Raw genomic sequence first — 71,320 nt, 5'->3', positions numbered from 1 at the left:
CACATGAGTTAGTCAAGAAAGAATTGGCCATAATAATACAAGACGAGATAAGACGCAAAAAGAGCAATAACCATCAATAAGTAGACTAAGTTGGTTACCTTCCCTTTCCTGTTACGTCGATTGGTCTCTGTCAATGCAGAATGCGGAAGAGAAAAGATAAAATGGCAGAGAAACGGGGCCAATAGGATAAAGGTGATATAGCAGAATAATCAAACAACGAAGTGAATAATAAAGGTGATATAGCAGAATAATCAAACAACGAAGTGAACAAAGGGCAATTTGCCAAATAAATCATGAATATAATTAAATTCTGGTTTGTTTCACACTTTTTAAAAATGAAATGATAAAAAAATATTAAGTTTCCTAATTTCGCAATTATCATATATTTCGTTTTGGTAGCCTACAATTACATGGATTAATGACATGAGGTCAAACGTGTATTGACTTAGTGAGATGGCACAAACGTGTCAATCAACGTTGTTTATATATTACTTAGTGAATCATTTACCCAATTACGGGAAGCTAACCGTAATTCCATCCAAGAAAACTGTGAAATTAATAGTCCACATTTTAGAGTGTGATTTTATTCATCATCAAATTTATGGGTTTACGAGCATGCGAGCTTGGGAATTGTCGTGTTCATAGGTAATACTTTGTGGGCCAACCTATGAAGACGAGGAGGTCAACATTACCCAATGACAAAAATTGAGAAGAAGGAATAAATGATGAGCAATAATTCTAAAATATGTATTGTAAGTGATAAAATTGCAAAACTTCAATGGAGGAAGGAGAGATGCTTAGATGAAGGAAATAAAATACACATTTTTTGCCCTAATTTATTCTTCTAAATGGATTAACGAACCAAAAAGACATCGTTTATAGGTAAACCACGTGATGTCGTTATGTATCACATAATTTACCACATAAATAAATTTGGTCGCCACATCATAGTGAGTTATAAAACAGCATAAGGAATAATTACAAAATTTAAAACATAATTGAGCATTTTATCATTTCATTTTAAAATAACTACTATAATTTGACGATTATCGTGATTTATTAGGGAACATACCCTACTTTCAATAGTAGTAGTATGAGATATTTTTACACTAACCTAATAGTTTGAGGTATTACTTGTAATGTAGTGAAGGTTGATTTCTATGTGCGAAAATTAAGCTCACACGAGATATTTTTGTAAGGGGGTCATCAGTACACATCTACCCAGTTGTATAAACATATTATAGGGTCAATAATTATAATTATAGGTTTTATAATGGAGATATCCTTTAATGGAGTACTACATATGAGATATTTTACATGATAAGTTCACATTTTGATTTATTTCAGATTAATTTATAATTAGTTACAAATATTATTTGTATCATAAAAGTTTATTATTATGGTATGGCTCAGGAAAAAACTATGATCTGTTTGAATGATGTACATATTGCATTTCGCAATTTAAAATTATAAAAAAATTATATAGTAGTACTACTTAGTTCAACAGACTATGCATTTGATTTTGAATCGATAAACTAGAATATTCAAAATAAAAATAAAAAAATGAATCGATTTAATCAAAAAATAAAACTTGAAATCCCTAAAATCGTAGAAAAAACAAAAAACCAAAATTTAAAAAAATTCTAATATTACTACTTTATTATTGTACTTAGTATTCATCAGTTCTTAGTAATTAGCAATTTCGATCAATTTTTAGTCACTAAATTAAGAAATCTAATGGTTAAAAACTTAAAATAATGTCTGGATTATATTTTAAATTTAAATAATTAGTAAATAAATTTAATGGGTATTAATGTCAATTTTCTCTCATTAAAATTATTTCAAAACTTTAAATTTATGTAACTCTTTCGATTTAAATTATTTTTTTGCAAAAAGTATATCCAATTAAAGGTAATTTTATTAAGATTCTAACAAGATCTCAATTGCATATATTTAGATGACGTTCGGATGATGAAATTTGATAGTAATTTTTATTTCGGTTTTCGTACATGTTGATAAGCAGATCTTTTTAACAAATGCAAAAATATCTCAATATAGTGTATGTAAAATATCAATAAAAATGTGTTGATATTTTAGTATACTATGTAGAAATACACATGTCATTGTGTTGATATTTGTAATACATATGTTGATATAAAAAAAACCCCACGAAAATTACCATATGATAACATAATGACGGTATTACCCTTTTGTTGATATTTTGTCCACAATTTATTGAAATTTTTCATTCATTTCAAAATCTAAGGATGTAGATTTAGTCTTAGTATAAGATTATGATCCTATAAGCATTATATGAGAATTTTTATCAGCCAATACAAATATCTCATTCAATGATAACAAGAATAGAATTTCATAACACTAAGTCCTTACCAAATTATAACAAAATAAACTCATGAATAAAAATGGTTTCAAAATACAAAATACTTGAAATCTGAGTCTTCAACGTCATTCAAGTGTTAATAAATAATGAATATTGAATAATTTGTGGAAGCTTGAGATAAAAATAAAATATAAAAAATAAAAAAAAGAAGGGGTTGCTATATCAATAAAAAAGTTATATAAGTAATATCGGGAAGTGTTATATTGCTAACTCAATACCTAATTGCTAACTACAACTAAATAATAGCCATTAGATATTCAAATTAAGGGCCTAGATCATCAACCAATCCCTAAATGTCAATACGATCAACAAAAAACGTCAATAAAGCCATAGGATTAATTCCATAAAATATCAATAGGGGTATTAATGTCAATTAACTACATGTTTAATTATAACTAACTTTTAAAAGAAATCCCAAAATATTAAATTCATATAACATATATCAAATTAAAGATAATTTTATAAGGATTCCAACGATATCATACATGCATAAGTTCCGACGTCAAAATTTGAAAAAAAATTCGAAATTTTTCCAATTTTTTCGTAAAGCAGAAATGTCAACATACTATATAAAATATGTCAATATAATACATGTAGAATGTCAATATAAGCAATGGGTTAACATTCTTAAAGTATTGTGTTGACATTCTCAAAGCATTGTGTTGATATTTCAAAACACTATATTGACATTTTCATCTAAAACCCTAATTTGGCGTTTTTTTTTTATCTTTTTTGATTTTATTAATAAAAACGAAAATTACACGCGGCAAATTATAGACCACACGTTTTCTAAAATCATATGGCCTTAAATTAGTTGTAGTTAGCAATTAAGTATAAGTTAGCAATTGATCACTCCCTAGCAATATCAGTTAGATAAGTAGTGAATAATAAATTAAAAAGTATAGAACATTAAACTTCCAAATACTTTTTCTTATTTTTTGACATCTTGAAACTTTTCTCCACTACTAATTATGGCAGGGAATTTGCAAAGCCAATCTCGAAGGCAAACTAATGGAATATAAGGTAGAAACTTTAGTAGTAATATATGTCAAACAAGTAATATGATAGAGTGACATATAATTATCATTTTAAGTCACGAAAACACACATGCATAATTGCAGACACTTCGTCCTATCTTAAATAAGTATGCATCAAAATTATGAAATTACAGTGTTTCTAGAAGCTATCTTGGCAAGCAAATCACAGATGGATGTGTAAGATGGGCCACCACGCTTGAGAGCCTCAGCCCCACTCTTCTTCAGCTGCTTAGCCTTCTCCCTCAGACGCCCACCTTCCTCTCCCTCCATCAACTCCCTCACCATCGCCTCTATCTCCTCCCTCCCCACCACCTCCGACGTCGGCAGCGCCCGCGGCCTCAGCGCCACGCCCACCTCCTCCGCCAGCAGGGCCGCGTTCATCTTCTGCTCCGCGTAAAGCGGCCAGGCAATCAACGGTGCCCCACTGGCAATGCTCTCGAGAGTCGAGTTCCATCCACAGTGCGTCACAAACCCTCCCACCGCAGGATGGCCCAGTATCTCCGCCTGCGGGGCCCAGTTGGATACCAGAAACCCTTGCTCTTTGGTCCGGGTGAGAAAGCCCTCCGGCAAGTAATCCGGCGTCGAATCCTCACCGTTGGTCACCCTGAGAAACGCGTTGTCCACGGGGCCTCCCGTGGGGCGGCGGACCACCCAAACGAATCTCTGCCGGCTATTCTCCAGCCCCCAAGCCAGCTCCGTCATCTGCTGCTGCGACAGCACTCCGCCGCTTCCGAACGACGCCAAGACTACCGATTCATCCGGTTGCCGGTCCAGCCACTGGACCAGCTCGGAAGACCGGTGGTCCGGTTCAGACTCTCTCACAAGCGGTCCGACCGGGTGAACCGGGATTTTTATTACGGACCGGTTCTCCGCAAAAGCTCGGAGCGTTTCGGGCTCCAAATCAGCCCAAGAATTGATTAAAATCCCATCGGCTGAAGGGATGTTTTCGCCTATCTTGAGATACTCGTCGTACTGCTGGTCTTTCTGGTCCAACATTGGGTCATTTAAGTCCTCCGGTCGGACCGGTTTGCAGCCCGGGATAGGGATAGGGTCTGTTTGGTTAACATACTCTTCCGAATATTGTTGGTGGAGAATGGGGCTGTATGCGAGCAGAGCAGTGAACCAGGCGTTGGAAGGGATATAGACGTAGTTGGGGATGTTGAACTCGGCGGCGATGGGAAGCGCTTCTGTGCAGAAGAGGTCGGCGAAGAGAGCGTGGGGACGGCGGCTCATCATGGCGGAGCGGATGGAGGGGAGGGACACGCGGACCATGAGGCAGAGCTGGGTGACGATTTTGGCGGAGGAATTGACGAGGTGAGAGATGTCTGCGGGAGGGAGCTCTAGAATGTTGACTAGTGGGTGGAGGGGGATTTTCAGGAGGTTTGACTCAGGCGGGGAGACGGTGGTGGTCACTAGGAGGACGGTGACAGTGGCGCCGTGGTGGGTGGCGAGGCGGTTGCTGAGAAGGACGACCGGGATGAGGTGGCCCATCCCGGGACTTGATAGTATTGCAACATGAAGATTGGCAGAGGTGGAGTTGGAGCCATCCATCCAGTGTTTTTTTTGTTCTTCTTGTTGTGTGTTTGTTTTTGTGCAGAAACAGAATGGAATGGTCATATTTTATACTACCTCCGTCCTCCAAATATCGACATACTTTGATTCGGCACGGATTTTAAGAAATGTAAGGGAAAGTGAGTTAAAAAAGTTAGTGGGATGTGGGTCCTACTTTTAAAACAAAATGTGAATAGGAATGTGTTAGTAGAATATGTGATTGGGATCCTCCGTTGTGCTATTTAGCATAGAGCTGTTGTTTCTAACACAATATATATTAAAATAATAAGAGTATATAAATATTTAATTTTTTTATATTATTTATTTGATTATTTTATTGTTTTGTATGTAACAGCAGGGCTGTTGTGCTAAATTGCACAGCAGAGGATTTCCATCCTAGAATGAGGTCCACTACCAAAAATGATATAAAGTGAAGCGTGTCAAACTTTTAGGGACAGACCGAAATGGTAAATTGTGTCAAACTTTCAGGGACGTAGATAGTACTACTTTGAGTGACACATTTTCTGCTTTAGAATGTTTCACTCTAATTGACATATTTTTAAACATAATAAGCATCATTCTCTCTATTTATTTTCTCAATTTTACTCACAAAATAACACTTCATAAAAATCATTTGTCGAATTAATAATACTTCATTTAGAATGAAATAGAGTACTATTCTAATAGTACTACTATACTATACTAGTATATACGAATATTTTATCAAGTGATATTAAACCATATCCACCTTTTGTACCCTGAACTTTGAAAGATAACGGAACTGGGACCGAGGGTTTGTTAAACGCAAAACACAATTATTTGTCCGAATCTAATAATCTCACGCAAGAAATTACTCTTATTGATCGGATTTTAAATGATGATGTTTAACAACAAGCAACCATCTATATGTTTTAAAAGATTTAAAGCGAGCCGTCCTAGCTATTCGTTTTACATATGCAAGCTATGATCTAATTAGAGCATTCACGATGGTAATAGGCCAGCCATAACCAGCCATTCTCTCTCTCTGCCATGTCAGCAGCACTAAAAATCCACCTGCCATATCAGCATAGGCCAACCGCAATAAAAATAATTCAAAAACAACTACATTTTACGGAATAAAATTTACGATTAAATTACAAAATTAAATTTACGAGACATATACGGGAAAATTCATTCATTTTCATTAAAAAAAAGGTACATAGATTAAAAAAAATACATGATTTTTTTTTTTTAAAAAAAGGGCTTCCACACACGAGCCCCGCCACTCTCTACTCTCGTCGTCGTCGCCGCCGCCTCGCCGCCGCCACCCGGGGTATCTGAGCCCGCGCCTGAACCCCCCACCAGTGCCCTCGAGGCATCCAAATCCACCCGCATGTTCTCGAGCATCGAGTAGAGGAACATCTTCTCCGTGGGGTCGGTTGCGGCCTTCCACTCTTGGAAGACCTCGAACATACGTTCCTCCGTCTTCGCACGCGAGAATAACGTGTACGCGCGTGGGGGTGGGGGGGCGAGATGACCTCATGGGGCGATAGGGGGATCCTCCCCTCGCTGCCCGTTGCGCCCGCTTTTGGCCAACCGGGCGAGGGCGACGAGGAGCGGATGGAGGGGACGGAAACTCCTCGGCATCCGGGGGGAGGTCGTGGGATCCGCGGCTGCTGGCCGCTGTAGTCGCCGGAATAGTTCAGCCTCTGCTTCTTCGGCCACCCAACGTCGCACCCCGCCCGGAACTTCTCGGAGTCCTTCAGCAACACATAGCATTCCCAGAAGAGGAACTCCTTATACTTCCCCGGCAAGGGGAACTGACTCTCCGCTATCCTCCGGGCGTCCTCCTCATTCTGCCCACTAGTCAGCTGGCGGAGGGCGTTGGCGTACAACCCCGAAAAATCGGCCGACCGCGGCCCCCGATCCGTTTCCACCCCTTCCGGGCACTCCTCCCCGCCGTAGTCCTTCCCATGCGGCGCAGTTCCTCCTATAGGCTACTCTAATCTTCGCCCACATGTTGACGACCCGCTGGTTGTTCGCAACCAGCGGATCGTCGCAGATCGTCAACCACGCCTTGGCCACGCCGGCGTACTCATCCTCCGTCCACTTCCTCCGCGTGGGAGTGTCGTCAACACCGGGCTGCGAGGACTCGCCGACCGCCTTGCCCTTCCCCTTGCCCTTCTTCTTCTTCGGCGCGGCCCGACCCGCTGGAACGGGAGTGTCCGGATCCCCGAGATCGATCCCCATATCATGCAATGACAAAAGGTCATCGCCAGTGAACTGCGTCTCCACTGGGGTCGACGTGTGAGACGAAGCCGTCAAAAAATCAAGAGAGGGACGATACACCGTGTCCCCCCCCCTCGATGATGCTCTTGTACAGAAAGTTAGAGAGAGAAAACTCGTTAAAACAAGTGGTGCAAATGAAAATGAAACTAAAATCGCGTATATATAGGTTTTCAAAAAAAAAAAAAAAAAATCGAAAATAGGCGCTGGCCGATCGGCACGCCACAATGAACGGCGCAGCGCCAGCGCCCTGAATCGGCTAGCCCACGCCGATTTGCCGCTGGCCGACTGCAATGGTTCGGCTAGCCGATCGGCTAGCGACGCGAATCGGCTAGCCGATATTGTGGATGCTCTTAACAACCCGGACATCAGTTGGGTCGAAACTTCAAAACTAGGGCAACCATTTTGTATTTATGTGGTGTCATCAATGAAATCAACAACACAAATTTTGTGGCTCATTAAATGTGCAAGGGTTGCATTGCAAGAGGTTGACGTCACATGACAATGAAGTGAAAGAGGGCAAGCTAGCGCACCACTCACCTTCCTCTTCTACTCAAATGGGGAGTGGTGGTCAATGACGGACTCAGAAATATTCAATCAGTCACTTCTACAATTCGATTTGCAATAGTCACTTTAAACTAGAAGATAGATTAATACTCCCTCCGTCATAAAAATAATTTCATTTGTAGATGATATGAATTTTAATGAGAAATTGGTAAAGGTAAAGAAAGGACACAGACAAAATTGATCAAGTAAGAGAGATAGAAAAAAAATTAGGTAAAATATGAGAGAAGGAAAAAGTGGGAAAAATATGAGAGAGAAACTTTCTATTTTAAGAAATGAACTATTTTTTTTGGATATCTCAAAATGACAAAATAAGACTATTTTTTGTTAGGAAGTAGTAGCTTTCTTCTTGCATTTCTTTATACAATAAGTAATACTCACGTTAATGAATGTATAAACGGAGAGTAGTATGGTCTCCTATATTTAGTTTAAAACTATCACATTTCTTTATACAATAAGTAATACTCACATTAATGAATGTATAAACGGAGAATAGTATGGTCTCCTATATTTAGTTTAAAACTATCACATTAATTAATTATACTATTTCCTTTTGCATTTCTTCGTACGGTTATTAATACATTGATTAATGAGAGGAGAGAAAATCTTACCTCACATTAATTAATGTAACTTTTAAAAATCCACATTAAATTATTAAAAATAAATTCTTCCGTGTCATTGAAGGTGACTAAATTTTTTTTGACCGTCGCAATAAAAATGTGATTTGATACAACATAGCTTATGATTGCCCCTTCAAGGGCCACAACACCATCATTCAGATGTAGACTTACACTGAAGTTTGAGGGGGCCATGGTTCCGAAAAATCATAACTTGCTTTAATAATCCTCCCAAGTTACTTGAGTCGTATTTCATTCTGTATTATTTCAAATTACTTGAGTCATTTTCTTTTGGCTAAAAATAAAACATCTTATCTTACCTACTTTATCACTTCATTTCTACTCTCTCTTATTTCTTACTTTATTGTCTGATCTATTTTATTTAACTTACTAAACATAATTTTCTTAAGAGTAAAGACCAAAATTGGTCCTGAACATATGGTCATTTTACCTTTTTTATCCTAAACATTATCTTTTGGATTTTTTATCCTGAACATATGGAAATTTGATCATTTTGGTCCTCCGTCATCATTTCCATTGAAAACTAACGATCAACTGGTTTAATCCCGATTTTGACCAAATTAAACTTTTAATTCTGATTTTTTACTCCCTAATTATTTTTATGGCCATGACTATCCTCCATAAATTCGTCCCCTGCTCATCACCATCAAAGAAGAATCCAAAACTTGGAGAGATCAGATTCAGATTCAGAAGAAAGAGCCCATCACTCCTCCCCAAATAACCATACAAAATCCGGTTAAAGAGGAAGAGAAATCAACAGCCAAAGCATCTTTTTTTACTCGCACATTCTTGAATAAGCCCGAGAGAGGGGAAGACTACACAATACTCCAAGCCCTCTTGAGCACCGACATGATTGTCCTGTTTGTTGCAACCTTCTGCGGTTTAGGACAAGCTTAACCGCCGTGGACAACCTCGGGCAGATCGGGAAATCGCCTTGGCGAGCTCGCCACTAAATCGTCTACCGATTCTAAGACCCACTCCGACGATATGCTGGACATCTCACGCGCCTTCACTGATTTCTCCACCTGCTCCAGCGACATCTCCGGCGAGCTTCAGCGCCTCGCAACTCTCTCGGATCCCACTCTCAGTCAAGCCACGGCCTCTGACCACAACTAGGACCCTTGTTCTGGTTTCCTACAGAGAGAAATGTTTTCTACGGAGATAATCGAGAGCATCTCGCCGGAAGACCTCCAACCAAATGTCAAGCTCTGTGTCGACGGATTGTAGTCTTCTTCAATTGCAGTCAAGAGGTCGGCGGCGGCTAAATTGCGAAAAATCGGGCCGATAATTGGGGCTGGTGATGATGGGTTTAGAATATTTATAAAAATAATTAGGAAATTAGTTAAGGAATAAAAAATCAGAATTAAAAGTTTAATTTGGTCAAAATCGGGATTAAACCTGTTGATCGTTAGTTTTTAATAGAAATGTTGACGGATGACCAAAATGATCAAATTTCTATATGTGCAGGACCAAAAAATCCAAAAGATAATATTTATGACCAAAAAGGTAAAATGATCATATGTTCAGAACCAATTTTGGCTTTTACTCCTTTCTTAAATTAACGCGGGATAGATTGAGTATTATATCTATATACCATAGTTTCAAACACAAAATATATTACTAATATGTTAGTGCAGGCAGCTGACGCTTTAGCCTTCCTCCAGAAAGAAAGATGAGTGTGCTAGAATGACAATTTCTGTTTCTCATTTACACTTGTACACGACTCTTTATTTTGTCAATTTTATTTTTGTTTAACACTTCCCATTTTTCAAATACAAACACTTTGATTATAACTTTTACTCGTTAATTTTTTTGTTTCACACGCACTTTCTAATGAAATAACTTGATCGAATGACATTTTTATGTTTCTCATTCACACTTGCACGCTTTAATTTTTAGTTATCCACTTTATTTCTATTGTTCACACTTTCCAATTAAAAAAACTCTCCTTATAATTATCATTTCTTGTATTTTACACAAGTCACAAACCACATATTAACTTGTTTTCGGCATCAATCATTAGTCATATTGATAAATCATTTTGAAATTTTTTATTATTTTGAACAACAAATATGTAAATAATTGATCATTTAAGTATTCTTAACTATATCGAACTTTCAATGTCAATGCTATTTTTAACGACAATCATTGTATATATTTAGTTTTTGTCACCACTTTTTTTCTATTATTATTTGTCACTCACTATCCATCTATATCTACTTGGATTATTTTTCTCAATTTATATTGTTACAAATTCCTACTAATTCAATTAATAAAATAATTTAAACATGCATATTTTATTTGATAAATATTCATGTAATATCCAGCAGTTATATATTTGAACTGCAATTAGAAATAGAAGATTTATAAATAACTTAATCTTCTAGTTGGCCCTATTTATAATGTGTAGAGTAGGGGTGCGTTATATTGCTAACTATTTAAATTGCTAACTCTGCTAACTCATCAATACAGTATATTAAAAATGTCAACACATGACATCAAAATGTCAACAAATAATATCAACACATTATATTGAAATTCAACAAAATTATGTGTTAACATTTTAATGTCATCGTGTTGACATTTTTAATACACTGCATTGATGAGTTACCAATTTAGCAACTTAAGAAAGTTTGCAATTGATCACATCCCGTGTAGAGTAATACTCCTATTTAATAAAAAGAAATATACGAATGAAAAAATTATGCAATAGTACAACCCAACTCACTTGTCAAATGGATCCGGACTGGACAGAATACAGATTTATTAAAAAAATTCAACTCAGCTCAGTCCACTTCAATGATGGGCCTGGGCTGGGTCAGGTATCAGTTTACTAAGTTCCACAAGCCCTGGGTCTTGAGTTTTGACAACTCTTGTTATGAAATCTGAGTGCAAAATCTCACTTTCATGCAAGTTTTAGTAGTAACAAAATATGAGTAAATAAGTTGGTTGAATATAAACTTCATGTACCAAAAATAAAATGAGACTTGTTTGTATTGGGAAACATTCCAAAATGAGAATTCTAAACAGAAACTGAGGAAGTAATAATCATTCTTAAAAAATATAAAAAGGAAGAATGTAGCAGATGAACAGTAATATGAAAAATGAGTTATATATGCAGAATCCATGGAAAACAGCTAGCATGCATAAAAATGAAACTAGAAATGCTATATTTAGTGAAATATTACTAGTACTACCTTTTATACCTGAATTAAATAAAGACAACAATTACAGAGGTTTTAAAGCAGTGAGTGTGTGACATTAGAACCAAACACAGAGATGGTAGATAACACACCACCTAGCATCTACTGGTTGTCTGCAAAACTACACTAGAAATATTACATATGTGAATGTAGAAGAAATGCAATGAGCTGCACAAATTCAAGAATTATCAGTCAAAAGCAGATACCGCCCCCCCCATGCTCCCACGGTCCGCTTACCGAGGAATAGAAAGGAAGGACCCGGGGCCAGAGCAAGTTGGGTTGGGGTAGAGAGCCGTAAGCGCGGTGGGGGGCTACTTCATGAATCATTTCACCTTCCCACGCCTTCACTGCGCCATTTGCAAACTCAAAATCAGAGCCTCGTGCCCTCTTTGCCACTGCTCCCCACCCAATTTGACCCTCATGGTGGTAAGTTTGCTGAGCCACAGGTTTCACAAGATTATAAGTTGGTGAAGCGGGAGTAACTGCGGATGAACCCGTCTGGAAGCTTACCCAGCGTGCAGAATCAGCTACAGAGATATCAGACTCATCGCATTCTGGAATTGGGGCAGGTGCAAAACGCCTACGACGAGTAGGACTGGAGGGGGCGGAGGCAGCAAAAATAGAGGGGGCAAAAGAATTGAGTGGACCTTTGGGTATAGATTCCCAATTAAGCTTAGGCTTTGAGTTTCTAGTAGGAGATGAGAGAGGCGGCGTAACAGGAGCACTATTGGATATACGTAGAGGAGGAAGGGCGGAGGGGATTGATAAATTGTGAAGGAAAGGTAAAATGTAGGAGGTCGGGTTTCCATCACGTGAGGGACTTGGAAAGGATGAAGATGTCGGGCTAGCTTGATAAGAAGGTATAGGACTGGGGAATGCTGAAGAATTCGGGCTTGGTTGCATTGATGAGCATACACTGTTATTCGCAGAAATCATCATAGTATCACCTTGTGGTGGCTTACATCCCTGAACAATAGAATACAAGTCACGGTTAGCATCACCATTTACGACTCAATATCACTATATGGACAAGATATTGATAATCAAGAAAATCCACAAATTCAATACTTATTCACAAAAAAAGATTTTGAAGTCAAATTAACACATGCTGAGTGTGTTAGGAAATTCAGAAAACCGCTTATTTGCAAATCGAGCAAGAAGCATAATCACTTCAGCTCCAACATTTAGAGGATCCTCTAATTTCAGATCAAAACATGAGATTGAGAAATTCAAGTATTATCCTAATCTGCCTTCAACAATAAGCACACAAAAATACAAGTTAAATAGTAAACAAAATTCCCCATGGTAAAAATTAAAATATGGCCCCAAAAAATTGTACTCCTCTTTTCGACAATTCTAGAAACGGCAGAACATCAAAACCGAACTCGAGCACAAAAGTAAATGAGAATTAATTCTTACTAAATCACTAAGGCATACTTCCAACATCAGATCTAAAAGCAGAAATTAACATACACAGAGCAAAAACCACCAATTTTGCTAAATCATCTGAACCAAGAGTAATCGACAATTAATAAACCGAGGTAGGGAAAACTGATCCCCAAAAAGGAAAAAAAAAAAAAAAAGTAGAAATTGAAGAGCGATCGATGATTGACCGACCTTACGATAAGTGGTTCCATCCTCCTCGACAACCCAACCAGCTTCACGGCAGAGAGCCTTGAGCACTTCATTGTTGTCGCAGTGCTTGGGGAGGCGGTAATTGCCCTGAGCTCGGAGACCGGTGTAGATCTTGGCGGCGACGGCTCTCCTCCGGCGCTCTCTTCGCTTGTTGTTCTCCCTCTCCTTCCAGGTGGGCTGGCGCCCGGTCGATGAACCACAAGCAGTCATTGGTAGCCGGAAAACGCCTCCACCGCGTGTGAATTATTGAGGGAGGAGCAGTCGTTGTAGGGGACGCAATTGGGACACGGTGGTCACGCTCCACTCCACGCTTTATTGCTAATTTCTCTTTTTTAATTTAATTTTAATTTATTTCCGCCCGTGTCCCTTCACCTATAAACTTTATTTTTATTTCTATTTTTTTATTTAGCGGAATAATTGGATGACAAAGTCGAACTATGCTACTCGGAATACTGAATAAATTAATGACTCGGAAAATTTGCCGTAAATCCTCGCTTCAGTACAATTACTCTAAATATAATGTATAAATCGCATTACGATATAATTATTGGACTTTTCAATATTTTATGTTTAAATTGATTTATGTATATTAACTAGTATTAAATAAATTATTGTATTACTACATATTTAGACATTTTTGGCTCAAATGAAACTAATAAATATAACTCCTGCACATTGGTGGCAAAATTACAATAATACGACTCCGTTTAAAAACATATACTCCCTTTTTCCATTTCGGTCCGTCCCATATAATTTGTCTCATTTCACTTTTTAACATTTTTAGTAGTGGATCTCATAGGGATGTCAATGTAGCCCGCAACCCGTGGACTGGCCCGAATAGCCCGCTAAATTTATAGGGTTAGGGTCGGAAATTTCTAGCCCAATAAAAATAAAACCCAATAAGCACGCACCCGATTAACCCGCAACTTGTTAGGGTCAGACCCGAAAATCCGATGGGCTGGCCCGATAACCCGATAAAATTTATATTTTTCAACTTTTTACTCCTAATTCGACACTTCGTTGACTAATTTTATAACATAGATAACTAAGAAAAGATAACTTTCAATTTTATGGTAAATATATAAATTATATATTAAATTTTTATTAATATAATAATTATTAAATAAATTAATCTCACTAAAAGAATATTTAAATTTTTAACATGCATTAAAATTTCACGAAATATTACAAATATTAGTATTTTGTTATTGAGTTCAAGCATATATGTCAAATTTATCATAATTAAATATTTTATATTTTATAAATATAACTAATTTTCATCATGATTTATTGGATTGTTCGAGCCTTAACCTTATCGGTAGCAACCCGATTAACCTGTCGGTCTAGCCCGAAACCCGAGCTTTTAGGATTAGGGCCAAACTTTTACAATCCGAAAGAAATCACAACCCGGGAAGCCCGCACCCGATTGACCCGCAACCTGAGTAGGGTTGGCCCGAAACCCGATGGGCCGACCCGATTGACATCCCTAGGATCCCATTTTCCACTAACTCATTCTTATTCACATTTTATTATAAAACTAATAGAGTATATAAAAATAGAATCCACATTTCACTAACTTTTTTAACTCATTTTTTATTATATTTCTTAAATTTCGTCGAAATGAGACGAATTATCTAGGATAGAGGGAATAATATCAAAATATAATAATGGGGACATTAATCATTTATAATAGTACTCCATAAGCTGGAGTTTGTGGGCCACACGCATTTATACGGGGATGAAGTAAATAATAGAGGGATTGGGCCCCACTTTTGGAAATAAACGCGTTTGCCTGCTTCGGTAATGGCCGAAATGCCACGCTTCTTTACGTTATTAGTTAATTAACAAATTTATGAACCTAACTAATTAATAAGATTATGAGTATATAAATGCAATAGAAACTCATTATTTATCCAAAAAAGGGCAGCAGAATAGCCAAAGGCACGTGCGGGATGAAGCAAGCTGGCGAAGGGTAATTGATGTGACAATTTTTTATACAGTATTGCACAATATTAGTCTAAATGCATTTAATTGTAGTTCATCAAACGTGTGTTGCCTTTTAATAAATCGCCGCTCTCACCTAACGATTAAATGCGAACGGTGTATATAATTTCTACTGATACATGCACATTTTTTTTCTTTCTTTTAGATGGATTTAAATCCAAGATTCTTACATAAGTACTCCAAAAAGGGTGATCAAATTTTAACTTGACTACTTGTTTTTAATTTATACTATATGTCCATTGACAGAATGGCTTCAATCCAATTATCCAAAAACAGTTCAAACTTCAAACTAACCTACTAATATGAAATAAATTTTGCTAGTTGTACAATCTCAAAAATGAAAACAAAAAATAAAATCGAGCTGTCACATGTAGGCATGGTCCAATTCATTGAACTTATCCTTTACAACAAAGCTTGAATAAGAAAATGGGTGACCACCCAACCACCCCACCGCACGGGCTGCCGCACGTGCATGATTCCACGTTCAATGCCTTTATCTTTCTTCGATTTAATGCATTCATTATTCATACTACCTTCTATTATAAAAAATAGCAATAAATATTTTCCACTCGTTTCTCTTATCGTTTTATGCGTCTCTTTTGACTTTATCAACTTATACATAAATTATGTATGCGTGTTTTATCAATCAAACAAGGTTAACATTGATCACTGATTAGACTATAATTTCCATTAAATTTTATATCATTTTAGTTCAATTCATATTCTAGATACTTTATCTCAAACTGAGTAGATCTTGAATCGGTTATAACACTGGGCTGGCTGGACTGGCCCAAAAAGAGATGCCCGAAAATCAGTGTATTTATATTTAAACAGTGGCCCAGAAGTTTTGGGCTAAGCCAACCTTTCGGGCTCGATGGCCCAATCGTTCCTCACGAGCAAGTCCGGCTAGTCTCAGCCCACCTTAAATATTTTGTGATGGGGTTAGGTAGCCAGGTAGGTAAATTTTCAGTTTTGTGTTTGAATTGATTAACTGTGATTAAGGATAAATTAAAGGATACTAACTTAAATATAAAATTAGGTTTTATTTCGTAAGTATTGGGAAAATGTGAAACGGGGACAAACAAAACCAATTATAGTATTTTTCTTAAAAATCAACTCAAAATATTGTGATGATAAAATAATTATATAATGATTAGGTTTGGATATATAGCCTCGAAGAAAATGGCTAGAATGCTTCATCTAAGACCGAGGTCATGAAGATAAGCCAACAATTTAAGTAGTGAAGTGAAGAAAGTGCACATATTTTTATAGGACAGGAAATACTACAATATATGAGAAAATAATAGGTGAGATACCATGTGAAATAATTAGTCAGCTATACTGATATACTATTATGGTTCAACACAATGACTAGCAACAATCTGGGTAGCCTTGTTTGACTACAAAAGAGGATTTGCATACTCTAGCACCTCTATACGTCTCATTATAAGCGAGACGCATTCATTTTTAGGTCGTCCCATTATAAATGAAACATTTTTTTTAAGATAAAAAAAACAACATTCCATCTCTATTACTTTGTCCTCTCTCTCCTGCTTTTTTCTCTCGACTTTTTTCTTACTCATATTTTATTCTCTCTTCATTTAACCACTAAACACTACTATCAAAAAGACTGTGCAAAAAATAATTGTGTCACATATAATAGGACGGAGAGAGTAATGGGAGTATATAACATTAATGAGATTTTTGTAAGAGGTTGTAGACTCAAAATTGACAGCTCAACAACTACCTACGAATTCAAACAGGAATGATATCACTGCCATAGGCCGAAGCCCAGGAGCGGACACACCTTGTAATAGGGTAGGGCTTAAGCCCTTATCCAAATTCTTTTTATATTTTCTACTTCTTAAATTTTAAAAGTTTTGAAAAATCATGTTAAGTTAAGTCTTATCAAGCCATTACTACTGCAGAATAAATTTTTATTTGCAGCTCTTACTATCAACTTTTTTCTGCATTCGCACCTGCCAAAGCCAATAAATATTCACAATAGGGTAGGGCTTAAGCCCTTACCCAAATTCTTTTTATATTTTCTACTTCTTAAATTTTAAAAGTTTTGAAAAATCATGTTAAGTTAAGTCTTATCAAGCCATTACTACTGCAAAATAAATTTTTATTTGCAGCTCTTACTATCAACTTTTTTCTGCATCCGCCCCAGCCAAAGCCAATAAATATTCACAAATCATCAATATCAAAGTGTTGTGCATTTAAACTAGGAATCTTAGGTAATATAACAGCATGCGATCGAATGGAATAAGCATCAACTTACTTATCAAGCTCTTACTTGAGATCAAACACATGTTCCATTAAATCTAAATCCAAAGTTGCAAACATCTTTACTTAGATTGAACAACTCAGTTCTATATCATTCTTATTATGACCTTTTGTTCACAAGTCGAAACATAGTGTTACTCCTTCCGTCCCGCTTAAGATGACACGTTTTCCTTTTTAGTTTGTCCCAACTAAGATGACACATTTTCTCTCTCCAATTAATACACTCAACCACTTTTTCTCACTCCTATTAAAATATTCATCTTTCTTTATCTCTCTACTTTAATACTTACATCCACCTTCTCTCTCCAATTAAACACTTTAACCAATAACTCCTAAAACCTCGTGCCGACTAAGCAATGTGTCATCTTAGCCGGGACGGAGGGAGTACTACGCTACTATCACAAATAATAAGTTTTCTTTTGTTTAAATGAGTATACGCTAGTTGTTTTAGTCGATTTATATGAATCATCCTATTAAGTTATAAGCATGGTTCAATATAAAGTTTTAACTGGTATAGATATAGTACTGGGGAAGATCAATTGCTAACTCATCAATTTAATTGCTAACTACAACTAATTTAAGGCCATAGAATTTTAGAAAACGTGTGGTCTACAATTTGCCACGTGTAATTTTCGTTTTTATTAATAAAATAAAAAAAGATTAAAAAAAACGCCAAATTAGGGTTTTAAATGAAAATGTCAATATAGTGTTTCGGAAATATCAACACAATGCTTTGAGAATATCAACACAATGCTTTGAGAATGTTAACCCATTGCTTATATTGACATTCTACATGTATTATATTGACATATTTTATATAGTATGTTGACATTTCTCGCTTTATTTAAAAATTGAAAAATTTTCGAATTTTTTTCAAATTTTGACGTCGGAATATATGCATGTATGATATCGTTGGAATCCTTATAAAATTATCTTTAATTTGATATATGTTATATGAATTTAACGTTTTGGGATTTCTTTTAAAAGTTAGTTATAACTAAACATGTAGTTAATTGACATTAATACCCCTATTGATATTTTATGGAATTAATCGTAAGGCTTTATTGACGTTTTTTTGTTGATCGTATAGATATTTCTTGGTTGATGATCTAGGCCCTTAATTTGAATATCTAATAGTTACTATTTAGTTGTAGTTAGCAATTAGGTATTGAGTTAGTAATATAACACTTCCCTAGTACTAGGAGTCTTATCTTCTTGTGATGTTGTTCGTATACGAGCTATTCACGATTCAATACAGTTTGTAATGATTTCCTTCCAATTTTAGCCAATTATTTGTTTTTGGATGGTTTATAAATTACAATGTCGAGTTCCTAATTTGATTGAATTACGAAAAGCTCGTCGAAATCTCAATTAAAAAGAACTTGGAACATTAATTTTGCTTGGTCATTAAAAAATGTGAAGTGGAAAATTAGGGATTTGTAAATCAAGTCAACTGTTTTATCACAGCCGGCCATATTTGCGCATTCTACACTCGCAAAGTCTGTCACTGCTGCTAAACCCTTACTTCGCTCAAAGCTCAAAAATGGCAGCGCCCAAATTCGCCTTCCTCCTACTCACCCTAATTTCAGTCCTGCCGCTCCTCGTCTCCTCATTCTCCCCCGATCGCCCCACGGATCGCCGGATTCTTGTTTTGCTCGACGATCTCTCCCTCAAATCCTCACATTCCCTGTTCTTCTCATCCCTAAAATCCCGAGGTTTCGATCTCGATTTCAAGCTCGCAGACGATCCCGCCATAGCGGTCAAGCGATATGGCCAGTATATGTACGATGGGCTCATTCTGTTGTCTCCTTCCACCGAGCGTAAGCTAATTGCATTTGTTTTTTTTTATGAAGAAATCCGCTTTCTTCTCCCTCTGATGGATGTAGATTTATGTAGGTTTTGGAGGGTCATTGGATGTGGAGGGGGTTTTGGATTTCGTTGATTCCGGTCATGACTTGATTGTGGCGGCGGATGCGAATGCATCGGATTTGATTCGGAACATTGCTGCTGAATGCGGGGTTGATTTTGATGAGGTTGGTGATTTATTATTGTTAGATTTGTCACTGAATTCTGATACTACGTGATCCTGGAATTTGAGTCGAGGGATGTTAAATTGTTCAAGCATATCTCACGGTCCAATCCTCATACAGTTGTATAACAACTGAAAGATGTCCAGTCTTATAGAAATAAGATACATAGCTGCCCCGGTATCTATAGGTTCTGAACTATGATTCGTGTTGCACTTTCCATCGGTCGAGAGCTCAAAACGAAGTTACAGAAAAGAAAACGTTGCTAGCATAAGTAATTAATCTTGGTGCGAAGGCTACCTCTTTTTGTTGGTTATATGGGAAATGAAATGGGGTTTTGTGTTTCGTTCAGCTTTAAAACTTCAACCGCCGTTTGTGTTCAGTGTTCAGGTGTTTAACATAATAACCTTTAGGTATGAGTAACAAAGCCCTTTGTCAAGCGAGAAATTTGATACGTGCAGATTTTTGCCCAATTTTTATTGCATGCATTGTCTCCACTCTCCAAATTGTTTTGTCCTAGGACCAAATAATCCACCAAAATCTTTGCTATTTTTTGATCCACAAGGTATTTACTAAAACATGCCTATTTTTTGATCCGCGAGTCAGTTGGCGCAATGTTTTTTGTTATAGTTTGGGCAGTTTTAACTGCATTTATGTGGATAGACCTAATACTCATATGAATTCATTGGTGAAATTACTGAATGTAAGTGTACTGCATATCATCACTGACTTATACCAAATTATTTGCTTTGCTGCTGAATATATCCTTCTAGATACGTTTACTAAATCTTGTTTATGAATTTATAAAGATGATCTTTCTATATGTGATGATAGTGATATTCTTATGCTGCGCAGGATCCCTCTGCTGTTGTTGTTGATCACAGTAGTTATGCTGTGTCAGAAACTGAGGGAGATCATACCTTAATTGCTGCTGATGATTTTATTCAGTCTGATGTTATTCTTGGAAGCAAGAAAATTGAGGTCAGTTTTCCGAGGTGTACATCAACCTATCTGGTATCATCATGCATAGGTCGTTACACAAATGAGTGACTTGACCATGTAAATGCCATGAGTGCTTGTGTGCACGTGTTCCATCAATAAATTAAATTCTATTTCTTAGGCCTCGTGTTTGTTGAACTTGTTTCTTCACTTTTTTGTCTTTCAAAAATACATGCTATCAGCCTGAGAATGCAAGCATCATACTTTTCTTGAATTTTTTTATCTGTAAACTTGTTGTATTTTGACAGGCTCCTGTGCTTTTCAAAGGGATTGGACACTCACTTAATCCTGCCAATAGCATGGTATGTTGAAGCCTATTACTTCAGTCTGTTCTTCACTGTAAAGTTATGTAATCTTACTTTTTGAATACTAATTTCTACCCATGACAGGTTACCAAAAATAACCATTTTCTGTGTTCTCTATCCAATTTTCAGGTTTTAAAAGCTCTTTCTGCATCACCTTCCTCATATTCCACTAATCCAAGCTCAAAGCTGTCTAGCCAGCCACCATCGCTCTATGGAACAGCCATCTCACTAGTCTCAGTTGTGCAGGTTCCTTGTTCTTTAGTCCCCTCTATGCATAACTTGTTGAAATCTTTGCCTTACTCTGAAAATCTGTTTTTTTATTTTTTTTTTATTTTTTTTCATCAGTGAACCTGCTTGAGTTATCGGTTGGACATATTTATCTATCTTTATACTTCAATGTAATTGCACCCTGCAGTACAAACCATGTTCTTTTGGCTCTTAAATAGAAACATTGGGTGTTTATTGAGGCCATGATCACTTATTAAATTGACTTGCAGTTCATGTAAGATTATCATTTTGTGGTCCAACTCCACCTGCAGTTTTGTATTGCTTCTCCCCATTTACCTTTTAATAATGACTACCAACATTTTGATTGCTGGAAAATTGATGAGAAAGCAAATTATATTTCTTCCTCTATAAGCTACTACAACAACAAACAACAAAGCTCTGACTCACTAGAACAAAAAATATTTCTTGATAAGCTACAACAACAACAAACAACTAAGCCCTTACTTCAAATCTTTAGTACAATATTTTTTTTCCGTATCCTCAAATTTTCGGCATTGTCTGTTTTGAAACTATGGACATGTTACAGTGTAAGATCAATTGGTTCACTAGTGTAGCTGTAAAGGTGGTCTTCTTAATCTTGCATTGATCTTTGGTTCTTTGATCTTCCTTACACGATTATGTTTTTATTATTCCTTCCTTGCAACTTATTTTATTATGTTTTCTTTTATGATGCATTTCTCTAGTTTGACTAACAATAGACATGTAGAAGTGACGCCAAAGACATTCAGTTTCTCCCTATATAATAACATGAATTGATGCAGGCTAGGAATGCTGCACGAATCATGATATCTGGTTCATTGGACATGTTCAGTAACAGGTGTGTTGATATTCATCTCACCTTATCGGTTCTTTTAATGATATAGCTTGCCAGAGTTTTTAATGCTGGTTTGCATCTCTGACCAGGTTGTTCAGAGCAGGAGTGCAAAAAAGTGGGAGTTTGAATAAGTGAGTGAAGCTCTCTGCTATATCTGTACTCTAAGTGGCTAGCAAAAGCTCATATTCTTTGTTTAGTTTCTTCTGAATTTTGCATCTGTAATGTAATCTCATACTCCCTCCGTCTCCTAAAAATATATCCCCCAGTCCCATTAAAAATGAAACGTTTTCCTTTTCAGGTTGTCCCATTAAAAATGAAACGTTTCCTACAATGGAAACAACTCTATCTCTACTTTTTCATCTCTCTTACTTTACTCTCTCTTCATTAACTCACAAAACAACACAACATAAAATCTCGTGCCGATTCCCAAATGTTTCATATTTAATGGGACGGAGATTCTTTCCTTTTTGTCTATCTCCTAAAAATTGAAACTTCGCTTTTTAGGAAATTTCTTTCTCTCTAATATGGTGGGGACCCATTTTCCACTAACACACTTATCACTCTCTCTTTACCAATTTTGCATTAAATCCGTGCCGTTTTAAAAGTTCCTATTTTTAGGGGACGGAGGGAGTATGATTGAACATTTTTAGTTCTCTTAAAATTTTAAGCTAAAATAGTTCCATGTTTAGAATGTGAAAACAATGTCATAGCCTCTTGAGGTCTCTGTTCATAGCGCATATTAATCTTTGGCAGTGTTCAAAGTATAAATGACCCCCCTGATCGAAAATCAACTCTCGGTTAATTAAATCGAGCATACAGATGTGTTTTATAGGCTGTAGTTTTTGTTCACTAAATTGTGAAAGAAAAAAAAATCATATTTCATCTAATGCTTTAAAATTATAGTATGTGATATACTTGGTGAAAGCCAAGAATTTTATGCTGTCATTGGCTAGTCTATTTCTGGATCTTACAGATATGTTATGTGTGGGCAGGTATGAGAAATCTGGAAATGAACAGTTCATAACTGAACTTAGCAAATGGATTTTCCATGAAAGGGGTCATCTGAAGGTGATCTTATTTTTTTTGGCAATGTAACTTATTATCAGGATTCAGGACCGAATGGCATACCTATTTTGGCAACTTGAGTTAATTGATTGTTCTCGAATTCTAGGCTGTGAATCTTAGACACAACAAAGTTGGTGAAAGTGAAGAGCCTTCGATGTATAGGATCAATGATGACCTGGTTAGCCTGCAATTCTTCTTTAACATGCTTTCTGCACGCTTATATGCAAGAGCACTCCTTGGTTGATTAAATTAATATACCTGCAGGAATTTTCTGTTGAAATTTTTGAATGGTCTGGAAGTAGTTGGGTACCACATGTTTCAAAGGACGTTCAGGTGCAGTTCTACATGATGAGCCCCTATGTCTTGAAGACTTTGTCAACAAATGCGAAGGTAATTTTTCTTAAAATCATAATTTTTTTGTAAAACACCAGGATTCTCACATGATTGTACTTTTGTTGTAGGGGCTCTATCACACTTCATTCAAGGTACCAGATGTTTATGGAGTTTTCCAGTTTAAGGTTGAGTATCAGAAGCTGGGATACACTAGTTTATCGCTTTCAAAGCAGGTGAGTCATATTCATTTCTGATGTTATTATCTGCTTTCAGTTGCCCTTAATAATTGATTAGTACTCCCTCCGTCCCACAAAGATTGTCCCACTTTGACCGGGCACGGGTTTTAAGAAATGTAATGAAAAATGAGTTGAAAAAGTTAGTGGAATGTGGGTCCTACTTTTATATATTAGTTTTATAATAAAATGTGAGTAGGAATGTGTTAGTGGAATATGGGGTCCACTACCAAAAATGGTAAAAAGTGAAATGGGACAAACTTTATGGGACAGACCAAAATGGAAAAATGTGACAATCTTTGTGGAACGGAGGGAGTACATGATAAGAATTAGTAGTTTGATTGGAGAAACAGAATAGCCTGGATTTCTAATTTGAAAGATGTATACAGAAACTCATCGAAAGTAGAAATCTTACCTATCTGAGAGCAAAAAGTGATTTGCTTAACCTGCTCGAATGGCGTGATTGCCTTTGTGTATTAGATTAAACTTAGTAGGCTAACATGTTCTGTTATGCCAAGCTTGGAGATGATGATTCACACACATCTAACTTATATTTGGGTCACTCTATTCTACAATCATCTGCCATTGACATAAGAGAAGAATGCACACATGTTAGAGTACAAGGAATATGCATATGTTTATTTTTTTTAATAAAAAAGGATCTATAATGATTCCCCATTTTCTCGTGGCCTTGTTGACTCAAACCTCAATCTATTGGATAGCAGGAAAGGGTCTTAGCTTGTCTAATTAACGAAGCTGCTCTTAATCGTTAAGCAATAATGGAATATGCATATGTTACCTGTCTTAACTTTAACTTGCCAATAAGGAATAACAGTCATGGATGAGAATTTAACATTTTGCAGATTCCTGTACGGCCATTCAAACATAATGAATATGAAAGATTCATCACAACAGCTTTTCCATATTATGGAGCTTCATTTTCCATGGTAAACACCTCTCTCTCTCTCTGTATCATGTTTCTGGTACTATATACGTACTTAAACAAGCGCGGGAAATTATCCCTATGTTTGTACTAACTACCATATTGAACTGCAGATGGCTGGATTCTTCATCTTCAGTGGCGTTTACCTCTACAACAAGTAGAGCTGTTGTGATGGATTTAGCTCCACCTTCGAAATGGTGCTAGGAAACACATCTTTTTCGCTTTCTTCTATTCTGGAAAGAGATGGTAAAAATCACACAGTACTCTAATTATATCGCTATTCGCTACTAGAAACATGTGATTCACACTGATTTAGCCGGGTCTCTATGATGGATTATTGTTGTAGCATCACATTATTATATTAGACTAAGTTTCTTTGCGACTTCAAATTATGTGTTACCTATTGATTAAGTTGTGTGAGTCACAGGTTTATTAGTTTATTCAGTTTGCGTGTTCTCAGGCTGCTTCAATGGAGTATTTTATACTCCGTCCGTTTCTTCATAGTTGAGGCGAAACTTTTCGGCACGGTGTTTTAGAAATGAATGTTGGGTGTGTTAAATAAATAGATAAAAAAGTAAGAGGGAGGAAAAGGTAGAGAGAATAAAGTATAAAATGAATAAAGTAGAGAGAATAAAGTAAGAGAGAATAAAGTAAGAAAAGAGGAAAAAGTTACCATACAAGGAAATGACTCAACTATGAAGAAATTTTTCGAAATGATAAAATGGCTCAACTATGAAGAAACGGAGGGAGTACCAATATTGTTTTAAATAAGTTGAAAAAATAAAGTAAAAATATAAAAGAGAGACAAGTAGACACATTCTTATTCTATGGAACGAATAAAAATGGTAAATTTAACACACATTTTTGGAACAGGGGTGGGTATTGTATTGCTCAATGCCTCAATCGCAGCCCTACCATTTTCATTTAGTCAAATTTGGCTCCTTAATGTTATAGAGTTAATAATTGTCCTTTAATTATGTCACGTAATTGAACATGTGGCATTTATGTCAATGGAATACTCATAATTGAGTTATAAATTCAATTAAGTACTCAAATCTATTCAATTTTCGGTGATTTTCAACCAGACCGTGTTATTTAAGATTTAGAAGGAACATCTTTTTTAGTCTACGAATTTTGCAAAAGTATCATTTTAGGTCCGTGAACTTTGAAAATATCATTTGAGGTCTGCCAACTATATGTTAATATCAATTGAAGTACTTTTTTACTATTTCCAAGTATTTCTAGATGAAAATACCCTTAATATCTTTAAGGGTATATATTTTTAATAAACTTATCATATACTCATACTTTTTTTATAAATATCTTTACTATATATTTTTGATGAATTTTCTAAATATAATTTGACCTTCAATATTATCACTTAATTTTGTGACATGCAAGAAAAGATCCTTATTCAATTTTTTATTATTAAAGAATTTTCTTTAATAATAAAAAATTGAAGAAGCAATTTTCACTTGCATGTCACAAAATTAAGTGAAAATATTAAAGGTCTAATTATATTTAGAAAATTCGTCAAAAATATATTGTAAAAATATTTATAAAAATAATGAGTACATGATAAGTTTATTAAAAAAATATACTCTTTAGGTATTGAGGGTATTTTCGTTCAGAAAAACTTGGAAATAGTAAAAAAGTACTTCAAATAATATTAATCCATAATTGATGGACCTCAAATGATATTTTCAAAGTTCACGGACCTAAAATGACACTTTGGCAAAGTTCGTGGAAAAAAAGATGTTCCCTCTAAGATTTATTGAACCTGCATATCTATTGAAGTTTATACTGTAGTATCTGTTTAAACTAAGATATAAATATTTCGTTGATTAATAAGATGCTATGGATTATATGGATTGTACACATTAGCCATTAATTAAAATTCTGTGAAGTGGGCTAATAAATTATACTTCATGTTGGTTGATTCAACTAATACCCTTAAACATAGAAGTATCGTAATTTTTTAAAGTTACGGAGTACTAATTGACTATTAAATCACAAACCAAAATTCGATTTGTCCCCATGTTTCAAACTCTGATAATTTATAAATTAGATTCAGATTTCTTGGATTTAGATTGGACATATTTGTTTATTCAAATTTATAATTTTCATATGATTTTAAAACATTACTACTAGTAAAAACCTTATCTTTCATTTTTTGCAATTAAGATATTCCCTATTTTTTGGCAATACAATTATGATGTTGAACAATTTTTTTTATTTTTAAATAGCGATAATGTAATTCTGTAATTGTAATTAGTTGTTGATAAGTTCCAATATGACAAAAACCCAAACGTTCGAATCATTATTATGAAAGTCAATGCTCCAGCATATAAGAACATCTCCAACCATTTACATTAAGCTCAAACCATTTTAGTGTAAATGTCACATCAAATATGATTTTACTTCAATTATTTACGCTAAACTCAAACTTAAAAGAATATTCTCTATATTATATTTTTTTATTACTCATAAAATTTGAAAAAAGTTTTTGATTTTGGTTTAGTATAAACCTGAAAATAGGTATTTTTCACTCAAAAACTAAAAATGAGATGGATTTTAGAGTACTATTAGAGTTAATTACTTATCTCATTGTAGGTTTTAGTGTAAGAGATGGTCTAAGATCCAAAATAAAACCAATAATTGATCAAAATATACTACGGAATTATTTTATAAAACAATATAGCTACACGAAAACTTGACGTATAGGTTTTTATAAAAAAAAACTTTGACGTTTAAGAGGAAATTAAGTATCTATATATCTTACTATATATTTACATCTAGCGTTAAACAGACTCTTTAGTAAAATAAAATTGCTTGGATTTAAATATATGTCCCATATTTCTATTTTTTACACGACTATCATTAAATGTTTTATTTCAGTTTTATTACTATTTTTTATAAATAAAATTTGACATTTCACTAATTTTTTATCACTCATATTTACAGTCAACAATTTCCTAAATCTAAGCTAATCAAATATTAAAAATTATTTCCAAGAGCAGAAAGTCAGAAACAACAACAAAATAATAATAATAATAATAATAATAATAATAAGAATAATAATAATAATAATAATAATAATAATAATAATGACCACGCGTTATGCACCTGAACAGTCTCTTATACAAAACTGAATTATCTTATGAATAAACCACGTGTTACACACTTAAAAATTCTCTTGTACAAAATTGAAACATCATAATTAATAAACTTTTCATCAATCAAACTATACACCACATGTTATACACTTCAGATCTGTCGCCACTTTAATAATAAACCCAATCAAAATGAAAATGGAAGAAGCTGTCGTTGGTCCAAACATTTGGCCTACCGTCACTTTAATTAATACCCAAACAAATGCATTATTATAGTATAGAAGTCTCTCTACTATAGTGTATATATATAATCGCATGTTTGTGTATATTTGTGTTAATTACAATAAAATGAGCCTTCTTATTAGTAATTCTCTCACAACATTAATCTCTCTTGGCGCCGGCCGGCAACGGCAATCAAGATCCGGTCATCCGATTTCATCAATTTTGGCCAAACAAGACCAGAATCCGATCTCTCCGCCGTTCGATTTCAATCGATACACGCTCGAGAAGGCCGACTCCGTGAACCGAGCTCTGGCCGCGGCGGTGGAGATGAAGGAGCCTTTAAAGATCCACGAGTCCATGCGCTACTCCCTCCTCGCCGGCGGGAAGCGCGTGCGCCCCATGCTCTGCATCGCCGCCTGCGAGCTCTTCGGCGGCGACGAGCCCACGGCCCTCCCGGCGGCCTGCGCGGTGGAGATGATCCACACCATGTCCCTGATGCACGACGACCTCCCCTGCATGGACAACGACGCCCTCCGCCGCGGCAAGCCCACCAACCACCGCGTCTTCGGCGAGGAGACCGCCGTCCTCGCCGGCGACGCGCTCCTCTCCTTCGCCTTCGAGCACGTGGCTCTGGCGACGCGCGGGGCGTCGCCAGAGAAGGTGGTGAGGGTGTTGGGGGAGCTGGCGAGGGCGATCGGGGCGGAGGGGCTCGTGGCGGGGCAGGTGGTGGACATCTGCTCGGAGGGGATGGCGGAGGTGGGGCTGGAGCATCTGGAGTTCATCCACCACCACAAGACGGCGGCGCTGCTGGAGGGGTCGGTGGTTTTGGGGGCGATTTTGGGGGGAGGGGATGAGGAGGAGGTTGGGAAGCTGAGGAAGTTTGCCAAGTGTATTGGGCTGCTGTTTCAGGTGGTGGATGACATCTTGGATGTGACGAAATCGTCGGCGGAGTTGGGGAAGACGGCGGGGAAGGATTTGGTGGCGGATAAGACGACGTACCCGAAGCTGCTGGGTATCGACAAATCAAGGGAATTGGCGGAGGAATTGAATCGGGAGGCGCAGGAGCAGCTGTCTCACTTTCATCCACACAAGGCGGCTCCATTGATTGCTCTTGCCAATTATATTGCTTATAGGGATAATTGATCCTCTACATTTCATCAACAATCCATAATCATTTAATTATTTCTCTTGTTATATCTATCAGTTTTTCAAAAGTAATTGAAAATCAGGCATACTTTGGCGCGCACACGTGTTTTGTTTCAAATTGATTATGTTGTGTTCGGGCCAACAGTGGCATGGTAAGACTTGCTTGCGTATTGCTATTGAACCAATTGGGACAAATAACTCTTCTAAAATCGTGAAATTTTTAGATTTTGTTCGATTTTACGGAATTGGACACGCGGAATTGGAATTAAACCTTCAATTTCAAATGTAACCTAGATAAGGAAAGTAGTAGTGTTATCTAGGAGAAACGTTTTGGGACTGTTTTCCGATGCAATATTAGGTAAGCAGAACCTAATGTTTTTTTAGGTTGGCTGTAAGCCGTCTCACTACTTCTTAGCTCATCATGTCACTTTCGCTCATCTATGAACCTACACCTCTTATTATAAATTTCAAACAAATTGTACTTTTAATCTCAAAATACTTGCATTTGATCAAAGTCATGTTTATAATGAGTTAGTATTTCACAAACAACTGGTGAATAACTGGTGAATGATCAAAGAACACTTAGGAAGGACTCAATATCGTAGTGTGACCATCTTGTAAAAATCGAACAATTTAAAAGAGTCTTGCACCGTCCCAACTAAACATATCTTATAATCTTACAAATAGGGTATCTAGGGGCATTCATGAACAATAATAGGAGAGGACTTGTAAAGAAAGTATGATGAAGACATCCACCAAAGTGATGTTAAATCCTATTGGCACAATGGTGGCTTCTTCCGTGGCTAAACTATACAGTATTTTTGGACAAGATCAAAGACTATTAGGATAGTTCACTCTAAAAATATAAATTAGTAATACTCTGTGCCAAAAAGAAGTGTTTCAGTTATTAAGGAATGGAAGAAGTATATTTGAATTTGGACTATAGGTCATTTCTAGTCCTAAACATATGACGATTTTATGATTTAATTGGCGCTGACAGTTAATTTTTAAAGGTTTCGTCCAAAATGGACTAAATTCGGACCGTTTTCATTTGTTCAGGATACAATAATTCTAAAGATAATGTTCTGTACCAAAATCATAACATCAGCACATGTTTAGGACCTCAAATGACCTTTAGTCTTGAATTTAACAATGAGGTTTGAGTCTCAAATTATCTTACCAATCAATATATACAGTTTTTTTCATTAATAAAGCCCAATAATAAGATACTCCATGTGAAACTTGGAAGCCATATATTAAGGGATGAGACTAGATTCCTAGAAAATTTTGTTTATATGAATTGTGGTGCTCCTTGTAACATATTCCCTCTTTCTTAAGGAAGATGACTCTTTCTTTGTGCTATACGAGATTTTATACTGTTTTATTTTATGTATTAAGTAAAAAGAGTCAAGTAAAAGAGAGAATAAAATAGAGATTCTATTTTTGGCAATAAGACATCTTTGTTGAGACAAACTAAAAACAAAAGTGAATCATCTTTAATGGGATGGACATTCAAGTATACGCATGCCCTAAAACTCAAAATTTTAATATGGACCGTTATATATATACGTGTCACTTTCTCAATGATTAGAAGTTGAATATATCTTACCAAACTTACAGAGGCAGAGGCTTGTCAATATTAAAATGAACACGTGACCCTCGGCAAAATATCCCCACGAAAACTGCAATATACATTTATAATTGCAATACTACAATGTGGAGTAATCGAAATTAAAGAAAAAAACATTGAAAGTAGCCGAGTTTCTGTCTGAATGGGTAGACGGCGGATGGATTCAATCTTCATGACACGCCCATGGTATGCTGGTTAAGAATATGGGCCCTATACCATAAATAGTTCTGTTATATTCATCGTCTCGCTTTCAGTCCTGTGACAAACCCACTACTTACTTTATCTTTCCTTGAGAAAATATACTAAAAATAAAATAGCAGCCGCCAGAAATTAAATAGCAAAACATAGGCCCAAGTCCAATGCTTCATTCTCAATTAAATAAAATTTAAAAAAAAAAACTGAACGCCGTTGCCGGGGATCGAACCGGGGTCACCCGCGTGACAGGCGGGAATACTTACCACTATACTACAACGACTTCGTGTTAGTTTTTGGATACGATTAATTATTATTATAGCACTACATATACAGACCCACTCTTCGACATCGATACAGTCTACTACTGGATTAAATTTAATTTGAAATCAACACAGATTAAATACGGTGTACAACGTTACAGTAAGTATCAATTGTGAATTCATTAGTAGCATTTCATAAATACAAAAATCATTCATCACAAACCAAACCGTGTGTGTGTTTCCAAAGACGAAGATAAATTTATACGGAGTATTTTGGTAGTGCTTTGATTATGGTATGATCTACTCCTTATGCAAGAGTGTAAAAAATACAAAGTGCTGATCATAACAAATGCATCTTCATTATTGTTAGTAAGAGAGAGACGATATATACTCCATGTATGAGGATTCAGATCATTAATCTGAGCATATTGGATGACAAAGTTTGTAGAGAGAGAGAGAGAGAAAATAAGAAGCTATATATATATATGGGTAAAAAGGTTTAACTCCATTATTGGGAAAGGAAAGCACCGCCACGGTGGGACCCAATCTGAGCCAACAGCCGCACGTGAACGCTGCACCAAGCCTCCATTAACTTAGCCTCTTTGGCGTCTTCCTCCCTCTGCACCGCCCCCAACCGCTCCCTGTACTCCCCTTCCATCCTGCTAACATACGCCGCCTCTTCCTCCCTCAGCCTCCTTATCTTCGCCTCCACCTCCTCCGCCTTCTCCCTCCCCCTCCGCTCCTTCTCCGCCTCCAGCTGCTGCTCCAGCCGCCTAAGCCTCCACGCCGCCTCCTTCCTCTGCCTCGCCCACACCTCCCTCCCCTCCTCCAGCTCCCGGATCAGCACCCCCATCTCCGATGTCGGCGGCGACGGCGGAATCACGGCGGCGGGTTTGGGCTGGACGTATTTCTCGGCGAATGTGTCTAAAATGTGGTCGTAATTACCGCCGTGGGAAGGGGATGAGGAGGAGTGGTGCTTGAGCTGCTTCTCTTTGAAGACCTCCCACCACTTGCCGAGGCGCTTGGCGGTGCGGCCGGGGAGCTCGGCGGCGATCTTCTTCCACTTGTTGCCGTATTTGGCCTGGAGGGAGATGAGGAGGGACTGCTCGTCGGGGGTGAGGGAGCCCTTCTTGATGCCCGGCTTGAGGTAATTCTTCCAGCGCTCCAGGCAGGACTTAGGGTCGCGGTGGAGGGCGGAGGGGAGGCGCTGGTTGATCAGGTTCCATTCGCGGGGGCCGTACTGCTTCACGTAGGCGCGGAGGAGGGCGTCTTCTTCCGGCTGCCACCGCTGACGCTCCTTCATCGCATTTTTACTGTTTGGTGGGTTTGGGTCCAAGTCTAACAAAAATGGGTTATATACATATAGGGGGTATAGGAGTAGGTGCTTCTTTGGACTGATGCTGGAAATGACACCACACCATACTGTCCACCATTAGCTGTCTACTCTACTACTCAACTCACTATACATCTTTTGCGATTTCCTCTCCTTTTTTCTCCCTGCCCAAATCCATTCATTATTGTTCTTGTCCCCTTTTCCACTTTAATTTGTGTTTAATATGGGATCACTAATTATGTGAGTTTCAACCTATTTTCGACTAACTCAATAAGGACAACTTCCAATTCAGTCTATTAACAAATTGCCATTCTAACTCAATACCGGCATGCTTTTTTCAAACTCGAAAATAGCCCAAGCATGATATCATCTGTTAGCTATACCAATAATTTTCGTCTTCACACGGTAGGATACGATAAGAACAAACCTGGCATAGCTATAATAAGATGACCTGATTAAATGCAATGAAACTTATAAAACGATTAGAATATGCTAACACTATTAAAACTTGATTTAAAAATTACTTAAGATTAAAAATTTAGAATTTGATACATAATAATAAAATCCAACACAATCACTTAGATATTACTATTAGATCCAGCTAGCCAAATTATTCACACTAGCCTTGTAACTCTCCTTAAAAAATTTTAGAGTAACGATCAAATCTGGTTCCTAACATATGACCGTTTTATCAATTTGGTCCTTAACATTATCTTTTTGATTATTTGGTCCTTCACAAATAAACTCGGATCCGAATCGGTCCTCACTTAACAGAACCGTCAAAAAATAGACGATGACCGCAATTTGACTATATTAAATTACTAATGGTAATTAGTTATACCTAATTATAATTCTTTTTCTATTAGCAAAATTGGAAAAAAGATAGTATCAGTTGCAAAATGAAATTAATAATTTGTAATTTAATAGGAATTAAGAATTATAATTAGGTATAATTAATTACCATTAGTAATTTAATATAGTCAAATTGCAATCACCGTCTATTTTTTGACGGTTCTGTTAAGTGAGGATTGATTCGGGTCCGAGTTTATATGTGAGGGATCAAATAATCAAAATGATAATGTTAAGGACCAAATTGATAAAATGGTCATATGTTAGGGACCACATTTGGCCTTTACTCAAAATTTTAAGATATAGAAATAAAATTACACTTTATTTCATATTAGTAGAGTCATTTTGTCATTTTAGTACGTTCTCTAGTAATGAAGTCATTTATCTTTTTAGTAAAAGTCAACACATTTATTATCACTTATTTTACTATCTCTTCATCTCTCAACTTTTTTCATTTGCTACGTACTTTATTTTTCCTTTATATAACTCACTTAACACATTTTTTCTTTATTTTTTCTTTATATAACGCACTTAACACATTTTTTCTTAAATCGCGTACCAAAAATAAACGATCCTACCAACGCGAAACCAAGAGTGTATTTATTAGTGGATTATTTGAATCCAACTCGACTAAATTTGAAATTATTGAATTTAACGGATCTCTTTAATAAAAAGCCGAACTCAATAAGCATTGTTTCAAATCCAAGTGACTAAACAGAAAAAGGTAATCTAAATAGAAAAAAGAAAAGAGGATAAAATAGAGATTAAAATACCAAATTTAAATGATTTATTTAAGACGAAAATAGTAGTACTATTAAATATGTACAAATATAATTGCGGCACGTAGCATATCATATTAGACGAATACGACATAAATCTATAACGAACACAATACAAAATTATTGTCTCCCCTATCGAGATGATAAGAAGACTCATATGATAAGGTTGTGATTTATACTCCATCCGCGCAACACGGAATTTAAGGAATTAATATAAAAAAGTTAAAATAGTAAGAATAAAATATGAGAGATAGAATTAAAAAAAATAAAATATGTGTATAATAAATTAAGAGAAAGATTTTATTGTTAAAAAGGAAAATGGCCGACTAATAGTTTGACGTGTCGAAAAGAAATGTGACCTGTTTATCTGTTTATCTTGTTGGAGGGAGTATTAATTTCATATACCAGTACTCCCTCACTTCCCCATTAATTGTCCACTTTTGACATTTTATTCGTCCTTTATTAATTGTTCACTTTCACTTTTACCATAATCGGTAAGTAGGTCTCACATCTCACTAGCTTATTTTACTCACATTTTATTTTAAAATCAATAAAGAAAAATAGGACACATATTTCACTAACTTTTTTAACTCACTTTCCATTACATTTTTTTAAATTTACGTCCGAACTAAATGGAGAATTGATGGGGAACGGAGGGAATAGGGAATAGTATATTAATAAAAAATTTGTGAAACTCAATTTGAAAATAAAGAAAAGAAAGGGTGAGATCGAGAGTGACGTTGTTTAGTAGGGCAGGTAATTCGGTCGGTTCGGTTAGAACCGAACCGACAACCCGGTTAACCGAGCACAAAAGTAACCGAGATTGAAGCACCGAAACCGAAACCGAATTGGCCTCGGTTCGGTTCGGTTCCTAACCGAATAGGGTCGGTTCGGTTCCGGTTAACCGAACCGGAATCGAATTATTAAAAAAATATATATATGCAGTTCATAGGTATCAATCTGCATACGAAAAATTCCCATCCTAGCCACCACCATTTTCGCTGCATTGAGTTTTTGGTATTTAAATTTGTAGAAAAAATTATGTAGGTGCTTTGTATTAGAAATTTAAAAAATAAAAAAAACCTATTTAGAATATACTTAATAAAAATAAATATTAAATATGTAATTCGGTTCTAATCGGTTCCAATCGGTTCTAACCGATTGGAACCGAACCGAACCGAACCGATAACCGAATTTTTCGGTTATCGGTTAACCGAGAAATGTGATAAACGGTTCGGTCATCGGTTAACCGACTAACCGATGACCGAACCACCTGCCCTATTGTTTAGGGAAGCGCGTGGGAAAGGGGGAGGAGTGGCGCCTGGAGCACCGCATTTCTCGGATCTGTTGTGGCTGCTCCACCAACACTCAGTGTCTGGTCCGTTGGTGGGGCCGGGGCGGGGACCTCTCTCCCTCTACAGTGCCTCTCTTTGTGATGCGTGCCCATCTCACTTGGAATCTCATGCGCGCTTCTCAATCTTTCTTTAATGAAAACACGACTACTACATTTTGTAGTAATCAGTGCCCTACCACTACCATCCCCTTTCCCCTTTTCACAAATCATAGCATCGGAATGTCAACATCCCTTTTCCACACCACACCTCAACTCACTTTACTTTTTCTTACTCCTCTTTTCCCCATCCCGTGTAACGGTGAAAATTTTAGTGCTCTTATTGTAGCACGCTCTCCCTTCCACCGTAAGAATTACTCCCTCCGCCTATGCTAAAATGATACTCCCTCCATTCACGAACAAGAGTCCCGTTCACTTTTTCGTGGAAAAATATTTATATTCTTACGTGATCTATGTATCTATTGGTTTAATATTAAGGATTAAGTTCATTTAAAATATTAAATGATTCTAATATTAAAGACGATACCGTGATGGATCGGTTTCGATTAAAGAATTAGAATCGGGTGTATTGATAACCCTCCTCTCTTATCCCTAATTATTATGTGATTATATTTATATATACATATGTGTGTGTGCGCATACGTAATAATATGCATTATGGCATAAGTAATGTATGTGTATATTAAATTATAAAGGATTTATGTGTATATATTTATGCATGCAAGTTATCGAGGTGTACTAAAGAAAAGGTGGCAGTTGCATTTGATAGGAAGTTATAACTTAACTTCCATTAAAAAATAAATGCAGCAAATTACTAATCAATATGACTTTTGATTAAGAAGTCGGTTAATTATGTAGTTATAAATGGATCGTCACCTTATTTCGTGAATAGACGGTTGAGTCTATAAAAGGAAGTATGCATGCAAATGTATAGATAAGCATATTCTTCATGCTCTCGGCAGATGTACATATACACATATTTTATAATACATTAAATTTCTCGATTCTTTATCCATCAAAAGAATCAGTAAAGGCTTGAGGTCAAAGAGGGGATAACATCAATTATGGAGGATCCAGTCAAAGATAGGACGAACATCAATTGATGTATTTCAACCTCTACATCAAATGAAGAAAGCATGGATGGAGGTTGGTGATTTTATCTCCACTTATAGTATAAATGTTATGGTTGAATTAATTAAAATCTAGAATTAGATTTCATTATCGAAATCATTAAAGTTGAGATATGGCTTACAATTGGTATCAGAGCCAATCTAGATTTGGTTAATTCACCATTTATGTGGTTTCAAAATCGAAATTTGAATGGTCTTGGATTTTTCGATTTTGGTTAATATGCTTCCGCTTGTGTGTCGGGTAATTGTTTTATGAAATGTTAAAACAATATAAGGATATTGTAACTATTAAAGATTTCAATATTTAAATAATATATAACATGTTTATCACCAAAGTGGTCTTGTTATATTGCATTTATTTATTGAAAATAATGAATGTTAATTAATTGATCATGATTATAGAGATGCTATAAATGACATAAGAGTTTGATTGATCAATTATTTTATTATCTATATACTGGGAGATCACCCAAAGGTGGATCATTGTATATAGATAATAAATACGAAGTGGATTAATCATTTATTCATGTGTCATTTAGTATGTACACCCAAAGGCAACATGCTTATTTGATACTATGTTTAGTTTGATTAATTGTTAAAGTATATATTTAGCATCGCTGAAAGTACATGTGCTTAAGTATTACCCAAAGGTTACTTGAATGCATGTTATTTAAAGTTTTATTACTGTTTATGAATCTATATTAAAGAACTCAAGCACGTATAGTTAAGCATGTATAAATGTTGCAGCTTTATAAAATTTGTATGCATATACTGACTATGTCATTAAATTAATGGGCAAAATTATGGATAATGGTTCGAATAGATCCGGCTCACGCTGGGTGTAAAGATATTGAACCAAGTCATACTAACGGAAGAGGAGTCCTCAACCATTATAGATGTCACTCTGTAACTGAAAATCTCGATGTGAGATTTTTGAGATTCGGGAGTGATCAAATAGGTTGAGCCTTATGAAAATGACGATGGCAGAAAATTTGAGGTCATCTTTGCCCATGACATAAAAAGTAAGGGAATTCATTAAGAAAATTAAAGAGCGTTCACGATCGGGTATGTCTGATAAGTCAAATGTAGAAGCATAATGAATGGGGTTACTACAAAGAAGTTTGACTGGTCTCAACCGATTCACTATCATGTGACAAACATGTCTAACTTGACAGACAGTAAAGTTAACGACCTTGAGAATGGAAATTCATGAGCAATTGTCGGCCAAAATTTATCATAAACTCCCTACATGTTGAATTTATCCAGTTCCAGGTGAATTATAACAACACTAAAGATAAATGGGACATTTAAAGAATTAAAGGCTATATTGGTTTAAAAGGAAGAGAGATTAAAGATGATAAATTATCAAGTTGTGAATCTCATAGGTCCCGGAGGTGTTGGCATCAGTAAAGGAATACTAAGTAGGTAGGACAAAAGGAAGGATAAATATTTTCTGAAAGGTCTGGAAAAGCTTATCCATAAGGAAAATAAGTGTTTCATTTGCAAGCAAATATAACACTTTAGAAAAGATTGTCCTAAAAGGAAGGCTTGATTCGATAAGAAAGTTGAACATACCGGTTTTGTTTACTTTAAATTAAATCTTATCGAAGAACCTAATAATACTTAGTGGTCAGTTTTGGTGCTATAATTCATATGTCTCATGTTAAACATGGATTCAGTTCGATTCAATCTACAAAAGTATTTGAACAATAATTGTTCATAAGAAACATGATAAATGCATGGAACGAAGGCATTAGGACTTACAGATTGATCTTAGACATCGAATGTCATATAGATCTTAACGGTTATCTCTATGTGCCTGAGTGTGCTATAAATATTGTTTCTGTAAGTGGATTGAATAACTTAAGTTTTAAATATAAAGATTGGATATGGTATATCCGCATCGTACCGAAATGATTACTATTATGGTAATGGTACAATATTTGATTCACTTAATAGATAAAATCTTGATGCAAAGTTTTCTGAATCCTTAATTAATATTTAAAGTCGAGGCGTTAAGCGTTGTTCGTCAAGTAAAAGTTTGGTGTTCTTATGGCATTAAAGATAAGGTCCTATTTCCAAAGAAAGTATTATGAGGTTGGTAAAGTATGAAAGTATTCCTCAAAATTGGAATTTATTGTCCTAAATATGTGTATAGATTGCATTAAAGAGAAGCAAACTAAACGCATTATAAAGAAATCAGCCACGAGAAGCACTCAGCTTATTAAGTTAATACATACTGATATACTCGGTCCTTTTGATACTCCTTCTTGGGTTAGTGAGAAATACTTTATCATCTTTATCGACGGTTACTCACTTTATGGAATAAATGTCTACTGTATGAAAGATCCAAGTCATTGAATGTCCTAAAGGTATTCATTGACATGGTGGAATGACAGTTAGATAGAAAAAATTAAAATTGTGAGGTTGAATAAAGATGTTGAGTTTTTATGGAAATTTTATAGATAATATCCATGTCCATTTGTAAAGTTTCTCGAAGTAGAGACATTTGTGCACGGTATGCAATGCTTAATACTCCACTACAGGATGGTGTAATAGAAATGTGGAATCATATATTAATGAAAATGGTTAGAAGTATGTTAAGTTGTTGTACTTTACCCTTTTCATTGTGGATTTATGCTTTAAAGACTACGATGTATATGCTTAATTAGGTTCCTAGTATGACAGTTCCTAAACCTCCTTTAGAACCGTGGACGGTAAGGAAACCTAGCTTGAGGCATATTCGTATTTGGTGTTGTCGAGCATAAGTAATATTATATATAGTCCACATGAAAAGATTTTGATTTAAGAATTGTCATTGAATTTTTTATTGGCTATTCGGAAAAATCAAAGAGGTATACACTTTATTGTTCTAACCATAGTACGATAATATTTTAAACGGGAAATGTGAGGTTCATTGAAAATGGTGAAAACTAGTGGGAGTGGTGAAAGGTGGATGTTCATGAAGTCCACGATAAAGTTCTTCCACATGTTGTTGCACCTAAGGCTGTTGTTCCTATTGCATCACAATAAAAAGAAACAATAGAACAACATGATGATGTGTAATTACTTTATTTGGGTAGTCTAATTATCCTCCCCGTTCTCACTTATTTACATATGTGCCATAAAAAAATCACCCCCACCCCACCCATCTAACTTAAACTCTCACTCTATCACTCTCTCTCTCGCACTCGACCCGTTCGAAACCCTAATTCACCGCCGCCGCCATATCTGACAAAAGGCCTCCAAACCGCCGCTCCACCTCCTTCCACTCTCGGGAACCATAGCCCCTAATCGCCGGCCACCTCCGCTGTGCAGGGGTCGATCCCAACGGTTCTGACCGCGGCAGTGTGAAGGTTGGAGTTTGACTGCAAGTAGGATGTGCGGTGGTGGTTTAATGTGGAGTTCTTTTTGCAGACTAATTGTGTTTCTAGAATGAGGGTAGTGAAAATCACGAATAGGGCGCTGCTTGCTTTTAATTTTGCAAAGTTTGTTCTTGAATTTTTGTTCTTATGGTCTCTCAGCTCTTTTTGTTCTCCGATTTTAGTACATTGTTGTTTCGATTCATCCGTTTTTTCTTTTGATTTTGATTCACAGCAGATTTTGAATTGGAGTGTGAATTTCACCGTGTGTGTTGATTTCTTTTGATTTCGATTCACAACAGATTTGGAGTCTGGATTTCGCTGTGTGTTTGCGTTTAATCATCCAGATTAATTTGTATTTGAGCAATTACCTTGAATTGTTTCATTTAATTCTCTAGATATGTGAGCAAATTTAGCTTGAGTTGTTTCATTTAATTCTCAAAATTTGGATTTAAAAGCAGAAATAAAATCTAAATATACATTTTGTGAGCCCCAAATTCCACTATCACACACCATTTATTATACACTCCAACACTTTCTTAAAATCCGCGCCCTTTAGAAATGAGACTGCTATTATTGGATGGAGGGAGTATTTCTTAAAACTGGTGTAATAAGACTCCTATTCTAAGACAAAGAATGTATAATCCACACACTATAATTAGAGATAAATCATGTAACATGACTATAATCCACACACTATAATTAGAGATAAATCATGTAACATGCAACCATGACCATTCATCCTTACTATCCATTCCTTTCACTATTAATATATCTTACTATTTCATTTCTATAATTTAAAAATGCAATTAATAAAAATTTATTAAAAATCCTAAAAGTTACATTACAAATCCAAAACTTTATTTTTTATTCCAAATTCAAAAATAAACTCACTCCGTGCAAAAAAAATAATAACATTTTTACGGCACGAGAATTACATATTTGGTAAAGTAAGTGAGATGAGCAAAATGGTAATTAAAATAGTGTTAGTGGATAGTAAAACCCACATTATTATTAGTGTTTAATGGTACGCCCTAGTGGCATAAGTTCTAAATAAATTAATGTATATATGGGTAATGGGTTTGAGAAAAATTTCAATAAATGAAAATGTGATATTTTATGGGACGGACAAAAAATGAAAGTCTCCTTAATTTTATTGGACAAGTAGAGTAAATAAAAAATCAAAATTCTATACTGTCAAAACGACGCTCGCTCATAGAGGGTGAGTGGGGCGTCACCACTCGACCAGGGAGCGTCAAGTGGCCTTGGCGCGTATCCCGCAAATAAAGGTTCAGCCCCCTAACGCGGGAGGCCCTCTAAGACGGAACATCCGCAATGGTGCTCTTACAAGATATGAAATCATTGATTCAATAAAAACTTACGTAGTTCATTTATTTACTCCATTCTTAAACTAGTGATTGTGGCCCAGGATTTTTTATGACATATGGTCCATATATATAGTGACCTTTTTTATACCATAGAGATGTGATTGGACTAGTCTAAGACACATTCAGCTTTCTATAAATGAAGAGTGCGAATTAAAATAACTTTTACTTAACACTAATCTTGTACATACATTCGAAGACCATCTTTAATAATCTATGTGTGACCGATAAAATGGCACTACATTGTGAAAATTTAATTTATTTTTTCGATGGACAAGTGTATAATTAAATACAAGCATGCAGTGATATATTCATGAGGTAAATTGAGGTTTTGTATCAAGTCAGTTTGCTTAGGAGTATGAGGTAAATTCAGTTTTTTTTTCTTCCTTGGCGTGAGGTAAATTCAGCTTTCTTCATGGTATTGGGTTTTTTTTCATTGCAAGATTTTGACTAACAATGGCTCATTAGTATCCCTTGGTAGACATACTAAAGTGGCCATATTAGTTGATGTTTTCAATCAATAATTCTCTGATAAGTAGAATTATATAATGACCACGTCCAACTGAACTAGTAACAAGGAATGTAGTACGTAAATCTATATCCTCACTTTTCCCAGAATTTTGGGACCTCCTTATAATACATATACACAATAATATCATATCCTCTTTTCAGCATTGAACAGTGTCATTTGCTACTAATTTGAATTTAATAAATATTTATCTATTTTTCTTGTTATAGTTACTAACTTTCCTATTCAGGAGTAATGATTTTTTTAAACAATTTCATTGAGGGTAAAATAGTCTATATATAAAATTGGCTGAATTTATATAGATGCATATTTGTAAGAGCGCTGTCACGAGATTTGGTGAGGAAAAAGGTGGAAGTTATGAACAAACAGAGAATGAAAACTAGACAAATTTTACTGTTTCATCCAAAAAGAGAACATAAGCAACAAATGCGTTTAAATAAAAACGAAACTAAACAAGATGGCATTAAATTCTTTCAAAGGCAGCTAAGGAAACTGGATCGTTGAAGATTGAACCATCACTCGCCTTGCCCATAACTGCATTAATTGCTGCGCAAAGTTTCTAAATTTAAAAGTATTGAGAAGTTGAAAATTAGCACTCAATTTGGACTGAAGAAACAAAAATTACCAGACACATTTGTGAGAGAATTAAACAAAAAACATTGGTATGAGAGAAGCATTATTTAAGGATATATGTTAGTCTCTTTTCACTAACTAGTAACCGAATTGAATCACGTCGAAAAGTTATGATTGTGAATTTGTACTTAATTAATACTAACTGAATCAAATCGAACATTAATTCCAATTCGGATATCCAGTGACAAAGTGCCAGTGTCACTTGTGGTGGAAGATGGAATTAATTGGCAATAGTAAATTTTAATTAAACTACTGTCCTTGTGAATTCTTACGTTTAAACACTGAGAATTTCATATTATGCATTATTATTATGTTCTTTTGGTATTTTTATTTTTAAAAAACCGGTCAAATTAATTAATTATATAATGTCATAATAATTTAGATACAAAACATTACTTGTGCAAAGCATATTACATATTAAAAATATACATAAAATTAAAATTTGTTGATTCATTTACAGTCCTACTCTACTCTAACTTATAAAAATAGGTACTCTAAAATTTGACTCATAATTAGTAGCTTAAAATAAGTGTTGCAAATTCAGATAATTTACTCTAAGCCCATATCAGATTTTTTAATTTATTCAACTTGACACTGGGCCCAAATATATTAAATGGGCTAAATTTAAGCTTATGTAGTCAAAGTTAAAGGAAATGCATAACATCGAGAGCTAGAGGAAACTATTACACCTCCCGCTCAAACTTGGTGATTGCAATTTAAGATTCACAGATACTTTAAAGATATTGGTTTAATTAGATACTTTAGATTAAGATTACTCATAATTGCATATGATTTTTACGTCTTTTGTAAAAAGAAGCTAGGAACAGTCAATTATATTATTTTCGGCTGTAAGTTCTTCCGAAGTTTGTGGTATTTTTATTGTAATTGATAGAATCTTGCATTTAGCTTTCTTAAACATCGATCGCATGCTTTCTCACCTGAATGAACACGCATTTACACAAATTTGATAAGAAGATGTGAACATGCCTGTTCTATGTGATTTCATGGGTCATATATTGGCTTAAAAACAAAGTAATCTTTCAAAATTTTGAACCAAATTTGGAGGTTGAGAAATAGTACTACTTTATTTGGAGACTCGGTTCATAGATTAAGGAGTGGTGCTACTTTTTCTTTTTCTATTGGGATAGATACGTAAAAAAATTCCTCAAAGTTAGAAGGTGGCGAGGATGTAACTAAAGAACCAATACTTCACTATCGAAACATACAAATGCGACTTTCACCTTGCTTCTATTGTCCCATAGAATCTATCAATATATAAAGTGAGAGTTTTTGGGTAACTTTTTTAAATGCCAGTTTTGCCCTTCTTGGCGGGAAACTGGGCATTATAACAACTGTATTTTTATGTATTTTTAATCAATTTTGTGTTAATATCATAAATCCTGTTAAATGTAGCTTGATTGTAGTATTTTCGGCCATTTTGTGGAAAGTTGTGTAGAGGCAGGCCTATATCTGCCATCATGAAGGCCTACTTTCTATATACTATTCTATTACAATATTTACTACTCCATTTACTACTATTACATTATGTATTTATTTCATTCTTTCAAGCCATTCCATGCTCCTTTAGACATCTTTGCAATCCATACTTAAAAAATTAAATACATCATTAGTTAAAATATAAGCAAACATTCAGGAGTTATGGAATGATGTTACTAATGCTAACATTTAAAATAAAATATATATCATTTGCTTAATAATATAATTAGTATTCACTTCCCTAACTATTATTAAATTCATAAATGAATATAACTCAAATTAGACTGTATTGAGAAAACAGTACAATTCAAGTATAATTTGATGGAATTAATGTGTATTTGGTAGTTCTATACTAACCTGATTTTAAACCAAGTAGAGCTTTACTTCAAATAAAGTAAGACTGTATTGAGAAAACATAATAAAAGAAGTTGACTTTGATGGAATTCAATGTGTATATGTTAGTTCTCTACTTATCATGTCTTAAACCAAATAGAAATTCAATTGAAATCATATAGTTTGAAAGTTTCTTACCTTTTCAGCTATTTTGATTCTGCTTTAGTCCTTGGTTCCTATAAGGTACACAAAATATTATATTACTAATGTGCATCATCATCAATGTGTGCCCTTCTATAATCATTCTACAGAAACACTCTCTTTATCCTAGGAGAAGGCGGCTGGACCATGTGTCATTAAATTTGTCAGTCAGAGAGGCCATTCAATGTGCCATTATTTTCTATTTATTCTATATAGGTTGGCTATCTGTATCTATCTAATTCATTCAAAAATGATTTATGATAAGTTCTAAAATCAACTGGAAAAATATTAATCAAAATATAACAACATTTATGAAATTTTCATAATAACTAAATTATATGATGAAATTTGACAAAAAAAAAAAAAGGAATTTCAGACCATTTATGCTCTATGTATCTATAATTGAATTATTAAGTAAGAGATATCTGAAGTCATTAGATCTGCATTAAAACCCCATAAAGTTATATTTATATGATCTGTTTAATCACTCTTAAATTCAGGAATATCAAATATGTAATACATATGTAATACTAATCTATTTTCTTTTTAATCAAATTTTCATCTAATCACTCCTCCTCCTCCTCCTCCGTATTTTGTAGACATAATAAATTGAATATATGACATACCTTTTGTCTGTCTTTTATCTCTTTACTTCCCATGATGGCAGATTCTGTTGTAGACTCTAATAGCTCTCATGCTTGAATCAGTCCTCTGCAGGTCTATAAAATGATTATGTTGTAATCACCTTTATACAGTAAGGTTTCTCTCTCTCCTTTTTCTGCTATAGTAGAGGCGGCTCCTGTTTATTAGGGTTTTATATAACCCTATTTGTATTCCTGCGATAAATGCTATTGTTAAATAGTAAAAAATCCCAAAATAAGCTATTTAATTTGGTGCTGATTGGGCCCATTTATTGAACATTCAAATGCAATTAGGTTTTAATGTTTCCTTATTATTCATTTAAGAGCAGCTGTTTCCTGAATTGTTCAAAAACGTTTTGCAGTGATTATTTGAATTTAATAAGTGATTAGATGAAAATTTGATTCAAAAGAGAATAGATAGTATTACATATCTGATATTCTTGAGTTCAAGTAGATGAAAATTTGATTAAAAAGAAAACAGATAGTATTTACTATCTGATATTCCTGAGTTCAAGAGTAGATTAAACATACCATATAAGAAAATAGATTAGTATTACATATTTGATATTCCTGAATTATTTTTATTATCATATAAATTACAAAATTTAGTTGAGTAGAGGTCATTCTCATCATTCTGTTTTCTTGGGAAGTGGCAGATATTTCTAGGTAGTCCATGCCTCGATTTGTTCTCTCTATAAATATTTCCTTCTCTGAAGATTAAAATCCAAACCACATTATTGTTCAAACGGTTGATAGGTAATATCTAAATAGTTTCTGACACAATATGAAATGGATATTTGTTACTCCCTCCGTCAAAGATTTATAGTCACATTTAGTTATGGCACGGGTTTTAAGGAATTGGTGGAGTGTGTAATTAATGAAGTGAGATGGTGGAGTGTGTAATAAATGAAGTGCGATAGATGAATGAGATGGTGGAGTGTGTAATAAATAAAGTGAGATAGATGAGTGAAATGGTGGAATGTGTAATAAATGAAGTGAGATGATGGAGTGTATAATAAATGAAGTGAGTTGGTTGAAGGTGGGTCCCTTATTGACTTTTGGGTTTTTAATTTTTGTTTTGGTTTATTTTTTGGTTAATAATGGTATTTGGGTGTAATTTTAGTGAATAATGGAGTAAAATTTTATGTCTAAATATGAAAAATTTTAAATGTGACTATAAATGTGGGACAGACTTTTATGGCAAAATGTGACTATAAAATTGGGACGGAGGGAGTATTTTTTTTATTTTTTCATGTGAAGGGTTTTTCTCATCATTATGTCTTCTTTGGAAATAGTGTTCTTTTTTACACTGCAGTGCTGCCTAATATATCTCTATAAATACCATTTCCTGTTCATTCTTCAATTACACATTTTCTATCATTTCCTGAATTTCCTGAATCAAGCCATTCCATTCACTTCCTGAGCTCTCTTTAGGTAGCTCTCAAAGATTTCAAGCACTGCAAATCTCAAGTTCTGTCCATTCATAGTTTAATCTTTTTACATAAACTCTTTTTATACATTCATTGTTTCTGGTTTTAAATGGACATTCATTTTTATAATCTTTTAACTGTTAATTCATTCAATTCATTCAAATGTTATAATCTCTATCATTCTGTGGTCATATGTTGTATTATATCTACTGAAAGAGTTCTAACCTCATTTTATTGCTTTTCCCTATTGTTGAACATTTGTTTGACCATCTGTCTTTTGTGAATTGTGATTTACCATCCTTTTGTCACTTCAATTGGCCTTCTTTCACACCTTATTAGCTTTAAAAAAAAGGTGAAATCAGTCTCAAATTGAAAATGTTTCTGGACATAAAAGGACATAAATGTCTTTTGGCAGGAAATATTACTAAATGGTTTACATAATGAATAGAGGGTCTCATTACCTTTCTTTGTAACTTTAAGTTTAGGACTTCACTGCTGTATTATTGATAGATACCTGCAGATCAGTGAGTTAAGAGATTTAAATAATAGAGTTTGTATGAGTATATCTCTGTTATTGAACTAACTTTTTAGCTTTTTTACAGGAGTACTTCTAAAATAATGGCTCCATTCATTACCTGTGTTAACAATCTCAGCAAGGCAATTACCAACTCCACAATCAAAGTGAGGTGTGTTCGGGTTTATCAAGGTCTACCTGAAGATAAGAATGACAAAAGCTTAGAATGTATGTTTCATGACTCCAAGGTATATAATCTCAGGAGATTATGCAAACTAACACTATCTATTATTTGAACTACAATTAACAACCAATGTTATTCTTTATAAAATATGTTTTTGTATTGATTTTCTGGGTACCAGAATTCAAGCTACATTTCCAAACAATTTAGTCCAGAACTTTGGAAATCAACTCAGGGAAGGAGGGATATTTTGTATTAAAAGTTTCTTTGTCAGACCTAATACTCTCAGAAACAAAGCATCAAATCACCAGTTTAGATTGCTCATGAATGTCAAGACAGAGATGATTGAGGTTAATGATCTTAGGTTTCTGAGAGTAATGTTTGACTTCAAGCCCTTTCCTGAAATATCACAATATGAAAATGTTGATGATTCATCATTCTTTGGTATGATATTTGTTATTGACATTTACTTTAGTGTACTTATTCAATCTACTACATATTGTACTGTACGTATTGAAGCTATTTTCTGTCAATCTTAATGTATTCTTTTTAGATGTCATTGGTGTGATAACCGGACCTGGTAGAGTTATCTCTCAATCTAAGTATAGATTGACTGAGATTGAAATATCTTATGAGAAATAAGTTCATAACTATTTTGGCAATCACATCTTATAATCTACTTTTCTTAAACTAATTGTGTATCTTTGTTAACAGCCACAACAAACTATTCTGTACAATATGGGATTCAAATGTTGACTTATACTTGGATCAGCTGAAAAAGAGTGAAGGAACAATTCCAATTGTGATTATTCAGTTTTGCAAGCGCAATCTGTTTAGAGGTTAACATTCTTTGATGGTTTGTTACTGTATAAATTTTTACTTTTATTTGTCATTATCTGTGTTAATCTTTCAGTGTTTATATTTTTTAGGAGAAATTCGCATTTCTACACATTTTCAAGCTTCTAAGGTTGTGATCAATGCTGATGTTAAAGAAGTTAAAGATTTTAGGATGAGGTAGTCATTTTTATTTACTGGATTTTCAAGTCTACTGTTTGTTATATTATTTATTACTTATTACTCATTTCTGTTTACTTATTACTCAATTTATCAAAATTTTATTTTGTTTTGTTTAAAATAAAAGATGATGGCAGCTTTGTTCAGCAAGCTTCCGTCATTCAAGGAGGACAAAGGCTTGGTGGTGAATATGATGATCTGCAAGTGAAGTCCCTTGAGGATTTGTCTTGCCTAGAGGTATTGAATAAGTATCATATCTATCTCTTTTATGTTCTTATTTTTCTTGAATTTTATGTGTAATATTTCAATAGTTTATTTCTTTTTGTGATTCACAGGAAGGTTCATGTTGGGTATTTGGTAAAATTGAGTCAGTTGAGTGCCATTACGGTGAATGGTATTTTTTGGCGTGTAAGGCTTGTGTTAAGAAGGTCAGAGAAGTGGATAATAAGTTTAACTGTTCTGGATGTACAAAAACTCATTCTTATGCCGTTAAAAGGTTTGATACTTTGTCTCTGAATTTATTTATATAAATCCAACTCAAATATACTTAAGTAGTTTATATCAATAAATTTGTCTTATTCAGGTTCAAGTTTGTGGTGAATGTTGTTGATCATACCAGCAATGCATCATTGTTATTGTGGGATAGGGAAGGCAGCCAATTGTTAGGGAGAAATGTGACTGATTTTTTAGGAACTGGTGGTCAGGTTTGTATTTGTAATCAATGAAATTTAGTCTTTTTTTTTTTTTTTTTTTTTTTTTTTTTTTTTTTTTTTCTATTATGGTGAGTTCTAATTTCATTTCTATTTCAGCTGGTTGCTCCTAAGAATTCCATCCCTGCACTTATTGAAGAGAGTCTTGTGGGTCAGAATGTATTGTTTAAACTTTAGCTGAAAAATCATATTGAGTATTACAGAAGTTACCCTTTTACTGTCAACAAAGTTTGTAATCTCCCAGAAGTAGTTGACAAGTATACTCCTAAAGACTTGGGTGAACAGATCTTTAAATTTGATACGAGGTTATCTGATCTACTTTTTGGAGCTGATCTTGCTGAGGTATTTATATTTTCTTATTATTCATTAGCAATATTTTTTTTATTTTGAAAAAGTTCTTATTGTTGTTTATCTGATTTCATTTTACTTATAGGTTTCTCAGAAGGCCTATGTTACAACTGATCTGTCCACTCTTGCTAATGAGAATATCAGTGAATGCTGCGTTGAAGGATCTGAATTAAATTTTGGAGTTGATGTTGCTGAGGTATATCTGTTTATATTTTAGCTATTTTGATTATTTTGTAATTATTTTTCCTGTTTTATTATTAACTTTCATTATTAATATAGGGTTCTCAGAAAGTGTTTGTTACACCTGATCTGTCCACTGTTTCTAATGCGAAAAATTATGAATGGGGTGTTGAATGCTCTGTGAAGCGATGCTTGGATTTAGAATTTGACGGATGTGATGATGTTGATGAAGTTCAGATGAAGAAGAAAGAGAAAATTGCTGGTTCTAATTAGATGGACAATCATAGTTGGTGGTTATGTCGTGCAGTCTTTTATCTTTTTTGCATCTTAAAAGAATATTAATCCTATGTTTTTTTGTGCTGTTTTTGGATTGTCACCGAACTTGAAAATTTTTTGATGCTTTTAGGGCTGTACATGTTTTCCATGTAGTCAAGTTAGTAAGGTGAGAACTTCCTGAAGAATTTTTAATGTTGAGCTATCCCTTCATTTTATAATGAAGTTTTTAAGTTATTGTTCTTTTTTTCCCCTTATTATGTATTTTAATGTTTGACAATGTTTAAAATTGAAATATATCATGAAGGTCAGTAGAGGAGTATTAATAATTGAAGACTAAACATAAAAGCAATTCTAGAACTGGATGAGTAAAATAGTTTATATGCATATTGATTCATTAGTATCTATAAATCCTGATGTATGCTGATAAGTCATACAATATTGTCCAAAATGATTCAGAATCTTAACTATAGTATTTCAATGTCCCTAGCATAGGTTTGAGGGATTGAACATGACATAGGTGGAGTCAAATTGTTTACAAGTTATTAGAGCATATGCAAGGCTTGAACAAATATGCAAGGAATCCTGATGTATTCTAATGAATAAATATTTAACCTGAAGGAGTCGAATAGTCAAATAGTCCAAATCATACACAATGAGTTATGAGATCAAATCATGACCACAAATCCTATATAATTCATTCAGAATCTAACCTGTACTTTCCATTGTTATGAATCACTATATCCTTGCAATATTCAAGGCTTGAATATTGCAAATAAACTGTTTTACACCAAATAAGATCTTTATTATGATTAGTAAGGATATCAATATATTATGATTCATTATGAATCCTAATTAAGTGATTTCATTCCTATCAGTGTAAATTTTTTTAAATTTACTTGAATTCGACAAACATTAATGTGATTTGCCCATTGTTTGAAACGACTAGTGACAGCTTCTAAACATGCATTTCCATTCAATGTTGTATTCTTTGTAATAAGTGATAACTTATTGAAGCAACATACATTGATTGAGTAGTAAAAATACATAGGTTGTGAAATTTGTGTTACCTTTGAGAATTTGATTGCTCGGTTTTGGTAAAGAAACTGTGATTCTCTTCAAATCCACCTTTGAAATGATGCTATCTTCGATTTGGTAGACACTCTCGAACATAATTAAGTTAGGACTTTGAGTTCTTCCCTTTTTTGCGCTTTAGGGGTTAGGGTTTTGAGGTATTTGATTCTGGACATCGATTGAGGGAGAGATGCTTAGCAAGGTGAGGTCGAGTGAGAAATAGACTAAGATTGGACGGTGAGTGAGAAATAGACTAAGATTGGACGGTAGGCAGAGTATAGACCATTCAATTTAGCCGGAGATGGCGTCGATTCGCCGTATGCTTTTGTGGGAGATAAAATTGTGTTCACCAAATGGTGGAGCTATGGTCGGCTGGGATCGCTTGTCGGCGACACCATGGCCGACGAGTAACGGAGGCAGCGATGAAGGTGGGGTAAGAGGAGGAAGGATTGGTCCGTCAGTTTCATCGGGAAATAGGGAGGCTCTTGAATCTCAAACCCTAGAGTCTAAGGCATTATTATTGTTTTATCTTATCAATAAATAATTGAGAGATTGAAGCTAATTCAAATTAGTACTATTAATTACTTATTTCATATTTTATTTAAAATCTTCATTGTTATGTACAACTTTTACGAAGGAAACGTTTCAATGTGCTACTTAAAATGTTGGGCTATTAGATTGGGCATGTAATTTATTTGGGCTCTTATTTATTTGTTGGGGCAAAGATGCTAATCTTTTTTGGACTCATTTATTCGGAGGTCCTTTAGGTTCTAATTTGTAATATTGTTTAAATTATTATAGTAAATTTTTGGTAATATTTTTAAATTTTATTAAATTATCTGTATTCTTTTAATTTGGAAAGTAATACTCTAATTATATATTGTGTCTTTTTTCTACTAATTTTGCTCTATATTTTGTAGTTGATGTGTGTGGATCCTTTGAAAGACCTATTGTTATAAGTGATGATGTTCTTGATGGACAACTGTATGTTGCTATATCAAGAGTCACAAGTCGTGAAGGTTTGAAGATTTTAGTGTGTAAAGATGAAGAAGATGAAAGTAATGGTGATTCTACTATTAACATTGTTTATAAAGAAGTTTTTCAAAACTTATGAACTATTGAATTGTCGATTTTGTGTAAGTTCCTATTTATGAATATTTGTGTTTTTTTTAATGAACTTATTTTATTATTCATAAAAAAAATGTATGTATATAAGCATCATTATCTCATCTTTGTTTTGTAATATATTTTATTTTTTCCACTCATATTTGCGTTTAAAATTCAAAAAAATTATTTGTTCATTGGAAATAGATATAGTAAAATTTGTCTTGATATTTACAATGTGCTTTTTAATTAGACATTTATTCTCTGCCTGCAAGCACAAGTATACAATATTTATCATCTACATCTTTTAGTTCATTTATCTTAGAAGTTTTTACAAGTTTTATGGCCCGTGCATAGCACGGGTGGTAAAACTAGTTAACAATTAAGGGGTGGTGTTGTGTTTTCTTTTGATCTGTGGTGATCATGTGGTTTGCTTTTGATATATAGTGATTATTTGGTTGATTATTTCTTGTCCATCATACTTTGTGCATTTTATATATTAATAGCCAGTGGTGAATCTACCATAGAACATAGAACAAGGAGTACAATTGTAATTCAAATGTTCAAACTTTGATTGAAATATAAATGTGATAGCAAAGAAAATGGATATTGATATGATACGAGATTTGAAATCAATGGCAAAGGAGGTAATTATAGGGACTACATATTACTCCTCGGTTAACATTTTCATCTACTCCGTATTACTCCATCCGTTCTACAAAGTTTGTTCCAGTTTGTCTCAGCACGAAATTTAAGAAATTACTCCCCCCGTTCCAGTTTAAGAGTCACATTTTGCCATAAAAGTACGTCTCAGTTTAAGAGTCACATTAAGAAGCTTTCATATTTAGACATAAAATTTTATCCCATTATTCATCAAAATTACACCCAAATGCCATTATCTACATAAAAATAAATAAAAATAATAATAAACCAAAAAGTCAAACCATCTCACTTTCCACCAACTCACTTCATTTAATACACACTCCACTATCTCACGTCATTAATTACACACTCCACCTAATTCTTAAAACCCGTGCCATAATTAAATGACACTTCTAATGTGGGGCAGAGGGAGTATTTGACTTTGTATTAAATAAAGATGTGTAGTGGAATAATGGTCCCACATTGAGGAGATTGAGAGGTGTAATTAATGTCTATTTTTGAAAAGATTTCAATTGAGATAAATTTTGTAGCAGGAGATGTGAAAATGATAGGGAAATTGGTCTCTAAAACCATGAACTTTGCCCAAAATTTGGTATTTCCCATGAACTTCGACAAAAATAATCGATAGTTGTATGACTAAATTGTGTTGGTCTTTATACCCTTATTTTCAACGTTAAAGAAAATTAACGATAGACTATATTTTTACCCTCTTAAATTGTTTTGTGTATTATGTTTTTTATTCTAAGCTTTTATTACTAAATCCATGGAAAAAGACGTGGTAGTGGAAATATGATAAAATTATTCCTACGAATTTGTTAAGAATCTATGCCCTCGTCTAGTGTAAAACGCAACCGAATTTATGAACATGAAATAAATCTGGATTCATAATAAATATTACACTATGAACATTTATAATAGTTAAAAAACTTATCTAATGTAATTTGTTTTTCCATTTAGTTTCAGTATCCACATTTGCTATAAATCTTTTACTTGAGAAACCATTTGCTATGAAATCTTAATATTGGGCTAATCAAAAATCAAAATTACCATATTCCATTGTACTTAATTAGGATCACACCAAATTTCCACGTCATCACAAATCCAACAATTACTGAAATTTAACTTGTAAACAAATTCACTTCTATTGATTAGCAAAAATAAACATGGATTCTAAAGAAGTGGAAGAAATAGACATTTTTACATGACGCAATAATTTTATGGGAGTGACGACACCGACCAATACATGTTTTTCTTAAAAATTGCCACGGTTGAGAAAAACGTTGCCCACCGTCCCCAAAAAAATAACAAATTGATACGGAGTACTTTCTAGCTACCCAAAAAAAATTAACTATTTTCTTCGTCCAACAAAAAAAATTAAATATTTTCTCCGTCCAATAATAGATGACATACCTGAGGAATGATACAAAATTTTAGGAGATATTATTTTGCATCTTACGTGAAGAGAGAAAATAGTAATATATTTATTTTAATGTGAGAGAGAATTTTTTCCACAAATTAAAAATAGTAACTTATCATATACTATTAGTATTGCTATTATTTAATTATTAGTGATTTTAGGAGATATTATTTTGCATCTTACGTGAAGAGAGAAAATAGTAATATATTTATTTTAATGTGAGAGAGAATTTTTTCCACAAACTAAAAATAGTAATTTATCATATACTATTAGTATTGCTATTATTTAATTATTAGTGGAAAACGTGTCATTACACTTTAGACCTGTACATTAAAAGGAATTTAAATATTTAACTATTATATTATGTTATACTACATTTACTTTATATTGTTAATTCTTTTTAAAATTGAAAATCTGAAAAATCAAAAAAAAAATACTCCAGTCTCCATACGTATAAAGCGTATAGAAGGCTAAAGAAAATATTGTTGAATGAATTAAGACAAGGGGTAGCGTAGTCTTAAAAATTTTGATATTTTCTAAGTGCATTAAATGACTCAGTTTTCAAGTGAAAAATCCAATTATGGCCAGCCATTTAGCATCACTCAAATTTATTTGCACATTAAATAATTGTAACAAATTTATTACATACAAAAGTCAAAGAGGTCTCACATTTCACTCACTACCTACCTCTATTTATTACATATTCAAACACTTCTTTAAAATTCGTGCCCGATCAAACTGTGACTTCTAATCAGGGACGGAAGGAGTATAAAACTAATATATAAAAGTAGGACCCACAGTCCACTAACTTTTTCAACTCACTTTCTATTACATTTCTAAAAAATGCGTGCCGGGTCAAAGTAGGAAAAATTTTGGGGACGGAGGTAGAATGTTAGATGAAGAGGGAAAATAGTATATTTATATTAATATAAGAAGAAGTTTTTTCCACAAATTAAAAAAAAAAGTGTGACATCAATTATGGGATGGAGGAGGCCTTTCTAACTAACGAAAAACGTCAAAATAAAAGTAAACTCTGTAAACATTTTAAATTATGGAAGTGTGGAACTAGGTTGTGAGCGGTGACCACCGTCCAACAAAACACACATTACACACATTGAGGCACAGCCCACCGTTACTCGTTTTCCATGCTCATATATTTCCATCATCTCTATAAATAATAACACACTCGACATTCAATCAACAACACATCAACTCAATTCAATCCAATCACAGAGATACATACATCAATCATTCATTTCAACAAACAATTTTGCCATGGCCGCCGCCTCCTCCACCATTCTCAAAGCCGCCGTCTCCTCCCCTTCCCCCGCCAGGCTTCCGCCGCCCGCCGCCGCCGCCCAGAAACTCTCCTCCTTTGCCCCATCCAAGAAGAAACAATTCCTCCCCAAACCCCTCACCAAATCCTTCTCATGCAAAGCCCAGGCCGCTGATCCAGCTTCCACCACACCAAGTAAGATCGATTCATCTCCAATTCCTCAATTTGTTACTAATTTCTTCATTAATCACAATTAATTTTGCTCTAATTCAGCCAAAGTCCAACAACTGCACGTCTACGAGATCAACGAGCGCGATCGCGGCAGCCCTGCCTACCTCCGATTGAGCCAGAAAACCGTCAATTCCCTCGGCGATCTCGTGCCTTTCAGCAACAAGGTACTACAGAATCCCCAAAATTAGCCTAATTAAACTCCAATTTCACAAAATTGACACGATTACGGATCGGATTCGCAGGTTTACACCGGCGATTTGAAGAAACGGGCGGGGATAACGGCGGGGTTATGCATCCTGATCAAGCACGAGGAGGAGAAGAAGGGCGACCGCTACGAGGCGATCTACAGCTTCTATTTAGGAGACTACGGCCACATCGCGGTGCAGGGGCCCTACCTCACCTACGAGGACACCGAGCTCGCCGTCACCGGCGGCTCCGGCATCTTCCAGGGCGTCTACGGCCACGTCAAGCTCCACCAGATCATCTTCCCCTTCAAGCTCTACTACACCTTCCACCTCAAGGGCATCCCTGATCTGCCGGCGGAGCTGCTCGGCCAGCCTGTGCCGCCGGCGATCGAGGTTGAGCCCACCCCCGCCGCGAAGAGTTGCGAAGCCGGAGCCACGCTCCCTAACTTCACCAATTAGCCGCCTCTTCTTCGTCGCCGGCGACCGGTTGTTTCTAATAAATTTTTTAAGATTAAATTAGTTGCTTCTTTTTTATATTTTCAATCATCATTATGCAACTTTTAGTGGCCAATGCATTTTCTGTTTTGAGAGTGACACCCACTCATCACTGTCTCCATTCAATTGAAGTCATGGTCTAGTTTAATTATACCTTTTTGGTTACTTTTTGCCTAGTTTAATTAAGAGTTTTGTTATATAAAAACTGAATAAGGTGACATTTAAAAGAATGAAAGTGTCATTAATCAAAGAGGTGGTATGTGAAAGGCAAGTTATCTTCTTATGAAAGTGTCATCAATACCGCTATTTTTAGATACTATATCGAGAGACATTGGAAGATAATAAATCAACCTGTAATTTTATACATTTTGATATTTTTGTTAAAAAGATTTATAATTTTGTGTTTGACATTTATAACGGACTAAAAAACATTATATTTGAGTTTTTGGGTTTGAAACATATATGGGTTGGGCCTAAATATTCGATGCGCCTATTAACACAGACTCATTTTATTCAACTTGCGAATAAAGAAACCTTTATTCTAATATACTACTACTATTTGTAAAAAAGTAAGCAGATCGGAAGCTAATCTAAGCCCACATTATTGACATGAAAAGCAAGTGAAGTGATATGGAGTAATACTGTAAATAATCAATAAACTTATAGCAGATAAATTACTGACATCTTTCTATATTATTATACATATAATTTGTATTTATTAATTGATAATTAGATAAGTAAATACAGTAAACGAAGGTCGTATCCCCTAATTCAAATACACTTGGATTAAATAAGTACTATTATGCTTTACACGAGTGGCGAGTGCTTGGTAAAATTTAGTCTTTTCATGTTAATAAGATACTACTAGTATCATTTAAATGTTTTGTTTCCATACACTTTATTTTACTATGCTCTTACGTGATTATGCTCTTGGAACTAAATGCAAGTTGATCACGTGTGCACCAAGAGTAAAAAATATAAAAATTGAGCACATGATTTAAATGGAGGACTAATGTGGAGTATTTTATATCGGTAGCTTTATGAGTCCCACCACGCCACATATGGGCTGCTTTTTCGAATTTGATTGAACATGCCAATACAATGGTAAATAGTAAATTATAAAATGGTTAGGTGACCTACCGAGTCATATTATTCAAGATTTATTTATTACAAGGACAGTGTATATATGAGTGGACGACAAAAATCTTTAAGTATCAAAATTCATTTTTAGCCAACAGACTATTTTTTACGAAACAAAAGATTCAGCTGATTGGTTATTATTCGCCGCATGTGAAAATACTTTTTTTTTCCCAATCTAATTGCATCAAATATAATGAAAAGATAAAAAGTGACTATGATATAGTCGTACACATATCATAATTGAGTTGAACGAAGTCGAATTTGTATATGTGGAGAGACAGATAGATCTCGAAATCAATTACTAAAACCTAAAACCATTATTTTTAAATAGAGAAATATTAGAGATGACTAACTAATTAAAGTGGGCAAATATGAAATTAATAGTTGTATTTGTGAAGGATATTTAACCCTATACGATCGAGCTACAGTGGTGGATCTAGAATTTTCAGTACGGAGATACGGTAAAATATAATATTGACTTGGAAGTTCAGAATCAATTCTTTATTTTCTCTGTCTTTATTTTTCTGATAAGAAGATTCAGTATTAATAAAAACAGATTACTTTTTACTTTAGTGTTACTACTACTTAAGACTTTAATTATTAAAAAAATGAAATTTCTAAATCTCTTTCTAGTAATTTATTTAAAGTTTTGCATAGTATGCTAATTTTAATGGCAAATCATATTTTTGGTTTATTGAAGAAAAGTTTAAATTATTTTTAAATAATAGAAAAGAATGAAATTACTTTATGAAGTAATTAAGAGATCTAAAAAAATCCATCGACATAAAAAATACTACTAGTATGAAAAGTAAAATATTTTAAAAGAATAGTGTAAAGATATACTACTAGTTGAAAATAAAAAATATTTTACATGAAAAAAATTAAAGATATTACATATTTAAATGCATTACTAAACAAAGAAGTTTCAACTAAACACAACCAATTAAAAAAAAACATGACCTAACTCGGGTCTTGGAAGATATACAAAACTTCCATCTCACCCGGCCAATTTCATAACTTGGATTATCTATAAAATTATTACTCACTCTATTCCACTTTAGGAGTCTCATTTGAGTTCGGTACGAGTTTTAAGAAATATAAAGGAAAGTTTGTGGAAAAAAGATAGTGGAATATGAGTCCTACTTTTATATAGTTTTATAATAAAATGTGAGTGAAAAGAGATTGGTGGAATGTGAGACCTATTACAATTTATGAAATATTTCAATGGTATTCCTAAAGTGGAATACCCAAAATGGTAAACTGGGACTCTCAAAGTGCGACGAAGGGAGTACATGTTTTGGGGGTACAATTATACCCGGTTGTTCTATTCTCCCTCCGCCAATATTAAAAAATGCTCCGGGTAATAATCAAATGATTTCTTCAAAAATTCAAAAAGAAATGGTTAATGCTTGTGCCGTTGAAACCATACTTGAAATATTGGGTGAACTTGGTGAAGGATTATTTTCCATAATGGTTGATGAGTTTCGAGATTGCTCAGTCAAGGAGCAAATGGCTATTGTTATAAGATATGTGAACAAGAGTGAGGAGATTATAGAAAGATTTTATCTTTGATTCATGTTAAGGAGACTACATCAAGGTGTTTGAAAGAAGCAATTGATTTTGTATTTTCTAAGTTGGGATTATCTTTATCAAGATTGAAAGGTCAGGGCTATGATGGAGCTTCAAATATGAGGGGTGAATTTAATGGATTGAATTAAGGTTCTTATTTTAAAAGAAAATCCATCGGCATGCCCATTGTTTTGCCCACCAACTTCAGTTGGTATGTGTGGCAGTATGCAAAGCAAATCGACATGTTTTTGATTTTTTTGGCTATCTTACCCCGATTGTTACAGCATGTGAATTTTCTTGTAAAAGAGCAGATAAACTTCGACAAAACAAACATGATAGAATAGTTGAAATGATTGAAAAGGGGGAAATCAATTCAGGTAAAGGTCTAAACCAAGAAACTTCTTTGCATAGACCTGGTGATACTCGATGGGAATCTCATTATACAACTGTGATTCGTCTTGTATCTATGTGGCCCTCAGTAGTCAAAGTTCTTGAAAGCATATTTAGTGATGGAGATGATGTAGAGCAAAGTGGAAAGTGTAAAGGTTTGCTTCAAAAGATGGAAAGTTATGATTTTGTGTTTATCATGATTTTGATGAAACATTTGCTGTGTATGGTTGAACCATTATCTTGTGCATTGCAAGATAGAGAGCAAAATATTTTGAATGCCATCAATGTGATAGCGGGTTTGAAAGAAGAACTGCAAACTTTTCGAGAATCTGGATGGGATGATCTTTTGCAAGAAGTGGAAGATTTTTGTCGAGTAAATGAGATTGATGTTACTAATATGGATGACATTGTCCCCAAACGAATACGCATGAAGAGAGATGGCACAGTTGTCACAAACTACCATTATTATCGTGTTGAGATTTTTTGTCAGGTAATTTAAAATTTCATTTTCTTATTTACTGACACTTGAATTGACTAGTAACTCAATCATTTTTTGTTTATAATTAGGTTGTTGACTCCATTATTCAAGAAATAAGGAATCGTTTTTCCGAGTCTAGTACAGACTTGTTGAATTGTATGGCATGTCTTGATCCAAGAAATCAATTCTCAAATTTCAATGTCGATAAACTTGTTCATCTTGCCACCCTTTGTCCAAAGGACTTTTCGTCCACAGAGATGACGATTTTACCTCACCAACTTAAATCCTTTTTGATTGATGCAAAAAGAGATACGCGTTTCTCTGATGTTGAAGATTTATGGACTCTTCCAAAGAAAATGGTTGAAATGGTGAAAGATGGATTCTTTCTACTGGTTTATCGGTTGATTAAATTGGTCTTACTTTTGCCTGTAGCAACTGCATCTATTGAACGAGTGTTTTCTGCAATGAAGTTTGTGAAGTCAGAGTTGCGAAATAGGATGAGAGATGATTGGTTAAATGATATCATGGTGGTATACAACGAGAGAAAAATGTTCACTACTATTTCTAATGAACGAATTTTGATTCGTTTTCAAAATATGGATACTCGTAGGAATCAACTATCGCAGCTCACAAAAGATAGTGTTACTTAAATTGTAGTATTATTTTTTTAGACGGTTATTTAAATACTATATTATTTTTTATTTTTTATTTTCCGACCCCACGTTGAACATTTTCTGCGTCCGTCATTGATCATATGCATGTACATAATCTAAAGCAAATTAGCAGAAAAATATGAATTATGAAATTCTTGTTTGTCACGCAACTTAAAATATCGATCGTAAAACCCATGAACTCTGGTTCGTGAAAATGTTAAAATTCTTGATTTTTATTGCTGATTATTATAATTGATACTTAAAGTTGCGGGACGAGCCCGAAATAAAACCAAAATTTATGATTTTTCCATCAAATTTGCCCTATACTTCACTAGACACAAGCTAAGGGGGTAGCCGTTTACTGTTGTCAATTGTAAATTGGGTTGATGATAAAGAGCAATGTTTATGAGTGAATATTTGGGATTGATGTTAGAGGTAGGTTACGGATTCCATGCACATGCAGAGGCAGTTTAAGAGTCTGTAACGTCCACAAATTCTGTGCTCATATACGTACGATATTTCATTATCAAACCCCCCCACTGAAAATTACCCATCACTGCGGGCTATGTTATAATTTAAATTATGCATCACTTGCAAAACTGCACATATGATATATATGTCATGATTTGATTCTCTGATAGGGACCTGATATTCTATTTTATTTCGGAAGGGAGTTGATATTGTTTCCATATATTTATTTAGTTTATTTATGTTTTAGTATTATTTAGTTGATAAGATTTTATTTACTTTCCCTAGTGATTAGGATTTGATTTGCTTTTGATTTACTTCCCTAGTTTAGGAGATCTTTTTTGTACCACTCATATTATAAATATGTGTGGAGTCTTTTATTATTATCAAGCAGAATGAAGAATTAAATTATTAATCTCGTTCTCTCCTCCGGTTCTCCCTCTTGGAGAAACCGTCAGTTCTCTCAAATCTCTCAAAGTCACGCTAGTTTCCACCCTCTCTAATCTCTTTTCATATAATTTCTCTAGATAGGAATTAATCCCATATTAATTCCTATCAAATTGGTGCTTTCATTAGGTTCTCTTCCTCCTATTGATTTCTACCACCATGTCCGTCTTGCTGTCATACTCTCCTCCTCGGTTTTCTGGCGTTAACCCCGTGAGATGGATTTTGGATATTCAAGAATATTTTGATTATCACTTGTTTTCTGATGCTGACCGTCTATTTTTTGTGAGGTTGTTTTTTGACCATCCAGCATCTGTATGGCTCCACGAGTATCGACGCTCGAATCCTGATTGCTCATGGCAAGAATTTCTAGTTGCTGTTTATCATAATTTTGATGAGGATGCCATTTATTTCGCCGAGACGAATAAACTTCTCAACAAAATTATAGAGGGAGTGGCATATTTAGCTAAAAAGGAGGCTATGGCTAAAAAGGAGGCCACATCTGATTCTGTCATCAAGCCTGTTGCAAAAAAGGATGATGAGCCAACAACGAATGTCAAGTTTGATCCCATCATCAAAGAGATGGTAAAAATTGATGACGAATCGCCTCAAAAGCTGGATGCGCCAATTGTTTTGGTGGAAACCAAATTTCCTCCAAAATCCCGTAGCCCAAAAATCAATGTTGTCATCATTGGTTATGTCACTGAAGTCGCGGAAGAGATCTCATGTCCAGAGACGAATTCTCCATCACTCGTTGCGGTCCTAAACGATATTATTATTTTTGCAGACGAAGATCCAAACAAAGACAACGAGATGGAAGATTATTTTTCTAACTTCCACCTTAAGGGCAAGGTGATTTTCAACAGTGGGAGAGTTGATAGGGACCTAATATTCTATTTTATTCCGGAAGGGAGCTGATATTCTCTCCGTATATGTATTTAGTTTATTTATGTTTTAGTATTATTTAGTTATTATGATTTTATTTACTTTCCATAGTGGTTAGGATTTGATTTGCTTTTGATTTGTTTTCCTAGTTTATAGAGATCTTTTTGTACCACACATATTATAAATATGTGTGGAGTCTTTTATTATTAAAAAGCAGAATGAAGAATTAAATTATTAATCTCGTTCTCTCCATCGGTTCTCCCTCTTGGAGAAACCGCCAATCTCTCCAAATCTCTACAAAGTCACGTTGTTTTCCTCTCTTCAGTATTTTCTCTTCCATAGGAATTAACCTCACGTTAATTCCTATCAAATTGGTGCTTTCATTAGGTTCTCATCCTCCTATTGATTTCTACCACCATGTCCGTCTTGCTATCAAACTCTCCTCCTCGGTTTTCTGGTGTTAACCCTGTGAGATGGATTTTGGATGTTCAGGAGTATTTTGACTATCATTTGTTTTCTGATACTGATCGTTTGTTTTTTGTGAGGTTATTTTTTGACCATCCAGCATCCGTATGGCTCCACAAGTATTGACGCTCGAATCCTGATTGCTCATGGCAAGAATTTCTAGATGCTGTTTATCATAATTTTAATGAGGATGCCATTTATTTCACTGAGACGAATAAACTTCTCAACAAAATTATAGAGGGAGTGGCATATTTAGCTAAAAAGGAGGCTATGGCTCAAAAGGAGGCCACATCTGATTCTGTCATTAAGCCTGTTGCAAAAAAGGATGATGAGCCAACAACAAATGTCAAGTTTGATCCCATCATCGAAGAGATGGTAAAAATTGATGACGAATCGCCTCAAAAGCTGGATGTGCCAATGGTTTTGGTGGAAACCAAATTTCCTCCAAAATCCCGTAACCCAAAAATCAATGTTGTCATCATTGGTTATGTCACTGAAGTCCCGGAAGAGATCTCATGTCCAAAGACGGATTCTCCATCACTCGTTGCTGTCCTAACGATATAATTTTGTTTGCAGACGAAGATCCAAACAAAGACAACGAGATGGAAGATTATTTTTCTGACTTCCACCTTGAGGGCAAGGTGATTTTCAACGGTGGGAGAGTTGATAGGGACCTGATATTCTATTTTATTCCGGAAGGGAGCTGATATTGTCTCCATATATTTATTTAGTTTATTTATGTTTTAGTATTATTTAGTTGATAAGATTTTATTTACTTTCCCTAGTGGTTAGGATTTGATTTGCTTTTGATTTACTTCCCTAGTTTAGGAGATCTTTTTTGTACCACTCATATTATAAATATGTGTGGAGTCTTTTATTATTATCAAGCAGAATGAAGAATTAAATTATTAATCTTGTTCTCTCCTCCGGTTCTCCCTCTTGGAGAAACCGTCAGTTCTCTCAAATCTCTCAAAGTCACGCTAGTTTCCACCCTCTCTAATCTCTTTTCATATAATTTCTTTAGCCATATTAATTACTATCATTCTCTTACAAGATAATATGTACTCAAGCTCCTCTATGTCTTGTTTCCATCCCATTCCCCATCCTATGATGCTAGCTTGCGCCATATATATATTTAGCATGTCATCAGATTATCCTATAGTGTAGAGAATACTATTAATGTTGGTTAATTCCAAAGAAAAATCTATAAACTATTAAGAAAATGAAGCTAGCTAGTCTGCACCAATCAAAAGCTTTTAAAAAAATCTTAATAATAATGGAGAGGGACCATTGTACCATATAAAGCTCAGGATAATAAGCCGCAGCGATAGCCTTCCATTTCCGCTTCGTCTCTTTCACCATATAATAATCAAACCCTTTCAAATAGTGAAATAGTCTTTAATTATTTCAATGAACACATGCTCCTACGTAGTATGTTGCAGTAATATTTCAACGTTTCTTCTATTTTTTTTCAATCCAAAGACTCCACATGACCAAGTTATAAATGAACTAAATTGAGATTGAGAATCTTTTGTACACTAATTAAAAAAATCTGAAATTTGAGTAAACATATCAACTTAATTTATTACGAAAGAAACAAGGGATCGGAGGATTAATAATTCAAAACGTTTTATTATTATTTTTTCCATTTTATTAAAATATTTCTAAACCAATGTCAATAGTGATAATCATATATAGTCGCAATTTTACAGTTACAAAAGAAATAAACATATGTTCGAGAAGAAAAGAAGTTATGTTTATTTGATATTTTGATTGTATGGGAGTAGTACATTTCAGTATGCATTCAAATGCATATAAAAGAACAAATGTGAAATGAAGTGTGACATAGATATCCACAAATATAGCAGCTTCCATGATTGAGAGATGTCTTCCTTGATGTCAATCCCATAAATCTCGTAATTCCTTGAGCCGGAATTATCGGTAGGTTTCTTCTCCTATAATATAGTATGAACCTATAAAACGACAAACTAATTACTAGGAGTATCATTTTACTAGTATTTCCTTTTAAATAAAGTAGTAATTGGGGCAATTTCATTTTAGTAGACCAAGCTGAATTGTTAACTGAGTCTAACATATTTTAAAGGACGAAATAGTCTTTTGCTGTTTTTCCGACTTTACATTTTTTTTTTGTAAAAGGCGGATGTAGGTGCCTAATTGTTAGTAAAAAGTTTTAAAAATTCTCAAGAATTTTAAACTTGACATATAATATCACAAATTTAAATAGTTATTGAATTTTTCTCACAAGCGATAAAATCTAGTTACAATTCATTTGTTATTACATCACATAAGATATAGTTACCACTAAAAAATGATAGTGATGTGATTACAAAATTCCTAAAAGCTAGATATGATTTTCTATCTCATTTTAATGTAGTTCGAATTTGTCGCCGGTGGAAAAAATTCAACAACTATTTAAATTTGTGATATTATGTCAAGTTCAAGAGTTAGTGGAAAAAATAAATTTTTTAAAAAGTTTCGTGATATTAGGTCCCAATATTCCCTTTTAAAAATCAGTAAAAAATTATAAAATTTGAATTTAGTCTCAATTATCTCGTTGTCATATTTTACTCCTTCTAATTTAACTCTTTAACTAACAATTCCTGAAATCTTGTGCCAAAAAAAATGGCTCACTTATGGCAGGATGGAAAAGGAGTACAATTTTACTTAAACTTTTAGTTATGTGATTTATATTGAGAAGAAATTAGTGAATTTTCCAGCTTATTATAAAGTTGTGGGCATATCAAAATTTAACTATACTTCACTATTTTTCCGGCAATTTATGGAATTTTTTCGAACTACTGGTATAACTTTTAACCGAAACTTCTTAAAGTCAATATACCTACCGAACTAAGATATTGAAATGTCATTACCAAATTGGACAATAATTGAACATAATAGTGCGCATACTTATTTCCTTTTTTTCTTTACTTGGAAGTGTAGTTTACCAAGTTGCTTAGTTACATGTTAAAATCTGCACCGTTTGAATTTTCGCTTAAATGAGGCTTATACTTATTTCGTCGAATAACAATTTCATCTAGGAACTAGAATAGTGCCATTCCATCTTATGTGTGAATTATTTATGATAAGACACCAATTAAATTAAAATAATTAAAACTATTTGAATAAATGACTGCACCATACTATATTACATGAATGAAATCACAAAATATATGTAAGATTTTGTTTCCACTCCCCACCACTAAGTATATGACAAATGGAGAGAGTGGCCCATAGTCGATCGATTACAAAATATTTACAAGTTGGAATTTCTTTGCTGATTGGACTCTTTATTTATTTATTTGGAATCATTTATTTATTGGCACTATAAATATAATAATTCAGATATTAGAAGTAGTATTAGAAAGAAAACAGAGTATGGAGCGATCAGTAGATGAGAGTGATTTTAACCTCAATGAATGGGGCGTTAGAGCTCGAAGGATCAGCCGCGAAAACACCAAATCCAGAAGATTCTCAGCTTCAAATTTGAAGAGCTTGAGAGAAGAAGCCGCCTCCTTCAGATCAAACGTCACCGTTTCCAGCACTGCTTCCTCGCCAGGCTACACCATCAGAGGTAATCAATTGAACTCCCAACCAACACATTCCTCCTCACCTCTACCTTTCTTCAATTTTGACACAAGCTCCATTGATCACGCAGAGGAAATCGATCCTTCCACATATTCCTTCTCAACCGCTCTCAGAGGTAAAGCGAAGACTAATTGATCAATCAATCGATCAATCAATGAAAAAACACATTTCAATTTGAAAATTGAATTAATCATTGCAGCGTTGCAAGCGAAAACAGCGTACGCGTGGGAGGCGCCGCAGCCTCGAGATGGATTGATTCTGAATTCGAAATGGAACGAAGCGGAAAAATACATAAGCAATCCGTTATCAGGAGAAGTTCCCCTGGAGTGCTTATCGGCCAAAACCCTAAGCGGCAGATCCTTCCGCGGCCTCGCCACCAGAATCAGCATGTCCGCGCCGCTCATCTACCCTTCCCAAATCCACCTCGAAAAACCACGTACCTTTTCTTCTGCTTCATCTATAGATACAGAATCAAAAAATGGAGTATACATAATGTTGTTGAATATTTTGAATTTTGGAGAGCAGAGGCGGAGAAGAAGACGAGAGACGTGGGGACGCAAAGCACGCCGATAGATCTGAGCTCGAGCAGCCCGACGCCGGCGGCGACGCCTTCGATTGAAGATCGACCGATGAAGATATTGACGAGTGAGGCGGAAGGGGGAGATTCATCTGTTTCGTTCAAATCGGAAACCGCAACGCCAACAGAGGTGAGTAATTAAGTAACTAACGGACTTGTTGTTTTCCCTAAATTAAGAGTTAATATAAAATGATTTAGAGTCCGTCGCTTTCATTGGTCCCATAACAGAGGCAATAAGATAAGTGGTCCATGAATGAAATAGACCACACAAGAACACTTGCAAGTTAGGCAATGAGTTCCATGTCCATCACAGGAAAATGTGGACTCAATCACCTTCATTCTTCCTTGTTTTCCCCTCACTCACTCTCATCTCCCCTTCTATCTACCTATATATTTACATATACATGTATATATGAGTGTGTGGTACTACAAAGGCAGCTAGATTTTGGACAGACAGGGGTAGTAAGTGTGGGGGACTGGTAGAGATTCGGTCCCTTAGCATGTGCTAAGGTCACATTCTTCATCTTGTTTTCTTTTGTGAATCACTGATGCACCCTTTTCACTTCTAGCAATCATCAACCATTCTTTATTTATTTCTGATTCAAATTCAATAAGAACCTTGGTTGAATTTGAAATATGCTTGATGCACCTTTAAACACTCCTAAGGGTTTCATAAAATGTTAAAGTTATTAGTCATATATCACGCGAAAGATTGTGGGACATGGGATTGATTTTATCCGTCGTAAAATAAGTTTAGCCAAACAACTCTTTGTGTTGTCTTCCACATATATATTGCCAATTTAAAACCATCCTTTCACCACACAATCCTCTTCTTTATTTTCCATTGCTCTTAGTAGATATCTTACTTAAGATTATTCCACTCTCAAAGTTTATTGATTTGCCACAATAATTTAGAATCTTTTTTATTTGCTTTCTCACTCCATGTCACATATATATAGCCAGTGTGTGTGTTTTGTGTGAGAAATGGTAGTAGATGATAATAATAGCTCACTGATGTATTCCACTTCACCCAAGTTCAGCACCAACTAGTTGATATATTCAACTAATCATGAACAAATATAAATGTCTCATGACAAAAATAAACTCTAACCAAAAATAAAAAAAAAATAGTTCACCCTTGTTAAATTTAGAAACGAGAAGAGAAATTTGTCAACTTGTTAAGAGAACTATTTAGTTGAAGATTCTTATTATAAGTATTTAATTTTGAAGTAAAATTTGGCTTGCAGAAATTCCTATTAATTAACTAGTGCATACAGGTAGAAGAGAAGGAAACAATAGAGGAAGAAAGAAATGGAGGAGAGAGAAAAAAGCAGTGGGGGATGGGATGCTACTGCTTATCCTTGAGGGGTCTGTATATCATGAGAGCACAAAGGCACAAAGAAAAACACAAAAGGGGAACAAACAATCCTACCTTTCTTGATCATCTCAATGCCTAGCTTCACTGCTACAACTTTGTCACAAAATAGAAAGATTCTCCATTCCCCTCTTCCACTTACCTATGCTCATATTGCACATCAAAACCATTCATAATATGCATGCATGTTAGTTATGGTTATATTTTTTTACCATCTAGTATTATCTCCAATGATGTAAAATATATTCTTTAAATTGTATATCAAGCTTTAATTTTTATGAAGATAGTAAAAATTAAAATGACAATAATTTAGTCTGTTAGAATCAAACTAAAAGTATAATAGGAGTATTTAACAAATAATGTTGAATGTGCATTAAACGAGAATGGTGCTTACCGATAACATTCACATAAAATATGTAGCGTACATATCATTCCATACACACATCATTGCATATATATAGTTGGGTTTTTCAGTATAAAGAGTTTATATATATATAGTTGAGTTGTGCATGGAACTTGCTGGTGTATGAAAATCAATCCCAAATTACTTTTTGCGGTGAAAAACTAAATTATTAATTGTATAGCAGAAGCCAATATTGATATTTGAGAGCAACGTGACATGATCCCTAAATCAAGCGATTTTGTGAGTTATGAACGCAAATTCCAATACGCCTCAAAGTAATGGGGCCAGCTTTGTCATTTTCCTAATTTTCTCATTAAGTTATTTATATGATCATACAATATTATTGCAAAATCCTGTGAACAATTTATTATGTCAAGTACGATGTCCTTGTGCAGAAAATATTGCAAATTTAGTGTTATTTTTTTCCTTCGAGAAACAAGTCCCCTTATTCAAAATTACGTACATTCATATGATTGATTACATGCCGTACACAGCTCCATAGAGAAGAATTGGGACATACACATATTTAAAATTTACTGCTCCTACAAATTAATTTGGAATATTGACAAATGAGATATACTGTTGTCATAAAGAAAATTATAGTAATATCATATATAAAAATGTTGTTGTGCATATTGATGATTTGTAACCCTAATTTTTAGCAATTTTCACCTCGTATAAAATATACAAGTATATTCTATATGTGACATAAGTTAGAGATGGATGTCACCTCGTATGCATTCTGGAGCTCAGAACGTGGTGAAGAAAAAGGAAAAAAGTGAAGAATGATAAAATGGAGAAAGAGCCAAAAAAGTTTTGTAGTGGGCAAATATGTGGTTGTTTATATGAGTGTTCCCCTGAATTATTGTACTGTGTCTTTGATGTTATGTTTTTTGTTCTCATTTAGTGAAAAATCTGACAAAAGCTTACTGGTTTTCCTTATCTTTCTGATATGGCAATTATTCTAATATCTTTTCTCCCAAGTCTCTTTCATACACAAACACATTCAAATTCGAAATTATAAACATGCATTTATTTAATTTTGGGGAAAAAATGTAATGTCTGTAAGATTAGTGAAAGAGGGTCCAATCTGACTAGGTCATGTCTTGTCATGGTGCATGGATCTTTATTGACAGCCTAAACCAAATTTTTGCTGTTGGAAGTGAAGCAATCCGAGAATCTGTTCGCTCTATACTGCTGAATTAAACCTATTTCATCAATGACTTTTTTGTAGAGAAAACGGTTAATGGATTTTTGAAGTTCTTTCAATATATGTATGCCATAATTTTATTGAAGGGGGTTTGAAATATTAAGATAGGAAGCAATGTTTTAAAATCGGACCGAATCGAATCGCTCGTGCATTAAACCATCTTGGACTGGTAAAATCGGAAATCAATTAAACCGGTTCCAACATTTGTTTATTTTAAAGACTTAAGTTTGATGCTCACGTGAGAGCCCTACCGAAGTTATTCGAACAATTCCCAACATTTCAAATTAATGGGTTTAAAAGTCTAATTAATCCCCAAAATTAGTCTAGTGCACTACTATCGCTAAAGTGTAAACTGAAAAGTTAAAGCGGGTATATTTTTTAAACATGAATGGTACCTGATCTTTTACTTTCGCACATAAATGTTATCTGATATTTATTTTATGTCGTTTTTGGTAATTATAAATTATATTTTTGGTAACTGGTGCAATTTTCATCCTAAAATACCCTCTAAACAAATTTATTTTTCCATTTGTGTCACAAAGGGTATTTTGGGCATTGACAAAACTAGTATCAAAAGTGATATTATAATACCTTCTCTCATTCTCCTCACTCTTTATACTATTATTATTAATCAATATTAATATTATTTTGTTATTATAAATTAATAATTGATTTATTTTTTAATATCATTTAAATATATTTAATCATAATTATAGTTATAATTATAGTTAATTATTATTATAATATTATTGTTATAATAGTAAAAACTAGTAGTAATTAATAAATAATAGTAATAATTATTTTATATTAAATTAATAACTACTAATCAATATAGTCTTAATCAAAATTTAAAATTGTGAATTGTATTTCATAATGATAAAGAGTTGAATATTTTTAGTCAGGTGTTCAACCCTAAAATAAGTATTAATAATTTAATTAAAAATATTAAATTGATTTAATTAGTTTAAATAATTAATTTAATTAGATGTTTTGTTATTAATTTATATTATGAATGCAACTAGATGTATGAATAAAACACTAAAAAGAAAGAAGAAAAAGACGAGAAAAGAAAAAAGAGGAAACATAAACTAAGGAGAAAAACGAAAGAAGAAAGGAAGATAAAATTCTAAAAAAGAAAGAAGAAAATTAAAAAAAAAAAAAGAAGAATAAACTAAAGAAGAAAAAAAGAAATAAGAAAGAAAAAAATCACATAGTATTTAGTTCTATTTAATTGAAATTTCCAAAAATATCCTTCGTAACAAAAAAATCACATATTTGGGACCTAGAGTTATTTTTGTCATGGGGTACCAAAAATGATATAAAATAAAGATCAGGTACCATTTATGAGCGAAAGTGAAAGATCGGTATGTAGTTCACTC

The 71,320-nt window shown here is 34.4% G+C and overlaps 8 protein-coding genes, 1 long non-coding RNA gene and 1 other non-coding gene across 11 annotated transcripts; 5 read left to right on the top strand and 5 right to left on the bottom strand.

Annotated features, from left to right (window-relative positions):
* Positions 1–3,449: 3,449 nt before the first annotated feature.
* Positions 3,450–5,051, bottom strand: LOC125211862 (anthocyanidin 3-O-glucosyltransferase 5-like). Its single transcript, XM_048111809.1, has one exon. The coding sequence runs from the start codon at positions 4,987–4,989 to the stop codon at positions 3,559–3,561; it is 1,431 nt and encodes a 476-aa protein (XP_047967766.1). The 5' UTR covers positions 4,990–5,051; the 3' UTR covers positions 3,450–3,558.
* Positions 5,052–11,849: 6,798 nt separating this feature from the next.
* LOC125216817 (BES1/BZR1 homolog protein 2-like) lies at positions 11,850–13,640 on the bottom strand. 2 transcript variants are annotated; one of them, XM_048118592.1, is made up of 3 exons: positions 13,277–13,640; positions 12,170–12,625; positions 11,850–12,094 (listed from the first exon to the last, which is right to left on the bottom strand). In XM_048118592.1, exons 1-3 carry the CDS (start codon positions 13,502–13,504, stop codon positions 11,852–11,854), a joined length of 927 nt encoding a protein of 308 aa, XP_047974549.1. In that variant the 5' UTR covers positions 13,505–13,640; the 3' UTR covers positions 11,850–11,851. The 2 variants fall into 2 exon arrangements, with proteins under 2 accessions (XP_047974549.1, XP_047974547.1); XM_048118590.1 differs by having other exon boundaries at positions 11,850–12,625; positions 13,277–13,635.
* A 5,412-nt stretch (positions 13,641–19,052) lies between these two features.
* LOC125213123 (dolichyl-diphosphooligosaccharide--protein glycosyltransferase 48 kDa subunit-like) lies at positions 19,053–24,983 on the top strand. The gene is made up of 13 exons (XM_048113490.1): positions 19,053–19,407; positions 19,484–19,620; positions 20,470–20,595; positions 20,862–20,915; positions 21,048–21,164; positions 21,968–22,023; positions 22,110–22,151; positions 23,013–23,088; positions 23,192–23,263; positions 23,350–23,475; positions 23,547–23,651; positions 24,515–24,598; positions 24,708–24,983. Exons 1-13 carry the CDS (start codon positions 19,131–19,133, stop codon positions 24,753–24,755), a joined length of 1,320 nt encoding a protein of 439 aa, XP_047969447.1. The 5' UTR covers positions 19,053–19,130; the 3' UTR covers positions 24,756–24,983.
* A 2,951-nt stretch (positions 24,984–27,934) lies between these two features.
* Positions 27,935–29,175, top strand: LOC125213124 (geranylgeranyl pyrophosphate synthase, chloroplastic-like). Its single transcript, XM_048113491.1, has one exon. It carries the CDS (start codon positions 28,023–28,025, stop codon positions 29,070–29,072), a length of 1,050 nt encoding a protein of 349 aa, XP_047969448.1. The 5' UTR covers positions 27,935–28,022; the 3' UTR covers positions 29,073–29,175.
* A 1,933-nt stretch (positions 29,176–31,108) lies between these two features.
* TRNAD-GUC lies at positions 31,109–31,180 on the bottom strand. Its single transcript has one exon. It is a non-coding gene; the product is annotated as a tRNA-Asp (tRNA).
* Positions 31,181–31,497: 317 nt separating this feature from the next.
* Positions 31,498–32,694, bottom strand: LOC125214999 (transcription factor AS1-like). Its single transcript, XM_048116266.1, has one exon. The coding sequence runs from the start codon at positions 32,461–32,463 to the stop codon at positions 31,669–31,671; it is 795 nt and encodes a 264-aa protein (XP_047972223.1). The 5' UTR covers positions 32,464–32,694; the 3' UTR covers positions 31,498–31,668.
* Positions 32,695–45,179: 12,485 nt separating this feature from the next.
* On the bottom strand, positions 45,180–47,320 carry LOC125210892. Its single transcript, XR_007174421.1, has 3 exons — positions 47,249–47,320; positions 47,075–47,127; positions 45,180–45,378 (listed from the first exon to the last, which is right to left on the bottom strand). It is a non-coding gene; the product is annotated as an uncharacterized LOC125210892 (long non-coding RNA).
* A 329-nt stretch (positions 47,321–47,649) lies between these two features.
* Positions 47,650–49,833, top strand: LOC125209652. The gene is made up of 11 exons (XM_048109239.1): positions 47,650–47,752; positions 47,862–47,910; positions 48,023–48,147; positions 48,238–48,322; positions 48,460–48,559; positions 48,658–48,818; positions 48,906–49,026; positions 49,132–49,183; positions 49,277–49,374; positions 49,466–49,576; positions 49,660–49,833. The coding sequence occupies exons 1-11, from the start codon at positions 47,650–47,652 to the stop codon at positions 49,831–49,833; spliced, it is 1,179 nt and encodes a 392-aa protein (XP_047965196.1).
* Positions 49,834–55,253: 5,420 nt separating this feature from the next.
* On the top strand, positions 55,254–56,443 carry LOC125216762 (allene oxide cyclase, chloroplastic-like). Its single transcript, XM_048118527.1, has 3 exons — positions 55,254–55,562; positions 55,641–55,762; positions 55,841–56,443. The coding sequence occupies exons 1-3, from the start codon at positions 55,367–55,369 to the stop codon at positions 56,240–56,242; spliced, it is 720 nt and encodes a 239-aa protein (XP_047974484.1). The 5' UTR covers positions 55,254–55,366; the 3' UTR covers positions 56,243–56,443.
* Positions 56,444–66,108: 9,665 nt separating this feature from the next.
* Positions 66,109–68,610, top strand: LOC125210903. The gene is made up of 5 exons (XM_048110533.1): positions 66,109–66,362; positions 66,447–66,491; positions 66,576–66,812; positions 66,902–67,083; positions 68,231–68,610. The coding sequence occupies exons 1-5, from the start codon at positions 66,167–66,169 to the stop codon at positions 68,408–68,410; spliced, it is 840 nt and encodes a 279-aa protein (XP_047966490.1). The 5' UTR covers positions 66,109–66,166; the 3' UTR covers positions 68,411–68,610.
* The last annotated feature ends 2,710 nt before the right edge of the window (positions 68,611–71,320 follow it).

The sequence above is a fragment of the Salvia hispanica genome, chromosome 3, assembly GCF_023119035.1.
Source record: "Salvia hispanica cultivar TCC Black 2014 chromosome 3, UniMelb_Shisp_WGS_1.0, whole genome shotgun sequence".
In the NCBI taxonomy this organism is placed as follows: Eukaryota; Viridiplantae; Streptophyta; class Magnoliopsida; order Lamiales; family Lamiaceae; genus Salvia; species Salvia hispanica.
This window is presented reverse-complemented; position numbering and strand designations above follow the sequence as displayed.

Coding starts and splice junctions, on each gene's coding strand:
- LOC125211862 (XM_048111809.1), bottom strand. CDS start 4,989: ATGGATGGCTCCAACTCCACCTCTGCCAATCTTCATGTTGCAATACTA.
- LOC125216817 (XM_048118590.1), bottom strand. CDS start 13,504: ATGACTGCTTGTGGTTCATCGACCGGGCGCCAGCCCACCTGGAAGGAG. Junction 12,626..13,276: donor ATGGAACCACTTATCGTAAG/GTCGGTCAATCA, acceptor TCTATTGTTCAG/GGATGTAAGCCACCACAAGG.
- LOC125213123 (XM_048113490.1), top strand. CDS start 19,131: ATGGCAGCGCCCAAATTCGCCTTCCTCCTACTCACCCTAATTTCAGTC. Junction 19,621..20,469: donor GCGGGGTTGATTTTGATGAG/GTTGGTGATTTA, acceptor TATGCTGCGCAG/GATCCCTCTGCTGTTGTTGT. Junction 22,024..22,109: donor TTGGACATGTTCAGTAACAG/GTGTGTTGATAT, acceptor ATCTCTGACCAG/GTTGTTCAGAGCAGGAGTGC.
- LOC125213124 (XM_048113491.1), top strand. CDS start 28,023: ATGTTTGTGTATATTTGTGTTAATTACAATAAAATGAGCCTTCTTATT.
- LOC125214999 (XM_048116266.1), bottom strand. CDS start 32,463: ATGAAGGAGCGTCAGCGGTGGCAGCCGGAAGAAGACGCCCTCCTCCGC.
- LOC125209652 (XM_048109239.1), top strand. CDS start 47,650: ATGATTGAGGTTAATGATCTTAGGTTTCTGAGAGTAATGTTTGACTTC. Junction 48,819..48,905: donor CATTCTTATGCCGTTAAAAG/GTTTGATACTTT, acceptor TGTCTTATTCAG/GTTCAAGTTTGTGGTGAATG. Junction 49,577..49,659: donor TTGGAGTTGATGTTGCTGAG/GTATATCTGTTT, acceptor TTATTAATATAG/GGTTCTCAGAAAGTGTTTGT.
- LOC125216762 (XM_048118527.1), top strand. CDS start 55,367: ATGGCCGCCGCCTCCTCCACCATTCTCAAAGCCGCCGTCTCCTCCCCT. Junction 55,563..55,640: donor TCCAGCTTCCACCACACCAA/GTAAGATCGATT, acceptor GCTCTAATTCAG/CCAAAGTCCAACAACTGCAC. Junction 55,763..55,840: donor TCGTGCCTTTCAGCAACAAG/GTACTACAGAAT, acceptor TCGGATTCGCAG/GTTTACACCGGCGATTTGAA.
- LOC125210903 (XM_048110533.1), top strand. CDS start 66,167: ATGGAGCGATCAGTAGATGAGAGTGATTTTAACCTCAATGAATGGGGC. Junction 66,363..66,446: donor GCCAGGCTACACCATCAGAG/GTAATCAATTGA, acceptor TTGATCACGCAG/AGGAAATCGATCCTTCCACA. Junction 67,084..68,230: donor AAACCGCAACGCCAACAGAG/GTGAGTAATTAA, acceptor TAGTGCATACAG/GTAGAAGAGAAGGAAACAAT.